General features: G+C 44.8%; 1 protein-coding gene across 3 annotated transcripts; it reads right to left on the reverse strand.

The window, feature by feature from the left end:
- Nucleotides 1-11,830: 11,830 nt before the first annotated feature.
- Nucleotides 11,831-55,125, reverse strand: chaf1b (chromatin assembly factor 1, subunit B). Of its 3 annotated transcripts, none has more exons than XM_078232763.1 (14): nucleotides 55,030-55,125; nucleotides 51,910-52,059; nucleotides 49,804-49,936; nucleotides 49,005-49,125; nucleotides 44,823-44,926; nucleotides 43,488-43,584; nucleotides 39,274-39,352; nucleotides 34,547-34,640; nucleotides 25,304-25,373; nucleotides 25,126-25,217; nucleotides 22,350-22,506; nucleotides 19,666-20,094; nucleotides 15,010-15,095; nucleotides 11,831-12,254 (listed from the first exon to the last, which is right to left on the reverse strand). In XM_078232763.1, the coding sequence occupies exons 2-14, from the start codon at nucleotides 52,033-52,035 to the stop codon at nucleotides 12,157-12,159; spliced, it is 1,686 nt and encodes a 561-aa protein (XP_078088889.1). In that variant the 5' UTR covers nucleotides 52,036-52,059; nucleotides 55,030-55,125; the 3' UTR covers nucleotides 11,831-12,156. The 3 variants fall into 3 exon arrangements, with proteins under 3 accessions (XP_078088889.1, XP_078088891.1, XP_078088892.1); XM_078232765.1 differs by having other exon boundaries at nucleotides 11,833-12,254; nucleotides 54,755-55,111; XM_078232766.1 differs by lacking the exons at nucleotides 25,126-25,217; nucleotides 25,304-25,373 and having other exon boundaries at nucleotides 11,833-12,254; nucleotides 55,030-55,110.
- Between the last annotated feature and the right edge of the window lie 16,964 nt (nucleotides 55,126-72,089).

The raw sequence follows: 72,089 nt of genomic DNA on the forward strand, positions 1-72,089 counted from the left end.
CACTAAAGCAAAGTACTGCAGACATTAGAAATCCCAAAGGGAAACAGAAAATGCTGGAAAATAAATATTAGGTCAGCCAGCATTTTGACAAGGGAAACAGAGTTCACATGAGCCACCCCTGCTGGAAAGGACATGTATGTCACATCAAGCACACATGAAGAATGATCACCTGGATGAGGTATCAGAGGATTTCCTGTGAAACTACCATAGTCTAAGAGTGTCACCACCTATTTGGCCAAAGGAACTTGTAGGATAAATCAATATCTTGGATATTTTTTGTAAAAAAGTGCTTAGCAGATAAAGCAAGAAACTTTCACATTGTTCTTATTTTGATAACACACCTTATTAATTATTGCAACAACCATTTCATTCGTTGTGTTACAGTGCAGGTCAGAAACTCCAAAGTAAAGTCCGCCTGGATCATAAGCTTTGCAATTTGAATTTGGCTGGGGTAAGCATGAGATGTTTCACTTCAGGTATGATTCAACTGACCCACTAGGGAGCTTTTATCAAACAAAGTTTATTGAAGAATACAGTTAATGTAAAGCAATAACTTTTACCAATTACGAACAAGAAAAAAAAACAGCCATGAAATTGTATAACTATATGAAATGTTCCGACCAAACAAACCTCCTTAGAAACATACCATGCCACAGGTTTAGCACAGAAAATACGAATGCTCATGTGATGCTGGAACTTAGTCCTTTGGTTGGATGCTGCAGCTCTCTTGATACACACACAGAGAAAGCTTAAAGTCAGAACTACTTTCCAAAACACCAGGGAGAGAGGGAGACTCGAGTTACTAATGAGCAAACCACCAACAGCAGAATTCTCACTCCAGGAAGGCAAGAAAACCTGCTTCTAGTTAGCCAGCAGAATTTACAATACCAGGGAGAGAGAGAGCAAAACACTGCTATTCAGCCTGATGTCCAAACACCTTCTAAAATAACACAGCAGCCTGCATCCCAAAACTGAAAATGAAACAACCCTTGTCACCTGACCTATCAGTCATTCTTCCCCTAACAATGCAAAAGGTCATAAAATCCTGGACACTGCATGAAGCCCAGGGCAAAACTAAACAAAAACTCATTTAAACCATTGAAGCAGCAATAAAAGGGCTTCTAGCAGGCAGCCTGATAACAATAAAAAAAACAAATCTGCTGATAACTGCAGAGAACATGATTTAAAAAAAACACATTTCTTAAAGGCACACTAGCGGCACAGTTGCCTGCTAAGAATAATCTTTTCAGTTTTGAGTTTTACATTATAATGAAATTAGTTCACAAAATTCTGAAATTAGGAGATAATTTAAAAACAACAGACTGCACATCATCAAAAAACTTCTGATTTAATCAGGAAATTAATTTTGGAAGGAACAAATATAATGCTTTCACACATGACTGAGACATAGTTTCCATGGTAGTCTCAAAATTCTAGTGGGATTGAGGCAGATGTAAACTGCAATTTCTGGAGACAGGCTTTGAAACCGTAATCCATCTTTTAAAAGTATTGATACTATTGTAGCGAGATTCCTCCCAACTGAAATTCCCTATCTCAGTGATAGATTCCACAATGTAATTGAGATAGAGCTCTGAACTTGAGAGGGAAGGAAGCAAGATGGTGTTACTGTCCCACTTGCAGGCTCCTTCTTTTAGAATACATAAAAGGAACTAAGGTGTTGGAATGAAAGAGATTTCAAAATGGTGATTCTGGTTACATGATCTCTCTGCTCATGATTTCAGAAGGCAGTTGATTAGCTCATGCCTGGACAGACTTTGACTATTGTGTTGGACCTGGCTGATGAGTTTCTTTAATGTCTCCGCCCATCACTTCTGAATGGACTATCCTTCCCTGTGTTGATCTAGGAAGAACATTTCAACACCCCCTATATAACTATTGTTCCAGTAGACTAACTGTCTCTGCCTGAAAGGCAGCTGCATAGCAATGTAAATGGTGAGAGTCAGTTCATCTTTGAGAAAATTCTTGATGTCAAACAATGTGAAATTCCACAGGATGTTTTCCCTGGTGTCTCTTAATTGTAATCTAAATTGGAAACTTCCAGAAACTAACCAATCTGTAATAGCAGACCTGTCAGGTGACCTGTGGCAGCCTTCTTAAGTTAGTGTCTTTGCACGTTTTAAAAAGTAATTTCAAGGAGGTTCAATATATGTTTGACCAGCCAATGAAACTAAAGATCACATATGCACGCACAACATCATCATGACAAGACTGAAATTAGGAAATATTTCTACACACAAAAGGTAGTATAAGTTTGAAACTCACTTCCACAAACTGCAATTCATGCTGGGTCAATTGTCAATTTTAAATATGAGATTGATAAATGTTGTTATCTCTTGAATGGCGGAACAGGCTCAAGGGGCTTAATGACCAATTCCTGTTCCTATGTATATTCTAAACAAGACACACTGTGCAAGTAACACAATTCACTGATTGTTAAGCATTTTGTAACATCCAAAGCATGTGATAAAGTGCTATACAAAATATGCTGAGGAGTTATTGATGGGGCTTTGCCTTGGACCACTCGTAATGGTTTCCAAGATCAATTCAGCGAGCAGTTAAAAGTCAACCATATTGGTGTGAGACTGGAGTCGCAAAAAGACTGAAGCGGCAGATTTACAGCGGTTTTCCTTGGGTAACAGGTTGGATTTTGTTGCTCAGATCTGTTGCTATGCTTGGTTTGAGATGAGGGTGGGAGAAGAATCAACATCTGTTACACTCAAAGGATTACTAAGTCTACTGGGATATAGTCTAGTAGAGGGTTCTTCGGGTAGAGTCTCAACTCCTGTAGTTTCCTTGACTCTGAAGTCTTCTTTCGTAGCTATCAAAGTTATCCGGTTCCTGTGTGACGGTTTAGTTGTTGCAGCCGGAGTACTATGCCAGTCTGAGGAATCAATCAATTGCCATGAATCACATCTCTCAGTTAGATTTTCCTTCCCACAAGGAGCTGCATTGGAGATCTATCATGTCCATATAAATGGAAATCAAGTTTCTTGTTACCACTATCACAAATCCCTTAAAAACACCAAACATGGCTACAAGGGGTCCTGGGGGGTGGGAGACCTGCAGCTTCTGGAGAAGGTGGTGGGGGTAGCCACTGGCTGTGGTGTTGACCTGACCTGGGGCTGGTAGACCGATGCAAGGACTTCACACACGGTTTGATCTTCCAGAGCTTGGCATGGGAATATCTTGGGATCATTTCTGACTTTAGGTGACAGAGTGGAGCAGTCAATATCAATTCAACTGACCATTAAAAACTTCTCCTGACTTTCATTCCATTTGGAAATGTGGAGAATGCGTAACAGCCATTCTCAATCACCCAAAGTCAAAATAATCCTGTAAATGTTCACAGGACAGTGAGGGAAAGGAAAGGAAATGAATCAGACACGTCTGTGTGGTAAATGTGAACCATTGTGCACACCTCCCCACATCCTGAAAACAAGGCTTTAAAAAATATTTTGTTTGCAATTTGTGAGGAGTTGCTGCGCTGCCCCTTTAGTAAGCAGTTTTCTCAGCTCCATCTGTCACTGTCTGCCTCTGGAGTCTTTGAAATCAGTAAGATCCATCTTCCTTCAACTATTTTTGTGCAATTTCCTGCAATTCAGGAGTCAATAGCCCTGTCTGATTGTTCTTGCCTCCCATCCCCCCCCCATCATTCTGCACAGTCCAATACATGAGAAGGGGTCATACATCTTTTTGGTGTGGTGAGGTGCTGTGGCCTTCAGAGAAGATTGAAGAGAACAGCAGTAGGACTGACTATCTGTATGTGATCATCATTGCTTGCACGGCCCTATAAGTTCCCAGTCGAATGTAAGATAAACTATGGTTACCTAATAACCTAAATAGCCATGAACAGAAATTTAACTGGACCAATCACATCAACATTCTGGCTACAAGAGCAGATCATAGACTGGGGACTTTGTGGCAATTAGTTCACCTCCTCACTCCCCACCATGTACAGAGCAAGGGTTTGACCGCATATTCTCCATTTGCCTGGATGAGTGCACGTGCAACGACACTCAAGAAGCTCAGAAACATCCGGGATAATGCTGCCTACTTGATCAGCAATCCATTGCCTCAAACATTCCCTCCCTCCACCATTGTCGCACCATGGTTGTGGTGTGGACCAGCATCATAGAAAGCATTATTTCTGGTTGTAGCACAGCTTGGTATGACTCCTGATCCGTCCAAGACAGCAAGAAAAGAACGAAGCCCAGTCCATCGCTCAAACCAGCCTCCCATCCATTGACTCTGTCTACGCTCCCTACTATCTCGGCAAAGCAGCCAGCATAATCAAGTACCCCATGCACCATGAACATACTCTCTTCCGCCTTCTTCCATCGGGAAAAGATAGAAAAGTCTGAGGACAAGTGCCAACCGACTCAAGAACAGCTTCTTCCCTGCTGCCATCAGATTTTTGAATGGATCTATGTCGCATTAAGTTGGTCTTTCTCTACACCCTAGCTATGACTGTAACACTACATTCTGCGCTCTCTCCTTTCCTTCTCTATGTACGGTATGCTTTGTCTGTATAGCGCACAAGAAACAATACTTTTCACTGTATCCCAATATATGTGACAATAATAAATCAAATCAAACTGCAGCTACTTAACCAAAGCTACTTCCACCGTGCCTTCCAAAATACAACAATTTATACTGCCAAGTTCCACTAACATAATGAAACATCCCAAGGAATTTCACGGGAATGTTATAGGATGCTGAGCCACGTACGGCAATATCAAGTCAGATGGCCAAAAGCTTGACCAAAGAGGTAGATTTTGAGCAGTGTCTAAAAGGAGGAAAGCAAGGCAGAGAGACGGAGAGGTTTAGAGAGAATTCTAGAGTTTGGGGCTAAGGCAACTGAAGACGTGACCGTCAACGGTGGAGCTATTAAAATCAGAGAACCAGAAATAGAGCACAGATAGCTCAGGAGATAGACAAAATTACAGAGACAGAGAGGGGCAAGGCCATGGAAGGATTGGAAAGCAATGATGAGAATTTGCATAGCAAGATGTTGCTTGACTGGGAGCCAATGCAGGTCGGCAGGCACAGGGGAACGGGGCTTGGTGCAAATTGAGACACGGGCAGCAGAGTTTTGGATAACCTCAGGTTTACAGGCGGTGGAATGTGGGAGAGCCAGGAGTGCGTTGGAATAATGAAGTCTCGAGGTAATGAAGACATAAATAAGGTTTTCAGCAGCTGCTGAGCTGAGACAGAAAGGCCAGAATTTTCCAGCCGTTCACGCCAGTGGGATTCTCTGGTCCCGCTGCAGTGAATGGGAGTTTGGCTGAGCGTGAAATTCTCCATCCTTGCTCGCAGCGGCGGCAAGACGTGAACGGCTAAAGAATTCCAGCCAAAGAATGCACAATCTCTGCCAACTAGAACGAGAGCAGTAGGCACATGGGCATACCATCAGCTGCAAGTTCCACTTCAAGCCACACGCCATTCTGACTTTGTCATGTAATGGTCATTCCTTCATCATTGTTGGGTCAAAATTCTGGAACTTCTTATGTAATGGCAGTTGTGTGTACCTACATTACACAGTGATTTTAAAAAGCAGATTACCATCGTATGAGAGGGTGATTCTAACTGTGTTTTTCGCTAATCAGATATCCTCTACATCATCACAGGAAGTGATGCAACATCACATGATCTTGCTCTCTCATAGAACCTCGTGGCAATATGTAGCCTGCAGTAAGAAGTATTCCAATAAAGTGTTTACATACTTCAACTGACATAGTATGTATTCTGAATTAGTCTAACAATACCAAGAATATTATATGGTGGCAGTGGATGAATGGACAATTATGAAAAGGTCTCTACCAATGCTGGAAAGCTTTGAGAAGGTTGCAGGCTTCCAGCAAGCAGAGGCCTGTCTGAATTGCCGCTGGAGACTTTGCCAGGTTGTCAGGCCTCACTGTGAAGGCAATGAGCGTGTCAGTACAATACTGCATACAATGGGTGGCTCTGCAGACAATATATTAGTCAGGCAAGGTATCAATGAAAAAAACCCCACCAATGAACAAGTAATCAAAGCAGTTCAGACCTACTTCAACCTGAGAAAGAACACTATTGATGAGCAGGCTAAATTTAACAAAAATACCCAATAACAAGGGGAAAGTATGGATAGATTTATAAACAATCTGTATCGACTTGCAGAGAACTGTAAATATGGCACTCTGAAAGATGAGTTGATCAGAGACAGATTGTCATGGGAGTCTTGGATGATCTGACCACTTGCAGTCGATTCATGATCTTACTTTAGCAAAGGTAATCTCGCTGAGCAGACAAGTTGAGGTCAGGAAGCAGATGTGTGAACTGAGGTGACAGGAAGAACCCGGGGTGGCACGGTGGCACAGTGGTTGGCATTACTGCCTCACAGTGCCAGAGACCCAGGTTCAATTCCGGCTTTGGGTGACTGTCTATGTGGAGTTTGCACGTTCTCCCCTTGTCTGCATGGGTTTCCTCCGGGTGCTCCGGTTTCCTCCCACGCTTCAAAGATGTGCAGATTAGGTGGATGGGTTATGCTAATGCTAAGGGCAGCACAGTGGTTAGCACTGCTGCCTCACAGCGCCAGGGACCTAAGTTCAATTCCGGGCTTGGGTCACTGTCTGTGTGGAGTCTGCACGTTCTCCTGGTGTCTGCATGGGTTTCCTCCGGATGCTCTGGTTTCCTTCCACAGTCCAAAAGACATGCTGGTTAGATGCATTGGCCATGCTAAATTCTCTGTCAGTGTACCTGAACAGGAGCCAGAGTGTGGCGATGAGGGAGTTTTCACTAACTTCATTACAGTAAGCCTACTTGTGACACTAATAAACTTTAAACTTTTAACTGAATGTGTGGGGCTGCGGGGATAGGGCCTGTGATACACTGTCAGTCAGTACAGACTCCAATGGGCCGAATGGCCTGCCTCTACACTGTAGGGAGTCTATGCACCCAATCTCAAAAGCAGCTGGCTCAGTAGTGTATGTCAAATTTAAGAACAGAGAGGCTGTCATAAAAAAGCAGGGGAGACAGGAAGAATGCTAATTGTAATCCGTGCAGCAAGGAAAAACACAGATGGCAAAATCAAAAACTGCCCAGTCAAGGAGGCCAAAAGCTATTCATGCAGAAAGATGGACCACATCCAGGCTGTATAGAAGCCAGGAGCTGGTACAGAATACACACAAAGGAAAACCTTTGAAAGGTGACAATTTCCACAAAGTAGATGATACCTATGATAGTGGGGCAGCTTTCCTCAGCGAAGGAGGCAATAGCTTAGTGGTATTATTGCTAAACTATTAATCCAGAAACTCAGCTAATGTTCTGCAGACTTGGATTTGAATCCTGCTACGGCAAATGGTGGAATTTGAATTCAATTTTTTTTTTAAATCTGGAACTCAGAATCTACTGATGACCATGAAACCATTGTCGATTGTCGGAAAAACCCATCTGGTTCACTAATGTCTCTTAGGGAAGGAAATCTGCCGTCCTTACCTAGTCTGGCCTATATGTAACTCCAGAGCCACAGCCATGTGGTTGACTCTTCACTGTCCTCTCTCTGAACAAGGGCAACGAGGAATGGGCAATAAATGCTGACCAGCCAGCAATGCTCATGTCCCATGAATGAATTAAAAAAATCCAGGAACCAAGCAGAATCTACCGGAATGCTGATATCCTAGTACAGGGAAACGGGACACACTCTAAGTTAGACAGATGCAGCAATTTCAATTCTTTCAGATACTGAACCGTGGTCAGATAAAAGTTCTTTTCAGCCATCGTGCAAAAACCTAGATATTGGCTGGGATGGATCGAACTCAAGATTATAGGGCAACTCAAAATCGAGAGAGAAATCACAGAAAGATATCTGGTTCAGAACCAGAGTTGTTCAATTTGGAGCAGAAAGGCCTACACCAACTTGCACCTAATTCACAGAATAGAGGAACTGGATCTGCCGAGCAGCCTCGGATCCAATTTCCCACAGCTATTCACAGGACCAGGAAAGCTGGAGACAGCGTATCACATAACACTACATCCAAAAACAAAGCCAATGTGCCTATTTACACCCAGAAAAGCTCCTAATCTACTCTTGGCTCAATTAAAAAAGGAAATTGACTATGTTGAAGCCAAGGGGTTATTTCACCTGTGACAAAACCAATATGGTGGTGCTCAGGGAAGGTCCCAATGCCAAACCCCAACAGATCTATCAGAATTTACCTTGATCATCCTGTGTCATCTGTGATCGAAGTGGAGAAGAGTTCAATCTTCAGAAAGCTAGATGTAAATAGTGATTTTTGGCAACTATCCCTCAAATAATCTTAAGTTGCTCACAACTATCATTACATCATTTAGGTGGTTTTGCTTTAAATGATTACCCTTTGGGGTCACATCATAGCATCACTACAGCGCAGAAGGAGGCCATTCGGCCCATCAAGTCTGCACCAACCCTCTGACAGAACATCTTAACAGGCCCCCCTCCCCCCCCCCCCCCCGCCCTATCACGCATTTGCCCCACTAATCCCCTAGTGGGGACTGCGGGAGGAAACCCACACAGACACAGGGAGAACGTGCAAACTCCACACTGTCAGCCAAAATTGAACCCAGGTCCCTGGCACTGAGGCAGCAGTGGCATCCACTGTGCCACCCCATGCCATCAGAGCCAGAAATTCTCCAGAGGACAAATTCAAGCATCCAGAAATGGAATTGTAAGGCACACAGATGTTCTGATCCATGGATCCACTCAGATACAACATGACACTAGACTTTGAGACATGCTGTGATGCCTACAGGAAGCAGGATTTACAATGAACAACAATTGTATATTCTTGCAGCTGTCAAGTTCCATGGGCATAACATGGATGAATCTGGGGTCAGAGTTGATCCACAGAAAACAAGAGCAAGCAGGGAGTTTGCAGCTTCTCAAAACGTGACTGAACTCCAGAGATCCATGGGTGTGGGAAACCAAGTCAGAAAGTTTGTCCAACCAAGCGGTCTTCAAACAACACAGAAGCAGAGATTTTTTCAGAAAATCAGAGTCAGCAGAAAGAAGTTTGGCAGTCCATCATGTCTGCACTGACCATCCAGCACCTTTCTATTCTAATCCCAGTTTCCTGGATTTGGTCCGTACCTCCTGATATTTTAGATTATGACCCAGAGCTACCCACTGTGTACTTTCTACAGCACTGGTATCTGTATTCTTTCAGGATGCAAAGTGCAGACCAGTTTTTTATGCAGACCATTCAGTGACAGAGCCTTAAACGGAGATGTAGTCTAAATTTTATCTTTAGGGTGTGTTTGAAGTTGGCAGCTTCTGACTCCTGCTCTTGTAGCCAAAATAATTTTATGGCTGCTCCTGTTAAGATTTTGGCCAATGAAATTGCCAGAATATCAATGGTAGTGTGTTCAACAATGATCATACCATTGAACATCAAGGAGAGATGGTCGGATTCTCTCTCTTGTTGGAGATGACTGAATCTTGTGTGGCACAAATATTATTTGCCACTTATTAGCCCAGGTCTGAATATCCTGGTCTTGCTGCCTTTAAGAACAGACTGATTCAGTATCCAAGGAGTTGCATTGTAAAATTGTCTGTTGAAAATGGTGGGTTTTTTTGCATTCTTAGAGTTAAAAGAGATGCAGGTGCATGCATTGTATCAAGAGGCCAGGCAGTAGTGTTGCCAAGACAACAGGCTATTTTTGAATTTTAACCAATCAATTTAAAATAGGCATTTAAATAACAGCAGCCTATCAGATTTGAATTTGATGTTTTGGTAACCTGAAAACCAATCCTATTGTGATGTTGGTACGTCATCAGGGGTATAAGAGCCAGCAATTACTCTCTGCCATAGCTCACAGCATTAGAGAGACAGCAACTATCTCTGCCACAGCTAATTGTTTTTAAGCTCAAAGCCTCATCTGAATAGAAAAGGTACCAAAAGAAAGCCTCATCTTGATAGTGAAGACAGAAGATTCCGGAATATAAAACCTGGTTGTGTTTTGAGTGACTAAGAAAAAAACATTTTTTGTTAGTAAGTGGGAATTGTATTAATCTAAACACCATTCCATTAGAATAGTATTTTATTCAGTTAGTTAATAGTTTAGTTCACTGTTGGTTAGATGAATAAAGTATTGTTGATTTTACAGAGTCTCAGGTAGTTATTTTGATTTAACCACTAAAAGTTGAAGAGATCGTACTATTTCTCACACACTTTTAACAGATTAAAAAGCGAGGTACTCCTCTGAGAGTGGTTAGGTGTTAGCTCTTATGAAAGGGAGGTTGATCCCCCAAGTTACAAATGACGCTGAACACTGCAATCAGCAGCAAAGATCCCCACTTCTGACCTTATGGAGGAAAGGGCAAATAAAGAGTACCAGCAGATGGTTGGATTGAGGACACTACTCTGAGGAACTCCTACAGTGATGTCCTGGGGCTGAGATGATTTACCTCAAAAATCTCCGCATTTTCTTTGCAAGGTGTGACTCCAACATTGGAGTTTCATTTCCTTGATTCCCATTGACTCCAGTTTTGCTAGGACTCCTTGATGCCATAATCGGTCAAATGCTGCCTCAATGTCAAGGACAGTCACATTTATCTCACTTCTAGAATTATCCATGTTTGGACTAAGGGTGTAATGTGGTCAGGAGTCAACATCCCTGGAGGAACTGAAATTAAGCAACGAGGTTAGGGCTGAGGAAGTGTCATTCGACAGCAATATCAATGATGTCATCTGGTATTTTGTTGATGATTGAGACTAGGGTGGTAATGGTTTGGGTTGGATTTGTCCAGCTTCTTGTGGACAGGGTATACCTGGGCAATTTTCCACATCACCGGTAGGTGCCGATGTTGTAGCTGTACATGTTCTGGAACAAACTTTTGTAATACTAGTGTTATCAGGCCATTACTTTTACTGTATCCATGCCTCAGCCACTTCTTGCTATCACATGGGGCGAACTGAATTGGCAGGGGACCTCAGGAAGGGGCTGCGAGATGGATTATCCCACTCTGCCCTTCTGGCTGAATACGGTTATTGACAGAGTGTGCAGCAGTGTCATGCCATACTTATAAACTGCTATGCTTAATGTTCTCTTTCATGAGATGTTACTACTGCATGCCTCAAAATGCCCAGCATTACTGTAGTTCACACCTCTTATATGATTTTTTTTGTTCTCTTGTCTGACCCACACCACCAAAAAAAAGGACTCAAGTAATGCAAATCTGCTCCTCCACCCATGTTGCAGCTACTGGCCGAGAACAATTTGCTGGTGAGGGGAAAGGGGACAAAATCACTGCCCTCCTCCCGTGGGCAGCACGGTGGCACAATGGTTAGCACTGTTGCCTCACAGCGCCAGGGACTCGGGTTCAATGCCTGGCTTGGGTCACTGTCTTTGTGGAGTTTACACATTCTCCCTGTGTCTGCGTGGATTTCCTCCGGGTGCTCTGGTTTCCTCCCACAGTCCAACGATGTGCTGGTTAGGGGCATTGACCATGCTAAATTCTCCCTCAGTGTACCCGAACAGGCGCTGGAGTGTGGCGACTCACAGTAACTTCATGTAAGCCTACTTGTGACACTAATAAATAAACTTATACCACTCTCGGCATTGCAGGTATTAATCAGTGGAAACATGGCTCACCTTCCAGTTCACCCATTAACTAGCACTGCCAGGCAAGCTAACTGGCCCTTCATCTTATTGCTTTTTATGATCTTACTGTGCATTTTGTGAAGTAACCACACTTCAAAGTGTAGGTACAACAGGAAAGATATCTCGGAGATGCAATTAAGGCAGAAAACACAAGTTAGATCTTGTATGGAACTGGATCAAAATGCACATTTCTATCAACATAAACAGAAAAATCTTTTAATTTCAATACATAATTGACACTTTGTACAGTGATTAACTAAAACAGGACTATTCACATTTAGAAAGAGCCTATCAAGGGGATGGTATGACGTATTTAAAACCGAAAACAAAAAGAAACAAAGTTAGAGGTCCCTTACATGCCTTGCAACGCAATCTCCAGCTCGCATATATATCCAAGCATTGCAGCAAATCCAACCACATTGCAGAATTTTATACAAAGTACAGGTGTTAAAAAAGTTACGAGCCACGTTCATTTGTTGCCAGTTTCCACACTTCTCGTCCCGCAGTCATCATCCGTCTTCACGTTATCTGTGGGTCTGAGCTCTGGTTATCGTCCATTCTGGAGCGTTTAGCAGCGGGTGACTTGCATGAAGTATCACTGGACGGGGAGGGGCTCCCTAAACCGTTTAAAACATTCCGTTTAATTTATAAAACAGCTCTGGCCAACAAAACACACGCGCGCATGTGAACGTCAAGATAGGGAGACTGAACTGTGTCTGGTTGCAGCGCCTCACCATGTTGAATAGCCTGGCAACACTCACATTCAAGGTCAATATTTGAATAATAGCCATTTTAGCAAACAACTGGAGAGCACCTCGCACCAATGGAACCCTTTCCCAGCAAAGTGACAGGGTGGAGGCCTCAAATGATAAACTTGCCGAAGAATAATATTTATTTACGCGGGAATTCTTGTGTTTCACTTGGAGAGACCTAGTGTTGAAACACCCAGTTCTTTCCAGCAACACTCAAAAAATCTTTTAGCAATGAATTATATATTTACATAGCAACTTTAAACTTGTGAAAAGTCCCAAGGATCTCGCCAAAGAAGGTGTGCGATTAAAGGATGCCTGGATGGATTCAGGTCATGCAAGGCATCCACATCTAATTATTCAAGTTTCACCAATTCTCCTCCCACTACCACAGCTTTTTCCCATCAATTCTTTCTCAGTGGCAGATATCAGCCTGTCTCCATCAACGGTGATGGAGTGGAAATGGTCGAGAGCTTCACCTTTCTAGACGTTCAGATCATTAACAGCCTGTCCTGGCCCTTCCACCTCAACACTATAGTTAAGAAAGCTCATCGATGCCTCTACTTTCTCAGAAGACTAACAAAATTGTGCATCTCAGCTAGGACTCACTAATCTTTACAGATGCACCATAGAAAGCATTCTTTCTGGTTGTATCACAGCTTGGTACGGCTCCTGCTCTGACCAGAACTGCAGAAAACTACAAAGGGTTGTGAACGTAGCCCAGTCCATCACACAAAGCAGCCTCCCATCCATTGACTGCCTCTGCATTTCCTGCTGCCTTGGAAAAGCAGCCAGCATAATCAAGGACCCCACACACCCCAGACATTCTCTCTTCCACCTTCTTCTGTTGGGAAAAAGATACAAAAGACTGAAAACAGGTACCAACCAACTCAAGAACAGCTCCTTCTCTGCTGCCATGAGACTTTTGAATGGACCTACCATATATTAAGCTGATCTTTCTCCTCACCTTATCTGTACCTGTAACTCTACATTCTGCACCCTATCCTTTCCTTCTCTCCTATGTCCTCTATAAACAGTATGTTTTGTCTGTATAGTGCACAAGAAACAATACCTTTCTCAGTATCCCAATACATGTGACAATAATAAAGCAAATCCTGCTGCACTCTAGTATCTCCTCGATGCCAGCAGCTATTTCAACCTGAGGCCTATCCTGTCCTCATCTGAACCACATAGGGGTCTGCTACAGCAATCCTGGTTCATTCATTTTCCCTTTCATGGCTACTGTCCCACCACCAGCTTGGCTGAGAGCAGTTCAACACCACAAACCTGGGACTGAAAATAGCTGATGTGTTTTTTTTTTAAAGTGCAATTTTAACACTGAAAAAAACCTACAGTTTCTACACTTGGACATCACCCTTATTGTCATGAACTCTCTCCTTTTAGTCAGTCTCTCAGGATCGAGGATAATTAACTTCCACTCCGGTGTGATGGCTGATAAGTCAAATGTGTGATCTGAACACTCTGGCTCACACAGAGCAGATGCTACTTGAAGGGTGGAGGCCAATGTGGGCGGCACGGTAGCACAGTGGTCAGCACTGCTGCCTCACAGCGCCAGGGACCCGGGTTTGATTCCCGGCTTGGGTCACTATCTGTGTGGAGTTTGCACATTCTCCCAGTGTCTGTGTGGGTTTCCTCCCGGTGCTCCGGTTTCCTCCCACATTTTGAAAGACGTGCAGGTTAGGTGCATTGACCCGAACAGGTACCGGACTGTGGCGACTAGGGGAATTTCACAGTAACTTCATTGTAGTGTTAATGTAAGACTTACTTGTGACTAATAAATAAATTTTACTTTTAGACGAGGTGTTTAGAGATTTTATCCTCTTTCCAGCACCTTGTGCCCCCGACCAAGTCTCTCACGTGTTTGGCGTCTTCCCAAAAGTACCTTCTCCATTTTGCTTGGTTACAAGGCAGGGTCAGAGGGGAGGTTTCAGCATTTCAGGGATGCTTTGAGAATGTCACTGAAGCATTTCTGTTGTCCAGTCCTTCTGTATTAACTATATACCCCAACGGTCATAGACCAGCAAACCAACCATCATGTCATGAATGACCCCAATCTTCCTGACTCTCAAAGTTAGCATCTGGTGAAACTGGCTATTTTTCAACTGTAAAAATCGCAAGTGAATAAAGAGAAGTCGCATAACTTGGGATGTGAAAGATATCAGAAACTGAACACAATCCACCACCTGCCCTCAGACACCAAGACCAATGAAGTGTAAACTCCATGCTCAGTGACTCTCTGCCTAACAGAAACTTGTGTCTGTTGGGGGCATGGCCCGTTAAGAGAACAGACCTTGTGACCTGGGACACAAGCTCCGCCAAGGGTCTTGTGCTGACTGTGCTAGAGATACAATGTGTTAATAAACAGTTCCAGTTAGTTTATTCCCATTTACCTCATGGTCTCTTATTAATCCATAAGTAGACCTCATACATAAAACTAATCCCATTGCTATTTACAAACACAGCTTTACCTACTGGCCTCTTATCATCACCTCTGCCTTTCTTCATCCGTGCTTCTGCTTTTAACATTGAAATTTAGAGTTTAACCGATGAAGGCCATGCTTCAAGTTCAGTTAGTTGATGGTTAATGGGAATGACTACGTACCGTGCGCTGTTTTTTCTGCTTGGGTTACAGGTGGTGTAGATGCCACTTGAGAGGAACTTGGGTTCACAGGAGTCAGTGAGATTCGCCTAGAAGAGGAGCAGACAGCTCGTTACTGAAAGTAACCGGGAATACAAAAGCATAGGATACCCATCCCAAAATACACACAATAGCTACAGCACCAAAACCACTCCTCTTTGCAGCTTCCACACAAGGATCAGTGGATACAAGCCCGGGAAACATTACTGCTCACAGGCAATTGCTGCTTACAAGCAAATGAGAGGAAATTGATCCCAAGAAAGTCACACAAAACAGGCAAACGCGTATTGAATCTTTTCACAATCTGCCCGATTTTCCTTTCTCACCAACTTCAAGTGAAATGACAGTAGAGTGGACCTGTCCTGGTCCCCCCCATGCCGACACTATAGTTAAGAAAGTCCACCAACACCTCTACTTTCTCAGAAGACTAAGGAAATTTGGCATGTCCACCATGACTCTCACCAACTTTTACAGATGTACCATAGAAAGCATTCTTTCTGGTTGTATCACAGCTTGGTATGGCTCCTGCTCTGCCCAAAACCACAAGAAACTACGAAAGGTCTTGAATGTAGCCCAATCCATCACGCAAACCAGCCTCCCATCCATTGACTCTGTCTACACTTCCCGCTGCCTCGGCAAAGCAGCCCAATTAAGGACCCCACGCACCTCGGACAGACTATCTTCCACCTTCTTCCGTCAGGAAAAAGATACACAAGTCTGAGGTCACGTACCAACCGACTCAAGAACAGCTACTTCCCTGCTGCTGTCAGACTTTTGAATGGACTTACCTTGCATTAAGTTGATCTTTCTCTACACCCTTGCTATGACTGTAACACTACATTCTACACTCTCTCGTTTCCTTCTCTATGAACGGTATGCTCTGTCTGTATAGAGCACAAAAAACAATCCTTTTCACAGTATACCAATACATTTGACAATAATAAATCAAATCAAAGACAGGCTGCCTGTCTGGTGCTATTGCCTGAACTGAATTTCATTCTCTGACTTTAACCTCGTCAGTAGGCTGGCCACTAAATTTTGTCACTTTATCAGCAATGTGAAGCTAACCCTGAATTAATCCCAGTTTGTATCAATCTCAGACACTGATCTCAACTGTAATTTTAAAATTCTGAACGACTGAGCAGCCTTTGAAACCTCTTACTTTATCAATTAATCAATCCTATCTGCTAAATTTTTTTGCATACTTAACGTGTGAATACCACTAACTTTAATTCTGAAGTGGTAAACAATTATTAATTTGTGACTTTGATGTCTGACTTAGTGGCACAGATTGACGCATTCACTCAATAGCCTGTATGGAGCCTGATGGAAATTGGCAGGTTTGTTACTGCGCAGGAGCAGGCCATTCGGCCCATCATGTCTGCACCAGCTCTCCAAATGAGCATTATGACTTAGTGCTATTCTCCTGTATTATCCTCATACCCTTGCATTGTTTAAATTCAAGTAATCATCGAATGCACTCATGAATACCTCGATTGAACCTGCCGCCACCACATTTCCAGGCAGAACATTGCAGACCTGAACCACTCGTGCCAAAAAGGTTTTTTCTCATATCACATTTACTTCTTTTGCAAATCACTTTAAATTTGTGTCCTCCCGCTCTTGATCCTTTTACGAGGAAGAACAGTTTCTCTCTATCTACTCTGTCCAGCCCCCTCATGATTTTGAACATCTCCATCAAATCTCCTCTTAGCCACCTTCTCTCCAAAGAAAACAGTCCCAACCTCTCCAATCTATCCTCTTAACTCAAGTTTCTCATCCTTGGAACCATTCTAGTAAACCTCTTCTGCACTCTCTCCAATGCATTTACATCCTTTCTACAGCGTGGCACCGAGAGCTTTACACAATATTCCAGTTGAGGTCAAATTAGTGTCTGGTACAGATTCATCATAACCTTCTTGCTCTTGTACTCTTTGTCTTTATTAATAAAGCCCAGAATACACTATATGCTTTATTAACTGCTCTCTCCACCTGCACATATACACCCGGATCACTCTGCTCTCATACCTTTTAGGATCTTAACCCTTATTTTTTATTGTCTCTCCATGTTCTTTCTACCAAAATGCATCATCTCACACTTCTCTGCATTGAACTTCATCTGCCACCTAACTGCCCACTCCACCACTTTCCTCTGTTCTTTTCAAGTTCCTCACTGTCCTTTTCACAGATTACAATATGTAATTAAGATCTAGATCATTAATCTATATCGGGAAAAGCAAGGGTCCCAATATCAACCCTTGGGGAACTCCAGTACAAACTTTCTTCCAGCTCAAAAAATATCCATTGACCATTATTCTCTGCTTCCTATTATTCAACCAATTTGTTGCTACTGTCCCTTTTATTCCATGAGCTATCACTTTTCTTAAGTCCATTGTGTGGCACTATATTGAATGCCTTCTGAAAGTCAATATATACATCAACAGCATTACCCTTATCGACCCTTTATGTTATCTCCTCAAAAAACTCTGGTAAGTTATTTAAACTCAATCTCTCCTTTAGAAATTGATGCTGGTTCTTCTGACCAACCCACATTTTTCCATGTGACTACTAAATCTATCCCGAATTGGAGTGTAAATGCTAATATAATCCACTAAAACAGAAGCAAAATACTGCAGCTGGTGGAAATCTGAAACAAAAACAGAAAATGCTGGAAAGGCGCAGCAGGTCTGGCAGCATCGGTGGAGAGGGAAGCAGAGTTAAAGTTCCCAGTCTGTATGACTCTTCTTATTGGAACAATGTGGTTTAAACTTTGACACAGTGACTCCCCTGGGCACAGAAAGGGCAGAAATGGGGTAACAGGAGGCAATTCACAGCACTATTATGCCACATTCATGCTATATACAGCTGACCATGGTCCATTCGCTCACATCCCAGCATCATGTCCTAATCGCAAGGTGCTCCATACACTCTTTCCATTCCACAGTGGTTAGCACTGCTGCTTCACAGCGCCAGGGACCCGGGTTAAATTCCACCTTCAGATGACTGTCTGTGTGGAAGTTTGTACTTTCTCCCCGTGTGTGGGGATTCCTTCCGGGTGCTCGGGTTTCCTCCCACACTGCAAAAGATGTGCAGGTGTGTTGATTGGCCATGGTAAATTGCCCCAAAGCATCAGAGGGACTAGCAGGGTAAATATGTGGCGTTACAGGGATAGGGCCTGGGTGGGATTGTTGTCGGTGCAGGCTCGACAGGTCGAATGGCCTCCTTCTGCACTGTAGAGATTCTATGTCCTGGGACCGAGATGAGTGACCTCAAACAACTACAACCACCTCCCTTATGCTAGGTATGACTCTTAACTGGTGAAGAGTTTCCCCCTGATTTACACTGACTTGAATTTTGCCAGGGGGACTCTTTGATGCCACACTCGGTCTGTCATGAGCAGATACTCTCACCTCTCCACATTGCCAGTGTTGTAGCTATGCTGGAATAGTTTAGCTCGGGGCACAGCTAGTCCTGGAGCACAAGTCTTCAGTACAATAGCCAGAATATTATCAGGGCCCATAGCCTTTGCAGCATCCAGTGCCTTCAGACTTTTTAAAAAATATCAAATGAAATGAATCGAACAGGCTGAAGACTGGTTTGTGATGCTGGGGAACTCAGGAGGAGGCCGAGATGGATCACCCATTCGGCACTTCTGGCTTCAGCTTTATTGTTTGCACTAATGTGCTGGGATGCCCCATCATTGAGGGACCGCCTCCTCCATTAAACAAAAGTTCTTGAAATTGTGTATCACAACAGAATGTGGCAGGACTGCAGAGCTTAGATCTGACCCGTAGGATATTGGATTGCTTAGCTATGTCTGTAGCATGCTACTTACACTGGACTACTCCTCTCTGCTCCCTATCTTCTAAGCCTCCTCCGATTCCGAGCTTGTGACGCTCCCCCCATCCCCAGCCTATCCTTCCCCTTCCTCCAGACCCTGTGACCTTCTTTGCTCCTTTTGCCCAATCCTCCTCCTCTTACCCTCATTGCTTTCCATTGTAAAAGAGCTTTTTTTTTTTAAGTAGTCCTGTGACGCAGCTTCACTAGATTGATACCTTATTGTTAGGCATGCCAGGTGCGGGCTCCTGCATTCTTCACTTAAGCAGGGTGGATACCTTAGCTTGATGATAATGGTAGAGGGGGGGATATGCCAGGCCATGAGGTTACAGGTTGTGGTTGTATACAATTCTGCTGCTGCTGCTGATGGCCCTTGACACAAAATGGTGGAACTAAATTCAAATAGATCTGATCGTACATTTATTCCTGTACGTTTTCAGTAATTTCACCCTCTTGGACTATAGGAAGGAGGATTGAAATCTGGATTCTTCAAATATCATTCTACCAGCACCTCTCATGAAGCATATAGATGAGCAGCACACTGGACTCACACTGAAGTGCCTGGCCTTGCTGCAACACCCCCCTCTGCCCTCTCACTGAGGTCAGGAATGGACTCAAGTGGTCACTCAAGTTTACGTTTTGCCTTTCAAAATATTCAAAATCTCTCAAAGCTCTTTCGAGCAGTTAATACCAACAGGGAGTTAAAAACAATGCCGAGAGAAGTAACCGCAAGGAGAATGCTGCGATTGATGGCTTGTCAATTGATCGGAGCTTCAGCATTACCTGGGCACCGGGGTGTTGCTGGGTTTGCTCCACGCCTCCAAGGTACTCAGCATGATCCTCCGGGGTTGAGAGGCTTTGCGAGCAGCAGAGCGGTGAGACGCCGCGTCCAACAAGGTTGGAGAAGCCTTGGTCGTAAGGGGAGTACCGGGGCTCTCGGTAGCAGAGACTGCTGCTGCATTGGTCGTTTTCAGCTGGGTAGGGGTGACAGAGTCCTGTTGGTCCACGTTCCTGACGTGAGTGCTGCACTCTGTCTGCTTTGGGGTCCGGTTTGCTTGACCCTTCTTCAGTCTTTTCTCCGAGACGCCAGGGACCTGCACCTGGAGCACCGGCTTCTCTTTCAGAGGGATACCCAACTCGTCTTTCTCAAACGTGACAAAGGAGCAGTACCCATCGGTGGACGAGATAGTGAGGAAAGTGCCATCTCTTGACCTATTTAAAAGGATTTGAATGACACACGTCAGCAAATGATTTTCAACAACCATCCTCCAAAACAGTCCAGTTAAGATGTGTACAATTCAACTAAGGGGAGAAAAACAGCAAGCGTCTGAGTTTAAAGCCACCAGAACTGCAGAGGTTCAAACAAAAAATTTCCCAGGAACTCTCTTCTCCCCCTTCCCCACCCCGCCCCCAAAAGATATTCAACTTTCAGTTAAATAAAAAAAATGTTCTCACGAATATCCCTGGACAAATTAACTATTTAAGAGTTAATTTTAAGAACAGTTGATCTAAAAATTAATCTTTAAGCTTCCTGCCAAACTCGCTGAGGACGCAGGGTCCCACGGGTAACTCGGGCTGCGGGTGAGTAAAGCTGGTGTGTTAACCGGGTGGTAACCAGGGTTTGCACTCACCACAGCACAAGGTGGCTCCTTTCTAAACTTGGCTGTACCTTCACAGGCTGACATCCCTTACGGATGGAAGCAAGGTAACTAAAAATCTAAGGATAAAGTCATCCAAGATCAATGATAAATTGGACATTGTGACAGAAGCCCGGAAATGGGCCAAAGGACCTTTTCTGCATCATACGACTCCATTGCCAGGATCTTATCACCGGGGCGGGCGCGACTCGCAGAACAGAATTCTCTGTTGGCCTCGGGCGGGATTTTACAAGCCTCACCCGAGCAAGATCATAAAATACTGGCCTATGACTCTATAGCATCTATAGTGAAGGACGAGCACCCTGCCTGAAGTGGGTTGGAAGATGAAATGCTACTAAATCAAGGGGCGGGTGGGGAAATATTCAAACTTGGATTACTTCCAAGCCAAATATAATTTTAAGCAATGACTCTGAAAAAGATCTTATAAACATTTCTAACAGGTAAAAATTATATTCCAAAATCACAGCATCCCTACAGTGGAGGCCATTCGGCCCATCGAGTCTGCACCAACAACAATCCCACCCAGGTCCTATCCCCATAACCCCATGTATTTACCCTTCTAATCCCTGATACTAAGGGGCAATTAAGCATGGCCAATCAACCTAACCTACATATCTTTGGAGTGTGGGAGGAAACCAGAGCACCCGGAGGAAACCCACACAGACATGGGGAGAATGTGCAAATTCCATACAGTCACCCGAGGCCAGAATTGAACCCGGGTTCCCAGCACTGAGGGGCAGCAGTGCTAACCACTGTGCTACCGTGGCCTTGATTTTGCTAACAATGAATTTTTTAAACAAAGGTTTCCTTTATTATTTCATGTTAAATATCTCCAGGTGGTAAAATAATCAACAAAGGAGTAAAAGAAACAGCAAAAACAGTTCACCTTGATTTCAGGAAATACACAATCAACTCATTCTTTAACCAGTTAACATTATCAGACCAGGTCCTCTCGTCTCTTTTCACAACACCAAGTAATATTTAAGAATAGATCTTGGAGAGAGAGGTGACCGAAGCAATATTTTCAGACACGCCAAGACAGCAGGGCACTGAGCACAGGTTCATGGTTGTGAAAGCCATCAATACATATTTTAGCACTGAGCTACAAAGAGGCAGACACAGGTTTACACCTGGGGTGGCATGGTGGCACAGTGGTTAGCACTGCTGCCTCGCAGCATCAGGGACCCAGGTTCAATTCCTGGCTTGGGTCACAGTCTGTGCAGAGTCTACACGTTCTCCCCGTGTCTGTGTGTGTTTCCTCCGGGTCCTCCAGTTTCCTCCCACGGTCCAGAAGGCATACTGGTTAGGTGTATTGGCCATGCTAAATTCTCGCTCAGTGTACCCGAACAAGTGTCGGAGTGTGGCAACTAGGGGATTTTCACAGCAACTTTATTGCAGTGTTAATGTAAGCCTAATTGTGACACTAATAAAATAAACTAACTTGAAGAACGAGGGACAGGTATTTAAAAGAGATAGTATGTAGAGGTCTTAGAGGTATATGACGCTGCAGTTAAATATTGAGATCTGAGGCTGAGTTGAGAAGTGCAGAGTGAGACAGACACCAGGAAATAGATAAGGAGAATGCTGGACAGCTGGTCGAGAAGCCTAATGAGGCCAGAAACCTATCCAAATTTTAAAATGCGCTAATGGTAAAGTGGAAGGTTTGGAATTAGGAAATAGAAAGGATTAAATGATTTTAAAATCCTTATTAATGCAAATCACATCATGTCATCTCCTGAAGCTTGGATTCAGAAACAATACCAAAAAAATGAATAATTCTGCGCAATTCCATTGTAAACCTTTCCATACCATGTTATATCACTCAGGGTGTGATAATGGATGTTTGAGATATAACCAAATGGGACTGTTTGTTGTGTATCGTACAAGAGTATGGAATCTTCTGAAGCTACTGCAAACACCAGTCGATATGGCAACTTGAACACGTTTGTTTTCTTAGGCGACTCATCTAAACATCAAAAAAAACTGAGGTTATAATTCTGTGGCGGGTGAGATGGAGGGTAGGCAAACAATTATTCCAACAGGCAAAGACTGGGTTCAAAAACTACTTCGCATAAATAGAACAAGTACTCACTACCTCACAGAAAAAGCAGAAAATACTGAAAACGCACACCTAAAGTTTAGCATCAATTTTGATGAAGGGATGAACCAAAAATATTTTTAAAATCTCTTTCTGATACATCATGAAATCTCCAGAAACTATTTTACTTTGGGCGGCACGGTGGCAGAGTGTTTAGCACTGCTGCCTCATAGCGCCAGTGTGACTCGGGTTCAATTCCCGGCTTGGGTCAATGTGTGTGCGGAGTCTGCACATTCTCCCCGTGTCTGCGTAGGTTTCCTCCGGGTGCTCCAGTTTCCTCCCACAGTCCGAAAGACGTGCTGGTTAGGTCCAATGGCCCTGCTAAATTCTCCTACAGTGTACTTGAATAGGGCCGGGATGTGGCGACTAGGGGATTTTCACAGTAACTTCATTACAGAGTTAATGTAAGCCTTACTTGTGACACTAATAAATAAAAAAAACTTCATTCTGTCCAAAAAATATTGCTGGTTAATTAACACTCATCTTCCTGTATACATTATTGTGACAACAATAATTACATGTAATGGGTTCAATGATGTTAAATGAATAATTATATAACAATGTCCTCTTTACCTCCAGTTTTCTCCCACTCCCAAGGCGTTGACAACTTGCTGGGTTGGACAGGCTCAAGGCATTCTCTAGTACATCAGCCAAATGATCATTGCTCACGTGTGAGCTTTGGCAACATCAACAAGCTACTTAACCACAGAGAACACTGATTCGATTGTGTCCTTTCCCAAGAGGTAGACATTAAATAGCCATGGAAACTGTTTTATTCTGCGGTGGCAATTTTTATCAATTTCAGACAATCTCCAACTACACTTTCCGCTGCCTCGGAAAAGCAGGCAGCATAATCAAGGACCCCACGCACCCTGGACATTCTTTCTTCCACCTCCTTCCGTTGGGAAAAAGATACAAACATCTGAGATCACGTACCAACCAACTCAAGAACAGCTTCTTCCCTGCTGCTATCAGACCTCTCTCATATTAAGCTGAAACAAAAACTAAAAACACAGATCAAGTTGATCTTTCTCTGCACCCTAGCTATGACTGTAACACTACATTCTGCACCATCTCCTTTCCTTCTCCCCTATGTACTCCATGAACAGTATATTTTGTTTGTATAGAGCACAAGAAAACAATACTTTTCACTGTATACCAACACGTGACAATAATAAATCTAATCAATGATCTCAGCTAGGTTTCTGAATAACAACAAACTGAAGAGTTATGGGGGTTGTGGATATAAAAGGCATTGAAGTGCCCAATCAGCCATGACCGCAATGAATGATAGAGCAGGCTGGACGGGCTGAATGGCCTATCCTTGTTTCTAGACTGATACAATCTGGATGTAGTTCATGCTGAATTACTGGGGCTTAAATGTTGCAAACTCTTAATTTGTCAATTAACCCCAATCAGCTATTTATATTTTTTGCACCCTCAATACAACAATGATTTGAAAGTTAAATAAACAATTGCTGGTGCGTGATTTTTGTTTTCCGACCTTTTTTTACAATGGCACAGGTTAACACATTCACTCAGCAATCTGTACGGATCCTCATGGGAAAATCAATGTTACGTTGGAATCCTCTTATGGTGAAGTGCACACTTTAGTTTACTGTGGGGGGAGCAGCTGTTATTAACTGGGGAAAGATGGGGGAATTATCCCGTGTAAGAATTATTTCGCGTCGGTGTAGGGGAGAGGAAGAGAGGAGTTTGTGGCTGTGTTCCGTGGTTTTGTGGATAAACCTGTGTTAAGGAATAGACTGGCTCCAGATTCGTCCTTTATTTGATGCATTACCAATCACTTTAAAAACTGAGAGTGCAAATGCTAATATAAACCAAACTGATACCGATCTAACAGTTCAAACTTTGGTACAATTAGCTCCTGGGCACAGACCAGGCAGAAGACCCCAGGTGCCTCTTGGTGAGGAGTTAATGTAAAGGGCTTAACAACTTCCTCAGGGCCTTTGATGATTATGCCCAATTCCAAAGTTTTGATTTGTCACATGCATTAGTATACAGTGAAAAGTATTGTCTCTTGCACACTATACAGACACAGCATTGAGTACAAAAGGGAGAAGGAGAGGAGCGGGTGCAGAATATAGTGTTATGGACATAGCTAGGGTAAAGAAAAAGATCAACTTAATATAAGGTAGGTCAATTCAAAGGTCTGGGTGGCAGCAGGGAAGAAGCTGTTCTTGAGTCAGTTGGTACATGATTGCAGTTCTTATCAATTGAATAGTCTGGCAATGTCCTTTGTCTAGACTTACACAAGAAATGCTGGGACAGCCAATGACAAGTGTTAGAGGGTTCCCGGCACAGATCAGATCACCCCACGGCACAAATTACAGACTTCACAACAGGACAGAGCATTGTTGAGGCAGGGGCAATAGAGAAAAAAAAATTAGGCTCAATTATCCCCAACAATTGTTACACAGAGTCAGATACTGTCAACTGGTGCTTCTGTTGCTTTATCAGACTCACCTTCTACTTTCTGTTGCCTTAGCTCAAAAAACATCGGGCAGCAGCGAACAGCCAGGGTTGCCTTAGCAGGACAAGGCAGATGAGCTATGGGCCTTCGAATAAAAGAGACACGTCAGTGAAGTTACCTCACAATTCTCAAGCAAGCGACCAGCACTGCAATAACAAAGCAAGTTCCTACCTTTTCAGGTTTTTTCTGGAGAATATGAACGTCGTGTTGGTAACATTCTCTCCAGCTTCAACGCAACCAGCTGAAAGAAACAGAAAATTAATGGGAGAATACTGCAGGATAAAACACAAAACACAAAAAGTGAACAGAGAATACTGGAAAGACACGCAGCTCTCCAGTGTCTGGAAGCCAGCGGAGCGAACTTTTCAGACAGGTCAATTCGTCAGAACCAGGTCTCTCCAGAAAACCTAAACCAATTTTTGTATAGAAAACAGGAGCAGGATGAGGCCATTCAGCCCTTTGAGCCTGCTCCCGCTATTCATTGTGATCATGGTTGATCATTCAACTCAATATCCTGATCCTGCCTTCCCCACAAATCTTTTAATCCCCTTCGCCTCAAGTGCTATATCTAACTGTTTCTTGAAAATATTCAACTACCTTCCGTGGTAGCGAATTCCACAGGTTGACCACTCTCTGGGTGAAGAAATTTCTCCTCACCTCAGTCCTAAACAGTCTGTGTATTTCCAGCATTTTCAGTTTCTACTTCAACAGTCAAAACTCAAACAATAACCACAAGTGCCTCCCGAACAGATTTGTTCCCCAATCATTCTCGTCAACTGAAAAACGTGCACAAACTTACCATTGTGCTTTAAAATCCTGGAGAAATACAGGATAGACACTGGTAGACACAACTACAGAAAACAAATTCAACAAAACCGATTTCTCGATAGGTAAACTCATCACAAAAAAGGATCAAACTGCAGCATAGTTTTCACTTTTCATCCTCCTCTCACCTACCCGCTTCTAAACTTCAAAGTAAAAAGTTTAGGCTTACAGTAACAGTGCAATGAAGTTACTGTGAAATTCCCCTAGTCGCCACACTCTGGCGCCTGTTCGGGTCAATGCACCTAACCGGCAGGTCTTTCAGACTGTGGGAGGAAAGCGGAGCACCCGGGAGGAAACCCACGCAGACACGGGGAGAACGTGCAAACTCCACATAGACGGTGACCCAAGCCAGAAGTCGAACCCAGGTCCCTGGCGCTGAGGGGCAACAGTGCTAACCACTGTGCCACCATGACGTCATTGTTATCCTTCCAAAGAGGCGCCAAATTCTTTGTAATTTTAAATACAATGGCATCACTTAATTCAACGGCTGATTAGATTGCTGTTGCTTAAATATTTATTCCATTGCAGAGATTTCACCATTGGGACCATTCTATCCATACATAAATAATATATCCATACATAAATACATACAAAGCACATCATGGAGACATGCTGAGGGAGTTACAGTCCCACGTGAACAGAATATTTTAATGGTCTAAAGTTAAAGCTCCAGGGACACTAGACTTTCGGGACAACAGCAGATACTAACACACTTACATCCTGCCAAACAGAAACAGACCAAATGTGCAGATTGAAAAACATACAGGTCTCAGGCTCTGGGTGGAACAGAAAGTTGGGGCAGAAGATGGTTCTTTCAGCTCAAATCGCTTTCCAGGCATACAGGAAAAATTCAACACTCCGACTCGGGAAATCAGAGGGTTAAGTGGCCCCCTTCTGAACTACAGGCTCAGAGCTACGGCACAATGGACGGACAGAGTAGAAGCAGTTTTAGACTCTGCAGCTAATCCACACTTCACCCGACATTGCTAGAATTTTAGGGCATCTGAAAGATATTTCCGATGCACATCCCTGGTTATTCTAAATATATTTATGTATGTAAGGAAGTGTAAAAACAGTTATTCTTAGATTTAAAAAATCATTTCACTATTAACACAATCAAGCATTAACCATTACTATAATCAAATAATAGTTAGATTAAATTGAATTTACTTCTATTTAAACACTCAGCCACTTAATTTTCAGCTGTTTTTTGTGCTCAGACCAAATGCACATTCTATTCCCACAGGCGGCCATCTATTGGCACTGAAACAAAGGAACACTGACATTCCAGCACTGTCCTTGGAGAGGGTCCTTCTCCTGGATGGCGTGTTTTCTCTGTATGCTGGAGCCAAGCTCTGCATCAGCAGAATTCAAATACTTGGCAGCGCAAACATTTTCAGATCACCTGGCTGACTTCTCAAGAGCAGCGACAAAGTCTGTGATATGCGCGAGGCTTTGGATTTCGATAGTTGGGTTGCGATCCGTACGGAGCATTGGAATTTGTTTTCCCTCCAGTGCTAAGCATTATCGTCTGCACAATAAACCATTCCCGCCTTAGTGTGAAAATGTAATACTTCATTAAAACATGAATAACCAGTTTAAGTGTTGTAAATAACAATCAATAAAAACTCCTTTCCTTGGAGTGATCAACCTACCCACCCGATGCTGTCGAGTTCCGCACAGGTAAGCTGCCTTAGTCAGGCATATTTCACCATCCATTTCTGAAGGCAGGCCTCCATCGTACCTCCTCTTTCCTCTGTCAGTTTATCGATGACTATGTCGGAGGGACAGCACACACTGTTTTTGACATGGGTTTGTAGAAACCCTGCCCCCTCCCCCCCACTGCAGTCTCAACTTTGCTTGTGGAAGAGTTGCCTTCAGCAGCATTTTCACAGAATTTCATAGAATGTTTATCCTCGCCACGTCAGATGTGACGACTGACTGAAGAGGCAGCACCTTCACACGTTTCTCCTGCAGAGCACCAGACTGTGCTTCCCCTGGTGTGTTCGAGCAGGAATAGTCCATGAACGCAATCAAGGTGGATGATGTGCCGCCAAGATTTGGTCTGATGGACAGTCCCATGCAGCCACGTACAGCGAAGTCTTGGAACAATAGCAATCAGAATGCGGTGGGCTTTTAAAACAAGCCTATCCAGCATCTCAAGCCTCAGAAACTAAGCTCTGTTCGTGACATAGAAATTTTGTTTTGCCCGAACGGGTCGAAGAAAGCAGATTCAAAACGGCTGCCAGCTACAAGCATTCTTTATTCACTCATGGGACATGGGTGTCACTGGCTGGTCAGCATTTATTACTCATCCCTAGTTGCCCGAGGGCAGTGGCACGGCGGAATTACACTGGACTAGCAATCCGGAGACCCAGGGTAATGCTCTGGGGGCCCAGGTTCGAATCCCACCACGGCAGATGGTGAAGTTTGAATTCAATAAAAATCTGGAATTAAAAGTCTAACCATGACCATGAAACCATTGTCAATTGTCGTAAAGACCCACCTCGTTCACTAATGTCCTTTAGGGAAGGAAAACTGTCATCCTTACCTGGTCTGGCCTAAATGCGACTCCAGACCCACAACAATGTGGTTGATTCTCAAACACCCTCTGCAATGGAAGGCAGTTAGGGATGGCAATAAAGGTTATCCCAGCCAGCGACACCCACATTCCATAATAATGAATAAAAAAAGTTGAGAGTCAACCACATTGCTGTGGCTCGAGAGTCGCATGCAGGCCAGACCAGGTAAGGGTGGCAGATTCTTTCCCTAAAGCGAACCAGATGGGTTTTTCTAACAAGCAACAATAGTTTCACGGTCATCAGTAGATTCTTAATTCCAGATATCTTTTATCAAATTCAAATGCCACCATCTGCCCTGGCGGGATTCGAACCTGGGTCCCCAGAACATTAGCTGCATTTCTTGATTAATTGTCTCGCGATAATACCACTGGGCCATCGCCTTCCAAATATAATATCCTCAAGTAGCTGAATACTGATGTTAGGTGTCAACCCAGGAAGTCTGAAAAGAAAAAGGGACAAGAATTTGCTGGGGAACCCAACACCTGTGCAAATTAGGCATCCAGTCCACTCCCAAACTGCTTAGAAAGAAGGACTAGGAACAGGAGTGGGCAATCCAGCCCCTCGAGCCTGCTCCGCCATTCAGTAAAGCCATGACTGATCTCATCTCGGCCTCAACTCCAGATTTCTGCACATTTTCCATAATCCTTCAATCCATTGCTCATTAAAAATGTCTGTCCTCAGATCCACTGCACTCTGGGGTAGGAAATTCCATATATTCACCACCCTTTGAGAGAAGTAGTTTCTCCTCATCGGTTTTAAATATCCTAAGTGGCAGATGGACTTCAACCCAGATAAATGCGTGGTTGTCCATTTTGGCAGGTCAAATGGGATGAAGGAGTACAATATAAAGGGAAAGACTCCTAGTACGGTAGAGGATCAGAAGGACCTTGGGGTCCGGGTCCATAGGACTCTAAAATCGGCCCCGCAGATGGAGGTGGTGGTTAAGAAGGCGTATGGTGTGCTGGCCTTTATCAATCGAGGGATTGAGTTTAGGAGTCCGGGGATAATGATGCAGCTATAGAAGACCCTCGTCAGACCCCACTTGGGGTACTGTGCTCAGTTCTGGTCGCCTCATTACAGGAAGGATGTGGAAAAGATTGAAAGGGTGCAGAGGCGATTTACAAGGATGTTGCCTGGATTGAGTGGCATGCCTCATGAGGATAGGCTGAGGGAGCTCGGTCTTTTCTCCTTGGAGAGACGTAGGATGAGAGGAGACCTAATAGAGGTATATAAGATGTTGAGAGGCATAGATCGGGTGGACTCTGAGGCTTTTTCCCAGGGCGGAAATGGCTGCTCCGAGAGGACACAGGTTTAAGGTGCTCGGGGGTAGGTACAGGGGAAATGTTAGGGGGAAGTCTTCCCACACAAAGGGTGGTGGGCGAGTGGAATCGGCTGCCGTCAGTGGTGGTGGAGGCAAACTCAATAGGGTCTTTTAAGAGACTCCTGGATGAGTACATGGAGCTTAATAGGATGGAGGGTTATAGGTAGGCCTAAAAGGTAGGGATATGTTCGGCACAACTTGTGGGGCCGAAGGGCCTGTTTTGTGCTGTATTTTTCGATGTTTCTTATCCTAAAACTATGACCTCTCGTTCTAGAATGTCCAAGGGGAAACATCCGCTCTACATCTACCCTGTCAACCCTCTTCAGCATCTTATAAACCTCAATTAGATCTGCTCTCATCCTTCTAAACTCGAGGGAGTATAGGCCTAAATTGTTCAATCTCTCTTCATTAGACAGACCCTTCATCTCTGGAATCCATCTAGTGAACCTCCACTGAACTGCCTCCAATCTAGTGAACCTCCACTGAACTGCCTCCAATACAACTACAGTTTCGCATCCAAAAGACATCCAAAGCGTAATAACTTCTGCCCCAAAATGTTCTAAACCTCAGCTGAGCCCCAGGTGTTGCTCTCATTACTCCACTCGGATTAGCAAAGTATTCTTGAGCTAATTCCAGTCAACAGCCATAACCCTTTATTCTAATATCCTGACATACCTTAAAGTGTTGCTCTAGACCCAGTTTGTATCTGTATCAGTTAATGAATTCTATAATTCTACAAGGTCTTTCCTCGGCCAAATTCTTCCCAGGCTGAGGAGCCCGTTTCCCCACTCGTATACAAGAAAAGATTAGAGGGAAGACTGGGTGTATTTCATGCTGAATATTATGGAGGGTGTTTAAAGTTTATTTATTAGTGTCACAAGCAAGGCTTACATTAATACTGCAATGAAGTTACTGTGAAAATTCCCGAGTTGCCACACTCTGGCACATGTTCAGCACCTAACCAGACTTGATGTGGAGTTGCCGGCGTTGGACTGGGGTAGGCACAGTAAGTACTCTCACAACACCAGGTTAAAGTCCAACAGGTTTATCTGGTAGCACAAGCTTTCGGAGCGCCGCTCCTTCATCAGGTGAGGGCAGGATTTGTTTCACAAACAGGGCATATATAGACACAAACTCAATTACAAGATAACGGTTGGAATGAGAGTCTTAACAGGTAATCAAGTCTTTACAGGTACAGACAATGTGAGTGGAGAGGGGGTAAGCACAGGTTAAAGACGTGAGAATTGTCTCAAGCCAGGACAGTTAGTGAGGTTTTGCAAGCCCAGGTAAGTCGTGGGGGTTACAGATAGTGAGACATGAACCCAAGATCCTGGTTGAGGCCGTCCTCATGTGTGCAGAACTTGGCTGAATCGCTGAGCAGAAACTGATAGCGACATTTCGTGACTCCATCCTGGTCCTTTAACTGTTCTTAGTTAAAAATTGGGTTTTCCGCTCCCACCCGGTCACTGGCACCAAACTTATTATGATTTGGGCAGCATATTACTAGGGTCAATGGACTTGATAACAAGTCTAACTGACCGGTAACTGATCATTTATATGTGGTGGGTGGGTGGGCTGCTGATTATGATGCCTGCCCACGCCCCCTGCCCCAGTATTAGAGGGATGAGCTCCAAGTGGGATGGTGGTGGGCACTCAGCCCAGTTTACACCCCGCCCCCATTAGAAACCTGCCTTCAGGGGGCATCTAAAATTCAACCCAACGGTTCTAACTTTGATCTGTCACTGTGCTAACATTATCAAATTTCTTTCTAGGTTGCTGGCTGCTTCACCCTCTTAACGCCATCCTTATCACGTGAACTTGACTGGTTTATACTGGGCTCCAAAGTCTAATTCAGTGTTACTGATAAGGAACAGTCGGTGGGGGTGGGGGAAAACTCAGCACTAAGTCTTGAACACTGCATTCGGTATCTCCCCCTTCTGATACCAGCCCCTTAGCAAATCAGCCAATTCCCCACACACACAAAAACAGAAAACGCTGGAAAATCTCAGCAGGTCTGACAGCATCTGTGGAGAGAGAATAGAGCCAACGTTTCGAGTCTGGATGACCCTTCGCCAGAGCTAATTCCACATCCATCGCAGGTATTCCCTTGAATTCTCACTCCCTTCACTTACAGTAATAATTTTAGCAGCAATCAATTTCTAAAATCGGAGTATCCCATGTTCACTTCTAAACAAAAAATAAACTGTGGTCAGTTAAGAAATAGAATAGAATCATAGAATAGAATCCCTACAGTGCAGGAGGCGGCTATTCGGCCCATGAAGTCTGCACTGAATCTCCGACAGAGGATCCTAACCCAGGCAAGTTCCCATAACCCACATTTTTACTGCGTAATCCTCCTAACTGACAAATATTGAGACACTAAGGAGCAATTCAGCACGGCCAATCCACCGAACCTGCACTTCTTTGGACCGTGGGAGGAAACCAGAGCACCCGGAGGAAACCCACGCAGACACGGGGAGAACGTGCAAACTCCAGTCACCCGGGTCCCTGGCGCTGTGGGGCAGCAGTGTTAACCACTGTGCCGCCCCTAAAGCAGGTTGGCTTGTGTTTATCAGATTGTTCCCCTGCTCTACTCCTGTTCTTTGTTCCGCTGATAATCGCTTCTGTCATTTGACCAGACGCTGATCCGAAGCTGCCTATCGAGCTGTCTCACTTTCACCAATCGGAATACTCTGCAGCTGGTTTCTAATCTGCTGGTGCCCTCGCCCGCAGTCACCGACTTTCTCAAAGACGTTTGCTCACACTTCACCCCGGTCCCCCAAGAGGAAATAGAGCCTCATTCACTGAACCATTGAGATTCCACTCCTTGACGGTGCTTGGGCTGTACCTGTTACCTTAGAACCATCAATCACAAATCTTGTTTCGTGGCACTCAGCGTTAACATCAGCCTTCATTGGCCTTGGCAAGTCAAGAGAAGAGTGCTACCACCTGCTGGTGGGTGTAAGTTTTGCAGCATCAGCTGCTGACCTTCCATGAGGGAACAGTGCGTCATGGCTGTCATGTGACCGAGACACCAGGCTGTGGAAATGCTGTGGGGAATTCTGGGTGTGTACGTCGGTACTGGGAGAGACTACAGCTATAGAGGAGATCATATCGTGGCAGCTGACCTTCTGAGGGTTCAATAAGTTACTGAATGTTGCTTGCAGAAAATTGTGTGCGAGACATTTTAAATAAAACAGCGTTATGACTTAAAGTTGTTTTTCTTTAATGTTCTGCTCTGCCATTTGAAGTTATTGGTGATTCAGCTCTCTGCACCATTCAGTTATTGTTTAAAAATAACCCTGTCCTACATTGTCCCCCACAAATGAATGACTGCAGGATGACGTACCAGCAACTTTTGTAGTTCCTATTCTGCAGACAGTTGGAAAATCAGTCAAAGACTGTACAGGGCATCGTAACTCCAACAAGCAGAATCAGTTGTGACACCCACTGCAGATTCCCTTCAACTTAAACTCATTTTTCCCTTCTCCTGTTGCGTCCAAGTTTCTTTCCTTCTCTCCTGAAGGAGGTAAAACCCACAAACAGCTCTTCTGTACTGTGTCCAGATGAGGAACCTTCATAACTTAGTGGTGAAAATGATGTGGAGATGCCGGCGTTGGACTGGGATGAGCACAGTAAAGAAGTCACACACAACACCAGGTTAAAGTCCAACAGGTTCATTTGGAATCACAAGCTTTCGGAGCGCGGCTCCTTCATCAGGTGAGTGATTTGAGTGGTGAAAGCCTCTGGGCTAGTTTTAACTGTCATCACCTAAAATGCACAAACATGCAATCTACAACACCGATCATTAGAGAGCTGTCCTGTCTTGCTTTTCTCTTTCCCTCCCTAAATGTAACCGTACACCCATTATAGCCTAAACTTAAAGTTTATTAATTTGTGTCACAAGTAAGGCTTACATTAACACTGCAATGAAGTTACTGTGAAAATCCCCAAGCCGCCACATTCCGGTGCCTGTTTGGATACACTGTGGGAGAATTTAGCCTGGCCAATGCACCTAACCAGCGCCTCTTTGGGACTGTGGGAGGAAAGTGGAGCACCCGGGGGGGGGGGAAACCTGCAGACACGGGGAGAACGTGCAGACTCTGCACAGACAGTGACCCAAGCTGGGAATCGAACTGGAGTCCCTGGAGCTGTGAGGCAACAGTGCTAACCACCGTTGCCTTGACTGAGATCAGGTACCTCAGCACTGAACAGGGAGGGCCGAAACCAGGATTTTCCAAGTCTCTTGCACCTCATTCCCACACCAACTGGTGCACTTTATTACCTCACCCATCAAGTAAAGTCCTTCAACCCGCTCATCCCACAAAAGAACGCGGAATTAAATCGCATTGGATATGAAGAAAAAAACTATACAAGGTATCGTCAGCAGCTTTAAAACCATTGCTTAGGCATTTCTCATACATCCTAGAAATAACTGCTCTTCCATGTGGCTGAAAAGAGGAGCTGTGTTACCACAGATTTTCACCACACACACATCAGGACAAATGCAAGAATGCCAAATTTCAAACAATCACAACCATTTATAATGCAATTTTTATTGGTTGGCAAGTCTATTCTGTTTGGCCCAAGCGTTGCCATTGGAAAAACAAGGGGGAGCTACTGGCCTCCTGGCAATTCAAAAAAATCACTCTACAAACCATGAACAAGCATTGGAGAACGGCTTACCTGGAGTGAGAAGCAGAGAACCATCTGGCGTGAAGGTGAGTCGGCGGAAGAAGGATTTCATGCCATCGTCGTGAAACATTCGATAGGTCTTGGTCTGCCATTGGTCCAAAATAATAAGTAACACGAGTGAATAAACTCTTAACGCCAGGAACTGAACAACCCTGAGGTAAATTTCTATCCACGTCTTACACTTGCATCGGGCTTCTCACTCACATAAAGCACAGCAGGTAACAAGTGAACGGAAAGCAAGACAGAGAACGGGTTAAGGAGGGGACAAGAGCATGGTCCAAAAGGTTTCTTGGGGTTCTTTTGAAGGCACGTTGAAGGTGTTGTCATTATGAATGTGTACAAAACCCAGTGTGTGGCGAGGAAGGTGAACAACAAGTTGTGAATGGCCACACACACATTGCTGGACAAGCCCAGTCTCTTTCTGCCTTTAGCCAACCTCCAAGTGACTGTCACAAAACTCCTGCATTTGAGCTGCAACTGTGTATGAATCTTGTTGGAGAATTTAGCCCTGTTAATGCGCAAGTTACGCTCCTAGGTTTGCAGTCCCAGAAAGCCAGCAATTGAAACTGTGGAGTCTTTCCTTGCATTTCCATTCTGTCTCCGTTTTCCCTCTCCCGCAATTCAATCTTTCTCTTCCTCTCAATTTCTCTTCTCCATCATTCCCATTTCTATTCCGATCATTAAATTGTGTTTGTTAATGAGATGGACTCTTTGACCCAATGTTCAGGGGTGTCCAATGCATTTCCCGCAATATCTGAGCCGCAAACGCAATACGATGAGAAAGGCGAGATGAAAAGAATTCCAATTCACACCGCATGTCACAAACTGATACGCCACCAGCTATTCCTGGAACATCGAGGGAACATCTTCCAGAGGATGAGGACACACAACTGAAGCAGCAGCAATCGATGCTGGAGTGAAAGCAATAACCAGCACAGGAGGAGAGTACAATGATCGGGAGGGACAAGGTCACAGTCTCAACTTGAAAATGAGAACATGAATCTTGAAGTCAATTCTTTGGGGTACAAGGAGCACACCTCACGCTGCAGCAGCAGGTGTTTTAGTACAGTGATTGCACAAAACCAAAATCTTCAATGCAACCTTCAATCCCCATCATTACCACCTTGATTTCAGAAAATGATAAACATCATTGGGGCGCCACTGTAGCAGAGTGTTTAGCACTGCTGCCTCACAGCGCCAGGGACCCGAGTTCGATTCCCGGCTCGGGCCACTGTCTGGATGGACAAAGAACAAAGAACCAAACAGCACAGGAAACAGGCCCTTTGGCCCTCCAAGCCTGCACCAATCATGTGTTCCTAACTAGACCATCCATTTGAATCCCTCTATTCCCAGTCTGTTCATGTGGCTATCTAGATAATGCTTAAATGATCCTAGCGTGTCTGCCTCAACCACCTTGCCTGGTAGTGCATTCCAGGCCCCCACCACCCTCTGTAAAATACGCCCCCCGCATATCTGTATTGAACCTTATTCCCCTTACCTTGAACTTGTGACCCCTTGTGTTTGTCATTTCTGACCTGGGAAAAAGCTTCCAAGTGTTCACCCTATCTATGCCCCTCATAATTTTATAAACTTCTATTTGGTCGCCCCTCAACCTCCGTCTTTCCGGGGAGAACAACCCTAGTTTTGCTCAATCTCACGTCATAGCTAATACCCTCCTGGTAAACCTTTTCTGCACTCTCTCCAAAGCCTCAATGTCCTTCTGGTAGTGTGGCGACCAGAACTGGACGCAGTATTCCAAACATTGCCGAACCAACGTTCTATCTAACTGCAACATCATATGCCAACTTTTACACTCTATGCCCCGTCCAATAAAGGCAAGCATGCCATATGCCTTCTTCACCACCTTTTCCACCTGTGCTGCCACCTTTAAGGATCTGTGGACTTGCACACCCAGATCCTTCTGTGTGTCTATACTCCTGATGGTTCTGCCATTTATTGTATAGCTCCCCCCCTGCATTAGATCTACCAAAATGCATCACTTCGCATTTATCTGGATTAAATTCCATCTGCCATTTCTCCGCCCAATTTTCCAGCCTATCTATATCCTGCTGTACTCTCTGACAATGTTCATGACTATTCGCAACTCCAGCAATCTTTGTGTCGTCCGCAAACTTACTAATCAGACCAGCTACATCATCTTCCAAATCATTTATATATATCACAAACAGCAGAGGTCCCAGTACAGAGCTCTGCGGAACACCACTAGTCACAGACTTCCAATCAGAAAAAGACCCCTCCACTGCTACCCTCTGTCTTCTATGGCCAAGCCAGTTCTGTACCCATCTAGCTAATTCACCTTTGATCCTGGGAGATTTAACCTTTTGCAGCAGCCTGCCATGAGGGACCTTGTCAAATGGAGTTTGCACATTCTCCCCGTGTCTGTGTTTCCTTTGGGTTTCCTCCCACGCTCCAAAGATGTGCAAGTTAGGTGGATCAGCCATGCTAAATTGCACCTTAGTGTCAGGGGGACTAGCAGGGTAAATACGTGGAGCTACAGGGAGAAGGCCTGGGTGGTATTGTTGTCGGTGCAGGCTCGATGGGCCAAATGGCCTTCTTCTGCACTGTAGGGATTCTATGATTCTATAATCATCAAGGCCCCAATTTTCTAGCTGTGAAGCACCCATGCAACATGCGTATGTTGCTAGTTCAGCAGAGGTGGCCTTCCTGCGGCAGGCTAGAGAGACATCAGACCCAGAGGCTCAACATCACAAAAATTTGACTTATTGTCACATGCATTGGGATTCAGTGAAAAGTGTTGTTTCTTGTGCTCTATACAGATACAGCATACTGTACGTAGAGTGCATAGGGGGAAGGAAAGGAGACAGTGCAGAATATAGCAACACAGTCACAAATAGGGTGGAGAGAAAGATCAGCTTAATAAAAGGCAGGTCCATACAAGTCTGATGGCAGCAGGGAAGAAGCTGTTCTTGAGTCGGTTGGTATATGTTTTCAGACTTTTGTATCCTTTCCCTGACGGGAGAAGGTGACAGAGAGTATGTCTGAGGTGCGTGGGGTCCTTGATTATGCTGGCTGCTTTTCCAAAGCAGCAAGAAGTTTGGACATTGTCAATGGACGGGAGGCTGGTTTGCATGATGTACTGGGCTAAGTTCACAAACCTTTGTAGCTTCTTGTGGTCTTGGCTAGAGCAGGAGCCATACCAAGCTGTGATACATCCAAAAAAGGATGCTTTCTATGGTGCATCTGCAGAAATAGGTGAGTGTCGTAATGGACATGCACAATTTCCATAGCCTTCTGAGAAAGTAAAGGCGTCAGTGGGATTTCATAACTATAGCGTTGGCATGGAGGAACTAGGACAGGTTGTTGGTGATCTGGACACCTAGAAATTTGAAGCTCTATCATTTTCACTTCATCACCATTGGTGTGGATAGGAGCATGTCCTCCACTACACTTCCTGAAGTCAGTGACTATCTCCTTCATTTTACTGACACTGAGGGAGAGATTATTGTAAAGAGGGAGCTGCGTTAAAGCATCGGGACAATTATCTGATGGCCTACACCCTGCGCCATCTCTGGGATAGCCGCAGAGCACACACATTAGAGCTTTACATTTAGAAAGCACCTCAGCATGAAGTAAACCGCTTTCTGGGACTCTCTCCCTAACAGCAGTGTGGGTGCACCTGCAGCAGTTCAAGCAGGCAGCTCAACTCCATATTCTCAAGGGCAGTCAGGAAATGGGCAATAATTGCTGGTCCAGCCAGCAACACCCACCTCCCGTGAATGAATTTAAAAATATACACGGTTGGTGATGGAGAAAATATGTCAGAAGCACAACTCATGGACAAATAGGATGCCAAGAAAAACTCTAAGCAGTGAAGTACTTTCTGATAGGTTGTCGCTGTTGTAACGTGGACAGCCAATTTGTGCACAGCAAGCTCCCACAGACAGCAATGTGACAATAAGCAGATGATCTGTTTTGGTGATGTTAGCTACGGGATAAATATTGGCCAGGATAAAAGAACAACGCCCATACTCTTCTCTGAAATAGTGCCGGGTGATCTTTCTCATCCAGCCAAACAGGCAGATGGGGAATCCGTTTATTGAGTCACATGAAGACAGTTGAAAGTGCCACCTTTTAGATAGGAAGACAGCGCTTCAATACAGCGCAGGAGGGCGGGTTTCAATACTTGTGAGACAATGCACAACCGTTTGATTATGTGGTGAGTGCTACCAACAGAGCCACACCTGTAAATGTTACGGATGGTGTAACTGCAGACTCGCAACTCCCAAATGCCACAGTATTGCAGAAAAACACCGAGGGGGTGGAATTTCCTTTGAGGTTCCCTGGTGCCCTGATAGAACTTTGTCAGAAACCCCAGAGAAATGGCTGTTGGTGCCATATCTTCTGGGACGTCTGCCGAAGTTAGAGTGGGAGATTGGAAAAACACGCACGGGGATTCCAGGCGTTAATGCTTCCAGCATTAAGGACAGAAAGTTTCGTTTGAAATTCTGACCGAATCACATCTTGTTCAAATCCTTGCTGTTGGACTGAGAGGCAAGGAAATATCAGTTGTCCAGACACTGAGTGCCAGCAATCTCCGACAGCCGCACCGAGCGAAACGTGGGAAAGGAAGAATACTGGCCTGCACACCACGCACATTGTAAAAGAATTAGCCAGCATTAGCAGCACGCTATGTGATGAAATTACAGAAGGATAAGCTCTCTTATAGTACAACATACCTCCCCTTCACAAGCAGATGACATCTTGCTGACATTAAAAGCTACCCGCCTGGTCTGTGTGCTGTACACTCGCATAACCCTGTTAAACAAAAGATACCGCATTAAATACCTTGCATTTATTCAGAAATCAATTCGAATTGTAATACATACAAAATCAATGAGAATATAACTGGATGTTCAACCACATACGATTCGATAGGATGTACGGCACAGAAACAGGCCATTCGGCCCAGCCAGCCCATGCTGGTGTTTTTGAACCGCTCGAGCTCCCTCCCATCATTTCTCCTCTAAATCTAGTATTGTCACCCTTCTCCCTCATTATGTTTGTCTGATATCCCCTGAAAAGCATCTGTATTATTCATATAAACCACCCCTTGTGATAATGAGTTCCACATGTTCTGGGGAACTGGGTTCGAATCCCGCCATGGCAGATGGTGGAATTTGAATTCAATAAAAAATATCTGGAATTAAGAATCCACCGATGACTATGAAACCCTTGTCGATAAAACTCATCTGGTTCATAAATGTCCTTTAGGAAAGGAAATTCTCACTGTTCTTTGGGTGAAGAGGTTTTTTATGAACTCACTATTGGTGGCGACACAGTGGCACAGTGGTTAGCACTGCTGCCTCACAGCGCCATAACCCGGGTTCGATTCCCGGCTTGGGTCACTGCCTGTGGAGTCTGTATCTTCTCTCTGTGTCTGCGTGGGTTTCCTCCGGGTGCTCCGGTTTCCTCCCACAGTCCGAAAGGCGTGCTGGTTAGGGGCATTGGCCATGCTAAATTCTCCCTCAGTGTACCCAAACAGGTGCCGGAATGTGGCAACTAGAGGATTTTCACAGTAATTTCATTGCAGTGTTAATGTAAACCTACTTGTGACTAATAAATAAAAATAAAAAAAATACTGGATTTCTTGTTAACTAGCTTGTATTGATGGCTTCTATTTATACTCTTCCCCACAAGAGGAAATATTCTCTGTGTCCACTCAATTAAAGGGCGGCATGGTAGCACAGTGGTTAGCACTGCTGCTTCACAGCTCCAGGGACCCGGGTTCGATTCCCGGCTTGGGTTACTGTGTGTGGAGTTTGCACATTCTCCTCGTGTCTGCGTGGGTTTCCTCCAGGTGCTCCGGTTTCCTCCCACAGTCCAAAGATGTGCGGGTTAGATTGATTGACCATGCTAAAAAAATTGCCCCTTAGTGTTCTGAGATGCGTAGGTTAGAGGGATTAGTGGGTAATATGTAAGGGGGTAGGGCCTGGGTGGGATTGTGGTCGGTGCAGACTTGATGGGCCAAATAGCCTCTTTCTGCACTGTAGGGATTCTATGATTCTATGAAAACCTCTACCAAGTCATCCCTCAACCTTCTTTATTCAGAAGAGACCCAATCATTTCCTAATGTGTACTCACTCATTTCTGGGATCAGGCCACAGGTAAACAATAAAATTAATATACTCAAACTGCTCTGAAAAAGTACGGACATAAAAAAGGTACTCAACATAAACTAGTTTTTAAAAATCCCCCAAATTATTCCAACATTAATTGATGACAAGAAGGATATATATGGCAGGCGAGGCCCTAGAAACTATTATCACGAAAGAGGTAGTGTTGGGCAAGCTAATGGGGCTAAATTCTCCTGGCCCTGATGGAATGAATCCCAGGGTACTAAAAGAGATGGTGGGGGAAATAACAAATGCACTAGCTGTAATTTGCCAAAATTCGCTGGACTCTGGGGTGGTTCCCACAGATTGGAAAACAGCAAATGTGATGCCACTGTTTAAAAAAGGAGGTAGACAAAAGGCGGGTAACTATAGGCCGGTTAGCTTAACTTCTGTAGTAGGGAAAATGCTTGAATCTATCAAGAAAGAAATAGCGACACATCTGGACATAAATTGTGCCATTGGGAAGACGCAGAATGGGTTTAAGGGCAGGTCATGTTTGACTAATTTGGTGGAATTCTTTGAGACTATTACGTGTGCGGTGGACAATGGGGAACCTGTGGATGTGGTGTATCTGGATTTCCAGAAGGCATTTGACAAGATGCCGCACCAAAGGCTGCTGCATAAGATAAAGGTGCTTATGGGTAATGTATTAGCATGGATGGAAGATTGGTTAACTAACAGAAAGCAAAGAGTGGGGGGTAAATGGGTGTTTTTCTGATTGGCCATCAGTGACTAGTGGTGTGCCTCAGGAATTAGTGTTGATCTACTGATGAATTGATCAGTTGATCAAGTGTCTACAATTTACACAGATGATTTGGAGTTGGGGATCAAGTGTAGTGTGTCAAAATTCGCAGATGACATTAAGATGAGTGGCAGAGCAAAGTGTGCAGAGGACGCTGAAAGTCTGCAAAGGGATATAGATAGTCTGAGTGGACATGGGTCTGGCAGATGGAGTACAATGTTGGTAAATGTGAGGTCATCCATTTTGGTAGGAATAATAACAAAATAGACTATTATTTAAATGGTAAAAAATTGCAGCATGCTGCTGTGCAGAGGGACCTGGGTGTCCTTGTGCAGGAATCTCAAGGAGTTGGTTTGCAGGTGCAGCAGGTAATTAAGAAGGCAAATGGAAGTTTATCCTTCATTGCTAGAGGGATGAAGTTTAAAAACAGCGAGGTTATGTTGCAGCTGCACACGGTGCTGGTGAGGCCACACCTGGAGTACGGTGTACAATTTTGATCTGCTTACTTGAGAAAGGATATACTGGCACTGGAACGGGTACAGAGGAGATTCACTAGGTTGATTCTGGAGTTGAGAGGGTTGGCTTATGAGGAGAGACTGAGTAGACTGGAGCTATACTCATTGGAATTCAGAAGAACGAGGGGAGATCGTATAGAAACATATAAGATTATGAATAGATAAGGAATAGATAAGATAGAAGCAGGGAAGTTTCCACTGGCAGGTGAAACTAAAACTAGGGAGCATGGCCTCAAAATAAGGGGGAACAGATTTAGGATTGGGTTGAGGAGGAACTTCTTCACCCAAAGGGTTGTGAATCTGTGGAATTCCCTGCCCAGTGAAGAAGCTGAGACTACCTCATTGAATGTTTTTAAGGCAAGGATAGATACATTTTTGAAAATAAAGGAATTAAGTGTTATGGTGAATGGGTGGGTAAGTGGAGTTGAGTCCACGAAAAGATCAGCCATGATCTTATTGAATGGCAGAATGGGCTCAAGGGCCAGATGACCTACTCCTGCTCCTAGTTCTTTAGTGCTTAAGTTCTTAACTTTGCTCTGAAATTGATCCTGCATTATCGGGAAGTTAATTATGGAAATACTTGGAAACAAATGGAAAGAAAAATTAATTTTAAACATCGTAAACCATAGCTGACCAATGGGAATCGAGGAAACCTGTCTCCTAAATTTGTCATTAAGACACCAGTTGAATATAACTGTCACCGGATTAAAATCCTGGAATACCCTTCCTAACATCACTGCACCAGGTGAACTGCAGCAGTTCAAGGTGGTGGTCTTGAGGTCAACTAATGATTTAGATGAGGGAACTAAATGTAATATCTCCAAATTTCTGATGTCACAAAGCTGGGTGGGAGGGTGAGCTGTGAGGAGGATGCAGAAATGCTCCAGTGTGAACAGTAGGTTGGCCTTCATATTTGCTGGAGTTCAGAAGAATGAGGGGAGGAATCTCAGAAACCTATAAAATTTTAACAGGACTAGACAGGGTAGATGCAGGAAGGATGTTCCCAATGGTAGGGATGTCCAGAACCAGAGGTCACGTAAACCGTTTAGGAGCGAGATGAGGAGAGACTTCTTCACCCAAAGAGTGAAGGCCTGTGGAATTCACTACCACAGAAAGTAGTTGAGGCCAAAAACATTGTACGTTCAAGGAGTTGGATATAGCTCTAGAGGTGAAAGGGATCAAAGGATATGGGGGGTGGGAAAGGTGGGATCAGGCGATGGAGTTGGATGATCAGCCATGATCATACTGAACGTAGCAGACTTGAAGGGCCGAATGGTCTACTCCTGCTCCTATTTTCTATGTTTCCAGGGGCAATAAAATGGTGGCCTTGCCAGCGACTTTCGCATCCCATGAAAGAATGAAAAAAGCTCAGTCGGGCGTCCCGCTCAAGGGAATCGAGGTGGGAAAAGCAGTCTCTGCATTTCATCTTGAAAAAGTGAGCTATACTCCAGAATTTACCATAAGGCCTGTCAGGAATTTGCCTGGAACAGGAACAAAAGGGAAAATTTTAGCCACCTTACCGATCACAACTAAGTGTAGCAATGTATTGCCCCAGAGGATCCCAAGTGACACCTTGAACATAGCTCTTGTGTTCATTGAAGATTGACAGCTTCGCCCCTGAAAAAAAATCAACACAAACCACTTGGAAGACAAAGCAAAAATTCAATGCATGTGTAAAATAATACAGTCCACTAATCTCTGTAACGGTGAGTGGTTCAAATAGTTTTTGAATTAACACACAGTGCGTATGCAATGATTATCACACATTTTCAACCGAGATGTGGTTTTGCGCATGCATGATAGGGAAATGGAGGCAGAGTCCGTCAGACCTTCAACACCCTACATCCCAGATACTCGGTACAATTCTCCACAGCCAGTTCAGTCATTGCCACTCTCTCAGAAAACATGACTGCCACAGAGAGGGGGAGGGTAGGGGTGGAGAATGAACAATAGAATCATAGAAACCCGACAGCACAGAAAGAGGCCATCTGTCCCATCGAGTCTGCACCGACCACAATCCCACCCAGGCCCTACCCCCGTATCCCTACACATTTACCCGCTAATCCCTCTAACCTACGCATCTCAGGATACTAAGGGGCAATTTTTAGCATGGCCAATGAACCTAACCCGCACATCTTTGGACTGTGGGAGGAAACCGGAGCACCTGGAGGAAACCCACACAGACACGGGGAGAATGCGCAAACTCCACACAGACAGTGACCCAAGCCGGGAATCGAACCCAGGTCCCTGGAGCTGTGAAGCAGCAGTGCTAACCATTGTGCTACCGTGCCGCTAAATTGCCCCTTAGCGTCCCGGGATGTATAGGTTAGAAGGATTAGCAGGGTAAATGCTGTTGGTGCAGACTTGATAGGCCAAATGGCCTCCTTCTGTACTGTAGGGTTTATATGATTCTATGATTAAGTGGGGCTCAAATCGTAAAATAAATTGAAGGGAGATGGTGGTACAGTTGTGAAGTCACGGACTGGCAATCCAGAGGCCCAGACTAATGCTCTGTGGGCACGCGTTCAAATCACACCATGGCAGTGGTGGAGTTTAAATTCAATTAATAACAATGGAATATAAAGCTAACCTCAGTAAAGGTGACCACGAAAACCTTTCAATTGTAAAAACCCATCTGGTTCACTAATGTCCTTTAGGGAAGGAAATCTGCCATCCTAACCTGATCTGGCCTACACTTGACTCCAGAGCCACAGCAATGTGGTTAATTCTCAATTGCTCTCTGAAATGGCCCAGCAAGGCACTCAGTTCAGGGGGCAATATATGGGCAACAAATGCTGACATTGCTAGTCATGCCCACAACCCACAAAAATTACGTACATTTCATCAGTATTTACCTTTATTAACATCCCACATAATGGCAGTGTTATCAACTGACCCAGACACCATGTGATTCCCATCAGTAGTCCAGCAGATATCATAAACGTCTTCTATGTGCCCTCTACAAAAAAAACACATACAAAAGTGTATTTATTAAGTTGATTTTTTGTGTCACAAGTAAGGCTTAACACTGCAGTGAAGCTACTGTGAAAATCCCCTAGTCGCCACACTCCGGCTCCTGTTCGGGTACACTGAGGGAGAATTTAGCATGGCCAATGCACCTAACCAGCACATCTTTCAGACTGTGGGAGGAAACTGGAACAACCGGAGGAAACCCACACAGACACGGGGAGAACGTGCAGACTCCACACAGACGGTGACCCAAGCCGGAAATTAAACCCAGGTCTCTAGCGCTGTGAGGCAGCAGTGCTAACCACTGTGCCACCATGCCATCCCAAAACTAAGGATATTTAGGTAAACGACATAAATGAAAACAAAATCCAAGCAATTTTCCTACAATCTTCTTCATCTTGAACGTCAGGTGTAAAAACTCAAAGTGCTTGGTGATCAAATCATGGTGCTGCCCTCTTTTTAGGTCAAACCAAATAAACAAACTCAGATTAAGTCAGGACAAAGTAAAAGGGGCAGCTCCCCAAAAGGAGGGGGAACAGCCCGAACAGAAATCAAAGTACAAAGGAACCTTAAAAACATCCAATTAAAATGTGATTATTAGGGTCAATAACGCACCCCAACCCCTGCGGTGCCCAACGGGCGCGGAAGGCGTCAACCGCGCCCGTGGACACCGCATGCTCCCTCTCCAGGGACACCCGGCCGCGAACGTAGCCACGGTAGAGGGGCAGACAGTCAGGATGGACGGCCCCCTCGATCGCCCGCTGCCTGGACCGGTAAATGGCGCGTTTTGCCAGGTCCAAGAGTAGGTTCACGAGGAGGTCGCCATCCCGACCCTCCCCTCTCCGGGTGTCCGTAGATCAGGAGCGTGGGACTGAAGTGCAAACAAAACATCAATAAAAGGTTCTTTAGGAAAACAAAAAGGGAGTGCAGCCTAAAACATACAACATAGACATGGTCCACGGACTCCACAAGGCCACAGAAAGGGCAGTCTTCGGAGCCCGTGAACCAGTGAATCCTAAGGTTGTGCGGCACTGCTGCATGCATCAAGGAGCAACACAATGATGATGAGTGACGTTGGTTGATTTGATTTATTGTCACATGTCTTGGGATACAGTGAAAAGTATTGTTGCTTGCGAGCTATACAGACAAAGCATACCGTTCAGAGACTACATAGGGGAGAAGGAAAGGAGAGGGTGCAGAATATAGCACTGCAGATACAGAACGATCAAATATTAATATACGAGGGATGACTATCAGCTACAAAGACTCGAGAGCAGTCAGAACCTGGGGAATGCTGTTGGCACCTGCAGAACCGTCACGCAGAGTTAGCACCTTTTCTGCAGGAATTGTTCGGGTGGTGGTGGGGGAGGGGGGGGGGGTGAAAGTGAGGTCGGGAAATAAGAAAGAAGGTGGAGATTTGGTACTAAATGTTAGACCATAAGACCATAAGACATAGGAGCGGAAGTAAGGCCATTCGGCCCATCGAGTCCACTCCACCATTCAATCATGGTTGATTTCAACTCCATTTACCCGCTCTCTCCCCATAGCCCTTAATTCCTCGAGAAATCAAGAATTTATCAATTTCTGTCTTGAAGACGCTCAACGTCTCGGCCTCCACAGCCCTCTGTGGCAATGAATTCCACAGACCCACCACTCTCTGGCTGAAGAAATTTCTCCTCATCTCTGTTCTAAAGTGACTCCCTTTTATTCTAAGGCTGTGCCCCCGCGTCCTAGTCTCCCCTGTTAATGGAAACAACTTCCCTACGTCCATCCTATCTAAGCCGTTCATTATCTTGTAAGTTTCTATCAGATCTCCCCTCAACCTCCTAAACTCCAATGAATATAATCCCACGATCCTCAGACGTTCATCGTATGTCAGGCCTACCATTCCTGGGATCATCCGTGTGAATCTCCGCTGGACCCGCTCCAGTGCCAGTATGTCCTTCCTGAGGTGTGGGGCCCAAAATTGCTCACAGTACTCCAAATGGGGCCTAACCAGTGCTTTATAAAGCCTCAGAAGTACATCCCTGCTTTTGTATTCCAAGCCTCTTGAGATAAATGACAACATTACATTTGCTTTCTTAATTACGGACTCAACCTGCAAGTTTACCTTTAGAGAATCCTGGACTAGGACTCCCAAGTCCCTTTGCACTTTAGCATTATGAATTTTGTCACCGTTTAGAAAATAGTCCATGCCTCTATTCTTTTTTCCAAAGTGTACGACCTCGCACTTGCCCACGTTGAATTTCATCAGCCACTTCTTGGACCACTCTCCTAAACTGTCTAAATCTTTCTGCAGCCTCCCCACCTCCTCAATACTACCTGCCCCTCCACCTATCTTTGTATCATCGGCAAACTTGGCCAGAATGCTCCCAGTCCCGTCATCTAGATCGTTAATATATAAAGAGAACAGCTGTGGCCCCAACACTGAACCCTGCGGGACACCACTTGTCACCGGTTGCCATTCTGAGAAAGAACCTTTTATCCCAACTCTCTGCCTTCTGTCTGACAGCCAATCGTCAATCCATGTTAGTACCTTGCCTCGAATACCATGGGCCCTTATTTTACTCAGCAGTCTCCCGTGAGGCACCTTGTCAAAGGCCTTTTGGAAGTCAAGATAGATAACATCCATTGGCTCTCCTTGGTCTAACCTATTTGTTATCTCTTCAAAGAACTCTAACAGGTTTGTCAGGCACGACCTCCCCTTACTAAATCCATGCTGACTTGTCTTAATCCGACCCTGCACTTCCAAGAATTTAGAAATCTCATCCTTAACGATGGATTCTAGAATTTTGCCAACAACTGAGGTTAGGCTAATTGGCCTATAATTTTCCATCTTTTTTCTTGTTCCCTTCTTGAACAGTGGGGTTACAACAGCGATTTTCCAATCCTCTGGGACTTTCCCTGACTCCAGTGACTTTTGAAAGATCATAACTAACGCCTCCACTATTTCTTCAGCTATCTCCTTTAGAACTCTAGGATGTAGCCCATCTGGGCCCGGAGATTTATCAATTTTCAGACCTTTTAGTTTCTCTAGCACTTTCTCCTTTGTGATGGCAACCATATTCAACTCTGCCCCCTGACTTTCCTGAATTGTTGGGATATTACTCATGTCTTCTACTGTGAAGACTGACGCAAAGTACTTATTAAGTTCCTCAGCTATTTCCTTGTCTCCCATCACTAGATTACCAGCGTCATTTTGGAGCGGCCCAATGTCTACTTTTGCCTCCCGTTTGTTTTTAATGTATTTAAAGAAACTTTTACTATCATTCCTAATGTTACTGGCTAGCCTACCTTCATATTTGATCCTCTCCTTCCTTATTTCTCTCTTTGTTATCCTCTGTTTGTTTTTATAGCCTTCCCAATCTTCTGACTTCCCACTACTCTTTGCCACATTATAGGCTCTCTCTTTTGCCTTGATGCATTCCCTGACTTCCTTGTTGTAGATTAAATGGTAGAGGAAGCTTGAAACAACGGAAGTGCACATTGACAACCCCCCCACTCAAAAGATTGGGATTCCAACAGCACAGAACAGTAATACACAGAGTCACAAGTTAAGAACATAAGAGGATAAGAAATATTAGTAGGCCATTCAGCCCTTCGAGGTCTGCTCCATCATTCGCTAAGATGGTGGATGCTCTTTAATCCCAACCCCACAGCCCTCGATTCCCTCAGTATCCAAAATGCTCAAAATTTCCATCTTGAATATATTCAGTGATTGAACATCCACAACTCTCTGGGGCACAGAACTCCAAACATTCGCAATTCTTTGAGAGAAGGGATTTCTCCTCATCTGATTCCTAAATGGGCAACCCTTTATTCTCAGACCATGACCACACCGCCCACCAAGCCCGGGACTCCCCAGCCAGGGCAAAGAGCCTCCCCCAGCAAGTCCCCCAAAACAACATACCCACAAAAATAAATTCGAATTATTTTTGTGAAGTGTGACAGTAAACTGACGGCTCCCTTTCAGCCCATCCTCATTACACCTTGTTTACCGCTCCTAACCAAGGCAGCTCCTTTCATCAAAGTGCACAGCAGGGCTGTACAATGAGATTCCTCCTTACCGCAATGTTTTGAGTACTGTCCAATTCTCCTTATTTAACTGCGTATCCTCTTCAAAAAGGTTCTGTTCTATTTCTTTGACGTCTTTGTTGTCGTTCAGTTTCCATAGCAATATTAGAGCATCTGCGGTACAAGGATGGATACTTGGGTTGGTCATTTTAATCACCCCTGATCATAATCAGTCAGGACAATCCATTCACAAGAATTAGACACTACTTTTTCCCCCCGTCCTGTGCGCCTACGGACAAACGTGCCATTGCAGCGCAGTGACTAATACAAATCAGGGGTCATCCTTGCTTCAACCGTTGGATCTGCAGTGAGGCGACCAGGGCAATGGTGGGTGCGTACAGATATATGGCCTTGACATTTCCAAATTCTTGCCGACGAGGAATAGAAGTCAGAGTTCCTTTCCAAAATAGCCTGGCTGGATCCCGATTCGGTGTAAAACTGGGCAAACGTCAAGCAAACATTCCAGTTCTCTATCCATAGCCCGAGGCTAATAAGCCTCCTGTAGATGTCGGTCCCGTTATGATCTAGTCAAGACACCAGGACATTTATGATGTTCTACAGGAGGCACTCAGGTTGCACACAGATTCGGCAAACATATAGCGCAGTCCTTCTGCAATCAACAACCACTAAAACTGTGTCGACTGACCAAGACACACTCCACACAAGTGCTACCTTTAACAGTCACACAGCCATGATAAACGGTTTGGGTCACATTATCATTTTAGTCAGGCTTTCCAATTTGATAAGTTCCAAAGGCACAACTTTAACACCTGATCCAAAAGTTTCACTTACCATCTCCTCCTGACGCTAGAATCTCACCATTCGGAGAGAATCGGACAACATTCACTGCCTTTGTGTGACGGATTAAGTTTGATAAAATATCTACAACCGCTTTCCCATCCTGGCCTTTTTCCGCCTTCCATATCTGCAAGAAAATGACAGCGTTAAAGCAGCTGAAGTTCCCTCATTATTCAGAGGGCATTTCTGGAGTACTGCGTACAGTATTGGTCTACTTATTTAAGTAAGGGTGTAAATGCATTGGAAGTAGTTCAGAGAAGGTTTACCAGGCTAATATCTGGAATGGGCTATCTAATGAGGAAAGATTGGACAGACTAAGTCTGAATCCAGTGGAGTTTAGAAGCAGCAACTTGATTGAAACATGCAATATCCTGAGGGGTCGTGACAACGGTAAATGTAGAGGGTGTTCCCTCTTGTGGGAGAATCTAGAACTAGGGGCCACTATTTAAAAATAAGGAGTTGCCCATTTAAGACAGAGATGAGGAGAACTTCTATTTCTCACAGGGTTGAGTGTCCCTGGTCCCTCTCTGCCTCCACCGCCTTTTGAGGAAGAGTCTTTGAATATTTTTAAAGCAAAGGTAGATAAATTCTTGATTAACAAGGAGGTGAAAGGTTATTGAGCGTAGGCAGGAATGTGGAGTTGAGGTTACAATGAGATCAGCCACGATCTTATTGAATGGCGAAGAAGGTTCGAGGGGGATACAGGTTGTCTTTTGCTGACAGAAATGAGGTCGATCATGATCTATCCTTCAACTACCTAGCAAGCTATTCAGTTAAATTAAAACATGACCAAAAGTACAAGCCAGGGGACAACCCAGTTATCAACCAAGGCAAAGGATTTGGACGGAAAAGTGGCCCAGTCAACCCTGCAAAGTATTCGATCTGGGACTTGTGCCAAAATTGAGGGTTAACTAGTCAAGCAATGCCTGACACAGTCATACTCATAAGATTGAACCTTAGTCAATGCCCCAGGCTCCTCTAACATTATTCCAGTAAGATAGACCCAGCAGAGACAGCGGCAGTGTTGTACTGTCTGGGGGAGTGGTCCCAGGATTTCTCAACATTGACTCCAAACCTCAAGGCATCAGGTCAATCACGGGCAAGGATATCTGCTGCTGGTTACAATCTACTACCCTCCCTCAGCTGAGAAATCCGTATTCCTCCATATTGAACCCCACTTGGAGGAAGTACTGAGGGTGGCAAGGGCGCAGAATGTACTGAGTGGGGGGCTTCGATGTCCATCACCAAGCATGGTTCAGTAGCACCACCATTGATTGAGCTGGCTGGGCCCTAAAGGACATGGCTGCTAGACTGGGACTACAGGTCCAAAGCCTGCCCAATATCTACAAGTAACAAGTCAGGAGACAAATGGAATACTCTCTACTTGCCTGGATGAGTGCAGCTCCAACAACACTCAAGAAGCTCATCACCATCCAGGGCAAAGCAGCTTGATTGGCACCCCATCCACCATCTTCAACATTCACTCCCTCCAACACCAATGCACAGTGGCAGCAGTGTGTACCGTCTAAAAGATGCACTGCAGGAACTCACCAAGGTTCCTTTGACAGCACCTCCCAAACCCACAACCTCTACCATCGAGAAGGACAAGGGCAGCAGGCACATGGGAACACCACCACCTTCAAGTTCCCCTCCAAGCCACTCCCCGTTCTGATTTGAAAACATATCGCTGCTCCTTCATTGTCGCTGGATCAAAATCCTGGAACTCCCTTCTTGTGGATGTATCAACATCACATAGACTGCAGTGGTCCAAGAAGGGCAATTAGGAGTGGGCAATGAACGTCTCCAGTGACAGGGAATGAATATAATAAAACTAAATTCCACGGTCAATTTTTAATAAAGGCAAGGACAGAGGGGAAGAGAATTTGTTGACCTTTATCTTTAAATGTGCTGATCTTGTCTTTATTTAAAGGGGATAGGTGGTGGGGTGTAATGACTGTCCAACATACAAGAAAACCGTTCCAACTACAGCCCAAAAGGACACAATCACTACCAAACCGTTTTTCCGCAAACATAGAAGTATTTTTAAAGAACCAATTCCCACCCCGATCTTCACAAAATCCAAACCCTCTCGGTACATACCCGGACAGCGCTGTCTACCCCTGCAGAGGCCAGTCTGTCAATCCTTCCATTCGGTCCATGCTGAAAATCGACACTGTACACCGGTTCCTTGTTGTGCCAGGCTATTTCACAGGTGACAAACTTCATGCTGCTCAAGCTGAGGGAATGTGGCTGGGGCAGGAAGAGGAGGGAGAGGAAAGTTACAATTCAGCAGCGGTCATTGTAACGCGGCAGAAAAAGCAAGCTCCCTTTGGACTCCAAATCAGCCTCCGAGAGGCTTTTGAATCCCTGCAAAGAGATTTCAGAAGCAGGAACACCGGCTGGGAGAACGTAGGGCCTCAGTGCTAAAAAGCATCAGTACCAGGAAAGGGAGAGAATTCCAACCTCAGTGAATCCGTCGTTAGCAGCAGATCTTTCTACTCAGCCCCATATTCTATGCGAGTTTCAATGAGATTCTGTATTAGCAAATGCTTTGAATTTTGGATTTCTGGTGTTTTCTTGAGTGTGAAGTCTCAGTCATGAAGCAAATCGTGACGACTAAAAGAATGGTTATAACCTGAAATTTTTTTTAAAAATCAGAAAATGCCTTGGCTGAAATGTTAAGCAGACCTTGCTCTCTGCACTGATACTGCCTGATGTGCTGAATATTTCCAATATTCCCACTCTGCCTTCCAGATTTGTAGATCTACAGTAACTTTCTTCTGACAGTTACACTCAGACATCTATGCTGTGGGTTTAATCATGGCTGCACGGTGACACAGTGGGTTAGCACTGTTACCTCAGCACCAGGGTTCAACTCCCGGCTTGGGTCACTGTCTGTGTGGAGTCTGCACATTCTCCCCGTGTCTGCGTGGGTTTCCCCCGGTTGCCTCCCATTGTCCGAAAGGTGTGCTAGTTAGGTGCATTGGCCGGTCTCCCTCAGTGCACCTGAACAGGTGCCAGAGTGTAGCGACTAGGGGATTTTCACAGTAACTTCAATGCAGTGTTAACGTAAGCCTACTTGTGACACGAATAAATAAACATTTAAAAACTGCTGAACTGACAAAACCTGCGCTAATTTTTGTGCTTCTTCTGCACTGCTTAAATCATCAACAATTGAGTGTGAAGGTGGGACACAGACCCACTTCTATCACATCCAGAGAGCTGCACATCACCCTTCAGTGGCCTCTCACCAATTTCTCAATGCTGGTGCAACAGGTACACCTGAGAAAATTATTTCTGATGAAACACCCTCCCTCACTGATCTGCAAATCAGTACCTATTAATAATTGTAAGTGAGCATGGAGATTTAGCTGATCATTTTAGTAAGATTGAAACATTTCTCAATTAGTTCTCAATAAGTCAGACTTCTTGAGATTCTTTCAATATACCAGCACCCAAATGACTCCATGGGTAAAAGTAAAACCCAGAGCGGTCCCGAGCTACAAGGACCATAAGCTGCCAGGAGTAAGCTGTGATCTTTGCTGAGTCCATTCGACCCTGACTGTTGCTGCAGCTGAGGTCAAACAGCCTCGAGTGCGAAAGCGCGGTCATTCGGCTTCCTGGGGCTGAACGTTATTCTTTGGGGGCAGCACGGTGGCACAGTGTTTAGCACTGCTGCCTCTCTGCACCATGGACTCAGGGTTCGATTCCCAGCTCGGGTCACAGTCTGTGCGGGGTTTGCACATTCTCCCCATGTCTGCGTGGGTTTCCTCCGAGTGCTCTGGTTTCCTCCCACAGTCTGAAAGACGTGCTGGTTGGGTGCACTGACCCGAACAGGCGCCGGAATGTGGCGATTAGGGGAATTTTACATGTCAGTCTTACTTGTGACTAATAAATAAACTTTTCTTAAAAAGTGTGTTGGGAAGGGTAATGTCAGACGTGGCCATTTGTGATCCTCTCCACAGTCGGTCATTCTCAAGCTTCACACACCAAGAACACATGCCTGGACTAGACACTGGAAGGTTGTCAAAATTGATGGTATCATCCTCACTTGCAGAACAGAAAAATTAACAAAACAAAGCAGGATATGGGAAGAGAATAAATTCTGAAAAATACTAGGCTGCATTATCTAGAGTCTAAATTCACTTATACTTTTCTTGCTTGAAGTCTCACCTGTCAGGGCATTGCGTAAAAATATTAACTATTTATACACTCCAACAAGTGTGCAATTCTTTTTTTTTTAAATAACCTCTATTACAGTTCTATAGAAATCAATAGCACCTTATCTATCATGGCCGACTGCATCCTTAATCTATTCCTATTTACAGCATTTCTAACCATTTAAAGCCTAGCTCTGTATAAATGGTCATTATTTCAAGGTAAAATCAAAGATGCCACAGCCAAATGGTAATCCTGCATATAACATGGGGCTGAGTAGAAAGATCTTCTGTTAATGATAGACTCGCTGAGGTTGGGAATTCTCTCCCTTTCCTGGTACTGATGCTCTTCAGCACTGAGGCCACAAATTCGACCATCGTAATCAATGCTGAGTGTCCTGTTTTGTATTTTAAATACACAATATATTCCTAATTACAATTTGTTCAACCTTCACCAGGCTGATTTTATATATATATATATATATATATATATATATATATATATATATATATATATATATATATATATATAAAAAATATAAAAAGAATCATTGCCTCATTGCTTAACTTTCTAGATTATTGCATTGACTGATGGTGGTCATCAGCTGGGAACCTCTGATACACACTCAACAACTTATTCTGAACAAGGGGGGAGTTAAAGTTTGAGACAAGCAAAACTTTGCAAGAATTTTACCAAACTCATCCACAATTCAAAACTGGGATACAATTACATATCAACCAATAACAGATGTAAACATGGTTTTTTCTAAAAAAAAGTCCTGACCGACCTTAATTACGAACAGTAAATGCTCATGGGGAGGAAAATGTTTGCATTTAATAAAGAAATAAATTAGAAATAAAATATCCAAGCCTGGCTATGTTGCAGCAGCAGCAACCGGGCCAGTCCATTGAATGACAAGAGGCTGGAGCCCTCCCTGGCTGCGAGCCGCTTCCCGCTTTGAGCAAAGGGATGATTTTATAAAGATAATGATATTTAAGGATGATTTTCCTCCTCCCATGCTGGGCCCAGGTTGACTGTGCAGCAAACTTCTTAGAACAATACCTCTGCCCGGGACAAACTTCCAATTGCCGCAACCTCCAACTTTCCCGCGCGCGCTTCCCCCAGGTAACCCTCCCCGCCACTCCTCCAACGCCAACGAAAGCCCGCCACTCCTCAAGCGCCAGGATGGGTCACTCCTCCAGCGCTCGGGGATGTGTCAATTAGTCCTCTAGCGCCAGGGATGGAACAGTCCTCCAGCGCCAGGATGGGCCGACCCCAGCTCGGCCGTCGCCCGACAGCGCCACCCATCAGGCGGGGAGGCCGCCCTCCAAGCCGGGCTGAGTTGGCTGGTGTGTGTCTGGGTTGGCCGCACTCCACGTCTCCAGGGAGACGAACTGTGGTTGGCACTGCTGCCTGACAGCTCAAAGGACGCGGGTTCGATTCCTGGCTCGGGTCACTGTGTGGAGTCTGCACGTTCTCCCCATGTCTGCTTGGGTTTCCTCCTATGATCCAAAAATGTGTGGCTTAGGTTGATTGGTCATGATAAATTGCATGTTAGGTGGTTAGCAGGGTAAATATGTGAATTATGGGGATAGGACCTGGGTGGGATAGTTGTCGATGCAGATTTGATGGGACGAATGACCTCCATCTGCACCGTAGGGATTCTAAGATGAGTTGCAATGCATCAGCTTGGATCTTGTTTGTCTCCCTTGCAGGGACAATGAACTGGATTCAATTTGAATTTGTTAGGATTGGCCGAGAGTTCCCAGGATCGAAGTGACACTGTGCCACCCCGGAGGGGGGAGAAATATCATCCGGACATTTATTTGTAATTTTCTTTGTACATTTCTCTTTAACAAATAGAAAAGCATTGGGGATTGATTGAAACTGTTCTCCTTGGAGAGAAGAGGGCTAAGAGGAGATCTGATAGAGATTATCAAAATCATGAGGGGGCTGGCCAGAGTAGGTAGGGAGAAACTGTTTCCCTCTGTAAAAGGATCGAGAACGAGAGGGCACAGATTTAAAGTGATTGGCAAAAGAAGCAAATGCGATGTGCGGAACTTTATAACACAGCGAGTGGTTCAGGTCTGGACTGCACTGCTTGGAAGTGTGGTGGAGATAGGTTCAATCGAGGCATTCAATAGGGTATTGGATAAATATTTGAAAAGAAACAATGTGCAGGGGTACGGGGGGAAGGCAGGAGAATGGCACTAAGTCATGATGCTGATTTGGAGAGCTGGTGCAGCCACGATGGGCCGAATGGCCTCCTGCACCGTAATGATTCTGTGATTATGAAAATGGGGGGACAAAAGGCTGGCTGACAATGAAGCATCATCCAGTTGGAGAGAGTCCTTTTGCTTTACAATTGACATAGAAAGGTAGTCTGTCACATAAGAACTAGGAGCAGGAGGAGGCCATCTGGCCCCTCGAGCCTGCTCCGCCATTCAATAAGATCATGGCTGATCTTTTCGTGGACTCAGCTCCAATTACCTGCCCGTTCACCATAACCCTTAATTCCTTTACTGTTCAAAAATTTATCTATCCTTGCCTTAAAAACATTCAATGAGGTAGTCTCAACTGCTTCACTGGGCAGGTAATTCCACAGATTCATAACCCTTTGTGTGAAGAAGTTCCTCCTCAACTCAGTCCTAAATCTGCTTCCCCTTATTTTGAGGCTATGCCCCTAGTTCTAGTTTCACCCGCCAGTGGAAACAACTTCTCTGCTTCTATCTTATCTATTCCCTTCATACTCTTATATGTTTCTATAAGATCTCCCCTCATTCTTCTGAATTCCAATGAGTATAGCCCAAGTCTACTCAGTCTCTCCTCATAAGCCAACCCCCTGAACTCCAGAATCAACCTAGTGAATCTCCTCTGCATCCCCTCCAGTGCCAGTGTATCCTTTCTCAAGTAAGGAGACCAAAACTGTACACAGTACTCCAGGTGTAGCCTCACCAGCACCTTATACAGCTGCAACATAACCTCACTGTTTTTAAACTCCATCCCTCCAGCAATGAAAGACAAAATTCAATTTGCCTTCTTGATTACCTGCTGCACCTGCAAACCAACTCCTTGAGATTCCTGCACAAGGACACCCATGTCCCTCTGCACAGCAGCATGCTGCAATTTTTTACCATTTAAATAATAGTCCATTTTGCTGTTATTCCTACCAAAACGACCTCACATTTACCAACATTGTACTCCATCTTCCAGACCTTTGCTCACTCACTTAGACTATCTATATCCCTTTGCAGACTTTCAGCGTCCTCTGCACACTTTGCTCTGCCACCCATCTTAGTGTCATCTGCGAATTTTGACACACTACACTTGGTCCAATCATCTATGTAAATCGTAAACAATTGCGGTCCCAAACTGATCCCTGAGACACACCACTAGCCACTGATCGCCAACCAGAAAAACCCCCTTTGCTTTCTGTTAGTTGACCAATCCTCTATCCATGCTAGTACATTACCCGTAACACCGTGCATCTTTATCTTATGTAGCAGTCTTTGGTGCAGCACCTTGTCAAATGCCTTCTGGAAATCCAGATACACCACATCCACAGGTTCCCCATTGTCCACTGCACATGTAATGTTCTCAAAGAATTCCACCAAATTAGTCAAACTTGACCTGCCCTTCATGAACCCATGCTGCATCTTACCAATGGGACAATTTATATCCAGATGTCTCGCTATTTCTTCCTTGATGATAGATTCAAGCATTTTCCCTACTACAGAAGTTAAGCTAACCGACCCATAGTTACCCAGAGTCACAAGAATGTGTTGGCTGACAAATGGCTGGAGTGTAGGAGCAAGTCATGTGATTAAACCTCCAGGATTAGATTTAATCGCAGTTGGCAACCCTAATTCTGACATTGAATTTTTAAAAAAATATATCTTCCTATTATTTATTTGAACAATTCGGTTTGTGTTTGAGGCTAATGCTCATTTGAAATAAAATAATTATTTAGCTGCTGGAGTGACTTTCATCAGCCAGAAGGTGGAATTGTTGTCTTCATTATGTTAAGAAAATATCAAACCTTTTTTTAACAGGATTTTTCTTCAGGACTCAAAAGTGTTCCACCTCACCACAGGACGAGCGAACCCTGCAATCTTACGCAAACCCAAATCAGGCACAGATAGTATCATAGGAGGAGGCGATAGTCTAGTGGAATTATCACTAGATTATTAATCCAGAAACTCAGCTATCTTGGGGGCTGGGTTCAAATCCCGCCACAGCAGATGGTGGAATTTTAATTCAATAAAATATCTGGAGTTAAGAATCTATTGATGACCATGAAACCATTGTCGGAAAAACCCACCTGGTTCACTAATGTCCTTTAGGGAAGGAAATCTGCCGTCCTTACCTGTTCTGGCCTACATGCGACGCCAGAGTCACAGCAATGTGGTTGACTCTCAACTGCCCTCCAATGGCAACTCGGGATGGGCAATAAATGCTGGCCAACCAGCGACACCCATGTCCCACAAATGAATAAAAAAAATATTGGACTGGGCAGGATTTTAACATGTGGGGAGGTCAAACATCCAACCTACTGGCCTGTCGCAAACCTGACTTGATCCTGCACACTTCCACCTCAACTGTTGCATGTGTTTGGAGGCTGTGGGAACCCCCTTAAGGATAGCAACTCTTACGTTACCTATATTCATTATGGGGAGAAGGAGGGAGCCATGATTGAATGGCAGAGCAGACTCGATGGACCAAATGGCCTAATACTGCTCCTATATCTTATGGGAGAATGGCATAAAGGGAATTGCTCATTCAGAGAGCTGGTGCAGAATGATGGGCTGAATGGTCTCCTGCACTGTAACAGTTCTGTGATTCTGTTAGCTCAGTAAGAAGTTTCACAACACCAGGTTAAAGTCCAACAGGTTTATTTGTTAGCACAAGCCACAAGCTTTCTGAGCACTGCCCCTTCATCAGGTGAGTGGGAGTTGTGTTCACAAACAGGGCATATATGGACACAAACTCAATTTACAAGATCGCGGTTGGAATGCGAGTCTTTACAGGTAATCAAGTCTTAAAGGTACAGACAATGTAAGTGGAGAGAGGGTTAAGCACAGGTTAAAGAGATGTGTATTGTCTCCAGCCAGGACAGTTAGTGAGATTTTGCAAGCCCAGGCAAGTCACGGGGGTTACACATAATGTGACGTGAACCCAAAATCCCGGTTGAGGCCGTCCTCATGTGCGGAACTTGGCTATCAGCTTCTGCTCAGCGATTCTGCGTTGTGTGTCGTGAAGGCTGCCTTGGAGAACGCTTACCCGAAGATCAGAGCCTGAATGCCGCAGAATCGCTGAGCAGAAACTGATAGCCAAGTTCCGCACATGAGGACGGCCTCAACCGGGATCTTGGGTTCATGTCACACTGTCTGTAACCCCCGTGACTTGCCTGGGCTTGCAAAATCTCACTAACTGTCCTGGCTGGAGACAATACACATCTCTAACCTGTGCTTAACCCTCTCTCCACTTACATTGTCTGTACCTTTAAGACTTGATTACCTGTAAAGACTCGCATTCCAACCGCGATCTTGTAAATTGAGTTTGTGTCCATATATGCCCTGTTTGTGAACACAACTCCCACTCACCTGATGAAGGGGCAGTGCTCAGAAAGCTTGTGGCTTGTGCTAACAAATAAACCTGTTGGACTTTAACCTGGTGTTGTGAAACTTCTTACTGAGCTAACAGAATCACAGAACTGTTACAGTGCAGGAGACCATTCAGCCCATCATTCTGCACCAGCTCTCTGAATGAGCAATTCCCTTTATGGGAATTGCTCATTCAGAAGACTGCTGAAGTGTTCCCCAACAGGAAGAGAACACTCCCGCCTGATGATTGTCGAGCGGTGTTCATTCATCCGTTGTCGTAGCGTCTGCATGGTCTCCCCAATGTACCATGCCGCGGGACATCCTTTCCTGCAGCGTATCAGGTAGACAACGTTGGCCGAGTCACAATGGATGTCTCGGCACTCTACACCAGCATCCCCCACGACGATGGCATTGCTGCAACTGCCTCAGTACTCAACACAGACAACTGCCAATCTCCAGATGCAATTTTACAACTCATTCACTTCATCCTGGACCACAACGTCTTCACCTTCAACAACCAATTCTTCATCCAGACACATGGAACAGCCATGGGGACCAAATTCTCACTTCAATATGCCAACATCTTCATGCACAGGTTTGAACAAGACCTCTCCATCGCACAGGACCTTCGACCGATGCTATACATTAGATACATCAATGACATTTTCTTCCTTTGGACTCATGGTGAACAATCACTGAAACAACTATATGATGACATCAACAAGTTCCATCCCACCATCAGACTCACCATGGACTACTCTCCGGAATCAGTTGCATTCTTGGACACACGCATCGCCATCAAGGATGGTCACCTCAGCACTTCACTGTACCGCAAGCCCACGGATAACCTCACGATGCTCCACTTCTCCAGCTTCCACCCTAAACACGTTAAAGAAGCCATCCCCTACATACACTGAGGAGGATTGCAACAGACACCTCCAGACGCTGAAAGATGCCCTCATAAGAACAGGATATGGCGCTCGACTCATCGATCGACAGTTCTGACGTGCCACAGCGAAAAACCGCACCGACCTCCTCAGAAGACCAACACAGGATACGGCGGACAGAGTACCCTTTGTCGTCCAGTACTTCCCCAGAGCGGAGAAGCTACGACACCTTCTCCGGAACCTTCAACATGTCATCGATGAAGACGAACATCTCGCCAAGGCCATCCCCACATCTTGCCTTCAAACAGCCGCACAACAACGGCACAACGGCACGGTAGCACAGTGGTTAGCACTGCTGCTTCACAGCTCCAGGGACCTGGGTTCAATTCCCGGCTTGGGTCACTGTCTGTGTGGAGTTTGCACATTCTCCTCGTGTCTGCGTGGGTTTCTTCCGGGTGCTCCGGTTTCCTCCCACAGTCCAAAGATGTGCGAGTTAGGTTGATTGGCCATGCTAAAATTGCCCCTTAGTGTCCTGAGATGCATAGGTTAGAGGGATTAGCGGGTAAATATATATATATGGGGTAGGGCCTGGGTGGGATTGTGGTCGGTGCAGACCCGATGGGCCAAATGGCCTCTTTCTGCACTGTAGGGTTCCTATGATTTCTATGATTAACCTCAAACAGACCATTGCCCGCAGCAAACTACCCAGCCTTCAGGAGAACAGTGACCACGACACCACACAACCCTGCCACAGCAACCTCTGCAAGATGTGCCGGATCATCGACATGGATGCCATCATCTCACGTGAGAACACCATCCACCAGGTACATGGTACATACTCTTGCATTGAACATGGAACACCACTTTCCAATGCATTGGATGAAAATCCTGGAACTCCCTTCCTAACAGTAGGGTCTAGTTGGGCCAAGGAGCGGCACAGGCTTGGAGGGCCGAAGGGCCTGTTTCCTGTGCTGTTCTGTTCTTTGTTTAGTACTGTGGGCCTTTACACACCACATCGACTGCAGCAGATCAAGAAAGCACCAACTTCTCAAAGGTATTTAATATTGAGCAAGAAATGCTGGCCTAATGTGAAAGAATTAAAAACACGACACTCTGTTCCCTGTTTTGTCGTCAGATTGCCATTCATCCTGCTTCCTGTCCCAACTCCACTGATTCTGACCTTAGCCATGTGGAACCATATCGAAGGATTTTTGAAAATCTAAATATATTGTATCTATTACAGGGGAGGCAATGGCCTAGAGATATTATCACTAGACTATTAATCCAGAAACTCAGCTAATGTTCTGGGGACCTGGGTTCGAATCCCGCCATGGCAGATGTGGAATTTGAATTCAATAAAATATATCTGGAATTAAGAATCTACTGGTGACCGTGAAACCATTGTTGATTGTTGGAAAAACCCATCTGGTTCACTAATGTCCTTTAGGGAAGAAACTCTGCCGTCCATTCCTGGTCTGGCCTACATGTGACTTCAGAGCCACAGCAATGTGGTTGACTCTCAACTGCCCTCGGGCAACTAGGGATGGGCAATAAATGCTGGCCAGCCAGCAACACCCATGTCCCACAAATGAATTTAAAAACACATGGCCAAAACTGACTATTCTGTGATTACAATCTTTTGGTAAATGTATACATTTAACATCACATTAATTGTCCAAGTTATCTGATGCTCCAAATACAGAGTCTGTGCATTTCAACATATGGTTGACATATGAATCATTTTTTTGGGAGGGCGAACTTTAAATTTTCCTGGGAATAGGGCACACAGTGGTTAGCACTGCTCCCTCACAGCGCCAGGAACCCGGGTTTGATTCCCGGCTTGGGTCACTGTCTGTGTGGAGTCTGCACGTTCTCCCCGTGTCTGCGTGGGTTTCCTCCGGGTGCTCCAGGTTCCTCCTACAGTCCAAAGGATGTGCAGGTTAGGTGAATTGGTTATGCTAAAATTCTCCCTCAGTGTCACCCGAACAGGCTCCGGATTGTTGCGACTAGGGGATTTTCACAGTAACTTCATTGCAGTGTTAATGTAAGCCTACTTGTGACTAATGAATAAACGTTTTACTTTAACTTTGAATTGAGGATGGATTTCAAGAGATGTGCTGAAGCTTTCTCCTAATCCAGCCCCCACTTCACCACTGGGCCAGGTTTTCATTTCTCATTTCAAGAAAATGCAAAAATACAAGGTCTAGAGGTTCCCAATGTACCAAGAGGAAAAATATAGTGTGCCTTCTAGTGCAGTTTCCAGCCACAGAGCAAAAACTGGCAGATGCAGTATGCTGCCTATGCTAAATTAGCTGGTCCAAGCCAGGGCAGTCTTTTGGGTGGTCTCAGTTGTAGCTGAATTAGCCAGAATTCCTGCTCCTAATCACTTTCCAATGATCCCTGCTGGAAAGCATGTGTTTGGTCATCGAATGAGGAAAAGCTGTGAAACCTCACCCTGGTTAACTAACCACCAACAGGTTCCATCCATCCAGGTACATTATGAGGAATGGTCATTGGGGCAATGTTTCAGAGAATGACTGCTGTCCATGGAACCACATTCCAGCCAGACACCTATTGCCAGCATGGAGAATAACTGCAACAACAGTTTTTTGCAATCTTTTTGATTTGATTTGATTTGATTTATTGTTGTCACATGTATTAGTTTACAGTGAAAAGTATTGTTTCTTGCGCGCTACGCAGACGAAGCATACGTTCATAGAGAAGGAAAGGAGAGAGTGCAGAATGTAGTGTTACAGTCATAGCTAGGGTGTAGAGAAAGATCAACTTAGTGTGAGGTAGTTCCATTCAAAAGTCTGATGGCAGCAGAGAGCAGTCTGAGAGTACAATATGAGTGCAATCTACCCTGTGTACAAATTCCCTGAGCTTAAATCAAACCAATGTAGTATTAAAAAGGTCCAAATGCAGGAATCCAATTGTCCCATTGCAAGATATTAGTAAGTGGTTAGTACTGCTGCCTCACAGCGCCAGGGACTCGGCTTGGGTCACTGTCTGTGTGGAGTCTGCACATGCTTCCCGTGTCTGCGTGGGTTTCCTCCAGGTGCTCCAGTTTCCTCCCACAGTCCAAAAGACGTGCTGGTTAGATGCACTGGCTATGCTATATTCTCCCTCAGTGTACCCGAACAGGTGCGGGAGAGTGGCGACTAGGGGACTTTCACAGTAACTTCATTGCAGTGTTTATGCGAGCCTACTTGTGACACTAATAAATAAACTTAAAAACTTAATAAAACATAAAAGATATTGCAAAAGAAAGATCCTTTTTGGAATTGAAAATGTCACATTGTAAAATAAAACAGCATGAACTTGTGCAATCAACTTATTGTGCTTATTTTCTTCAAAATTACTGCATGAAATCTAATCTACTGATTTATTCCTCAAAATCTTTTAAGACCCATTCTCGACTTTTGCATTAATAAGGTGGAAACAATCGAATGTCTTTTTTTAAAATATTGCTCATCCACAAATACCTTTTGGAATAATCTTAACAATTTGATTGCTTTGAAATTAAACAGTCTGAGGAACATCTCCCCTGAGGCTACAATCTGCTGCTTCCAGTAAGTTCACTGCTGCATGAAGGATTTCATAATTAACCTAATTATTTTTCTTGCAACGTTTAATTTGCATTCAGGTGAAAACATTTGTAACTTTTAAAGTCAGCCAAGTAGAGCACACGTTTTTAATAACATTCTAGCTGAAAGTATTTATTTAAAGAAAGAAGAATCACTCAAACATTCGAGTCAATATTATTTGTTTAACTCTTTGCGCCATTTCACACTGATGTGTGTAATTGGTGTCACAACATGTTCCAATTAATTTGGGCGTGGCAATGGCCTAGTGGTATTATCACTTGACTATTAATCTAGAAATTTAGCTAATGTTCTGGGGACCCTGGTTCGAACCCCACCATGGTAAATGGTGGAATTTGAATTCCACAAAAAATATCTGGAATTAAGAATCTACTGATGACCATGAAACCATTATCGATTGTCGGAAAAACCCATCTGGTTCACTAATGTCCTTTAGGGAAGGTAATCTGTCGTCCTTACCTGGCCTACATGTGACTCCAGAGCCACAGCAACGTGGTTAACTCTCAACTGCCCTCTGAAATGGCCTAGTAAGCCACTCAGTTCAAGAGCAACAAGGGATGTGCAATAAATGCTGCCCAGCCAGCGATGCCCATGTCCCATGAATGAATAAGACAAAAAATTGCAGTATCAGTGTGTGATCAGTCAGATTTTCACTGGTAACAGAATCCTATACCCCCACACCTGTCCATTAACACCTGAAACAAAGATCGAATGAAACATCCTTATTTTCCTCAAAAAGAATTATTTTTGTGCATTTTGGAAGGTTTAAGTTAAACCTGTGAAAAGTCAACTATCAAATTTGTTCAATGAACCTTTGGAATGTTTATTCACCCAAGCATAAAAATATATTCTTCTAAGTAATGGCAGTGATCTAGGCTTGCTGGTGCCTTCGTAAATTCTCCCAACCCCACAGTGTTGCACATTTCTACTGGGGTCTTCAGGACCCAAAGTTCGATATGCACAACATGGGGTCCATCTTGGAGCTCTATCAGAGTGACGTAGAGGCAGGGAAGGTCAGGACACGCCTCCCTTATACGGAACTAGTTGCCATATAAGATCCAGTTTGAATGTTGGCAAGGTGGGCAAATGGGACAAGGTGGGTGAGTGAGCAGCAGTAGCAGGTAAGGTGGATAGTCGGTTAGGGGAGCGGGGGTCAGCTGTGTGGTTTTGATTTGATTTATTGTCACGTGTATTGGGATACAGTCAAAACATACCGTTCATAGAGTACATCGGGGAGAAGGAAAGGAGAGAGTACAGAATACATCTGATTTAGAACATAGAAAAAATACAGCACAAACAGGCCCTTCGGCCCACAAGTTGCGCCGGTCATGTCCCTACCTAACTAGGTTTATATATCGGCTTACCTATAGCCCTCAATCCTATTAAGTCCCATGTACTCATCCAGAAGTCTCTTAAAAGACCCTATTGAGTTTGCCTCCACCACCACTGATGGCAGCCAATTCCACTCACCCACCACCCGCTGAGTGAAAAACTTACCCCTGACATCTCCTCTGTACCTACCCCCCAGCACCTTAAACCTGTGTCCTCTCGTAGCAGCCATTTCAGCCCTGGGAAAAAGCCTCCGAGAATCCACCCGATCTATACCTCTCAACATCTTGTACACCTCTATCAGGTCACCTCTCATCCTTCGTCTCTCCAAGGAGAAAAGACCAAGCTCCCTCAGCCTATCCTCATAAGGCATGCCAACCAATCCAGGCAACATCCTTGTAAATCTTCTCTGCACCCTTTCAATCATTTCCACATCCCTCCTGTAATGAGGAGACCAGAACCGAGCACAGTACTCCAAGTGGGGTCTGACGAGGGTCTTATAAAGTTGCATCATTATCTCCCGACTCCTACTCAATCCCTCGATTGATGAAGGCCAGCACACCATATGCCTTCTTAACCACCTCCTCTACCTGCGAGGCCGATTTAAGAGTCCTATGGACCCGGACCTCAAGGTCCTTCTGATCCTCTACAGTACTAAGAGTCTTACCCTTGATATTATACTCCTTCATCCCATTTGACCTGCCAAAATGGACCACTACATATTTATCTGTGTTGAAGTCCATCTGCCACTTTTCCGCCCAGTCAGCAAGTTTGCGGATGACACAAAGATGGCTGGAATTGCGGATAGCGAAGAGCATTGTCGGGCAATACAGCAGGATATAGATAGGCTGGAAAATTGGGCGGAGAGGTGGCAGATGGAATTTAATCCGGATAAATGCGAAGTGATGCATTTTGGAAGAAATAATGTAGGGAGGAGTTATGCAATAAATGGCAGAGTCATCAGGAGTATAGAAACACAGAGGGACCTAGGTGTGCAAGTCCACAAATCCTTGAAGGTGGCAACACAGGTGGAGAAGGTGGTGAAGAAGGCATATGGTATGCTTGCCTTTATAGGACGGGGTATAGAGTATAAAAGCTGGAGTCTGATGATGCAGCTGTATAGAACGCTGGTTAGGCCGCATTTGGAGTACTGCGTCCAGTTCTGGTCGCCGCACTACCAGAAGGACGTGGAGGAGTTAGAGAGAGTGCAGAGAAGGTTTACCAGGATGTTGCCTGGTATGGAGGGTCTTAGCTATGAGGAGAGATTGGGTAGACTGGGGTTGTTCTCCTTGGAAAGACGGAGAATGAGGGGAGATCTGATAGAGGTGTATAAGATTATGAAGGGGATAGATAGGGTGAACAGTGGGAAGCTTTTTCCCAGGTCGGAGGTGACGATCACGAGGGGTCACGGGCTCAAGCTGAGAGGGGCGAAGTATAACTCAGACATCAAAGAACAAAGAACAAAGAACAGTACAGCACAGGAAACAGGCCCTTCAGCCCTCCAAGCCTGTGCCGCTCCTTGGTCCAACTAGACCAATCGTTTGTATCCCTCCATTCCCAGGCTGCTCATGTGACTATCCAGGTAAGTCTTAAACGATGTCAGCGTGCCTGCCTCCACCACCCTACTTGGCAGCGCATTCCAGGCCCCCACCACCCTCTGTGTAAAAAACGTCCCTCTGATGTCTGAGTTATACTTCGCCCCTCTCAGCTTGAGCCCGTGACCCCTCGTGATCGTCACCTCCGACCTGGGAAAAAGCTTCCCACTGTTCACCCTATCTATACCCTTCATAATCTTGTATACCTCTATTAGATCTCCCCTCATTCTCCGTCTTTCCAAGGAGAACAACCCCAGTCTACCCAATCTCTCCTCATAGCTAAGACCCTCCATACCAGGCAACATCCTGGTAAACCTTCTCTGCACTCTCTCCAATGCCTCCACGTCCTTCTGGTAGTGCGGCGACCAGAACTGGACGCAGTACTCCAAATGCGGCCTAACCAGCGTTCTATACAGCTGCATCATCAGACTCCAGCTTTTATACTCTATACCTCGTCCTATAAAGGCAAGCATACCATATGCCTTCTTCACCACCTTCTCCACCTGTGTTGCCACCTTCAAGGATTTGTGGACTTGCACACCTAGGTCCCTCTGTGTTTCTATACTCCTGATGACTCTGCCATTTATTGCATAACTCCTCCCTACATTATTTCTTCCAAAATGCATCACTTCGCATTTATCCGGATTAAATTCCATCTGCCACCTCTCCGCCCAATTTTCCAGCCTATCTATATCCTGCTGTATTGCCCGACAATGCTCTTCGCTATCCGCAATTCCAGCCATCTTCGTGTCATCCGCAAACTTGCTGATTACACCAGTTACACCTTCTTCCAAATCATTTATATATATCACAAATAGCAGAGGTCCCAGTACAGAGCCCTGCGGAACACCACTGGTCACAGACCTCCAGCCGGAAAAAGACCCTTCGACCACTACCCTCTGTCTCCTATGGCCAAGCCAGTTCTCCACCCATCGAGCCACTTCTCCTTGTATCCCATGAGCCTTAACCTTCTTAACCAACCTGCCATGTGGGACTTTGTCAAATGCCTTACTGAAATCCATATAGACGACATCCACGGCCCTTCCTTCATCAACCGTTTTTGTCACTTCCTCAAAAAACTCCACCAAATTTGTAAGGCACGACCTCCCTCTTACAAAACCATGCTGTCTGTCACGAATGAGATTGTTCCGTTCTAAATGCACATACATCCTGTCTCTAAGAATCCTCTCCAACAACTTCCCTACCACGGACGTCAAGCTCACCGGCCTATAATTTCCTGGGTTATCCCTGCTACCCTTCTTAAACAACGGGACCACATTCGCTATCCTCCAATCCTCAGGGACCTCACCCGTGTCCAAAGAAGCGACAAAGATTTCCGTCAGAGGCCCAGCAATTTCCTCTCTCGTCTCCCTGAGCAGTCGAGGATAGATGCCATCAGGCCCTGGGGCTTTGTCAGTTTTAATGTTCCCTAAAAAACCTAACACTTCCTCTCTCGTAATGGAGATTTTCTCTAACGGGTCAACACCTCCCTCCGAGACACTCCCGGTTAACACGCCCCTCTCCTTCGTGAATACCGATGCAAAGTATTCATTTAGGATCTCCCCTATTCCCTTGGGTTCTAAGCATAATTCCCCTCCTTTGTCCCTGAGAGGTCCGATTTTCTCCCTGACAACTCTTTTGTTCCTAACGTATGAATAGAATGCCTTAGGATTCTCCTTAATCCTGCCTGCCAAGAACATCTCGTGCCCTCTTTTTGCCCTTCTAACTCCCCGTTTCAGAGGGACGTTTTTTACACAGAGGGTGGTGGGGGCCTGGAATGCGCTGCCAAGTAGGGTGGTGGAGGCAGGCACGCTGACATCGTTTAAGACTTACCTGGATAGTCACATGAGCAGCCTGGGAATGGAGGGATACAAACGATTGGTCTAGTTGGACCAAGGAGCGGCACAGGCTTGGAGGGCCGAAGGGCCTGTTTCCTGTGCTGTACTGTTCTTTGTTCTTTGTTCTATCTATGTCACGTTGCAGCTTCTGACATCCCTCCAACCTATCCACAACACCACCAACCTTCATGTCGTCGGCAAACTTACCAACCCATCCCTCCACTTCCTCATCCAGGTCATTTATGAAAATGACAAACAGCAAGGGTCCCAGAACAGATCCCTGGGGCACTCCACTGGTGACCGACCTCCATTCAGAAAAAGACCCGTCTACAACCACTCTCTGCCTTCTGCAAACCAGTTCTGAATCCACAAGGCATTCTCACTTGCCCTCTCACTTTCTCAAGAAGTCTTGCATGGGGGACCTTATCGAACGCCTTGCTGAAGTCCATGTAAACCACATCTACCGCTTTTCCTTCGTCAATGTGTTTAGTCACATTTTCAAAGAACTCCACCAGGCTCGTAAGGCACAATTTGCCTTTGACAAAGCCGTGCTGACTACGTTTGAGCATACTAAACTTCTCTAAATGTTCATAAATCCTGTCCCTCAGGGTCTTCTCCATCAACTTACCAACCACTGAGGTTAGGCTCACCGGTCGGTAATTTCCTGGGCTATCCCTATTCCCTTTCTTGAATATAGGAACCACATCTGCAATCCTCCAATCCTCCGGAACCTCTCCCGTCTCCATCGACAATGCAAAGATCATCGCCAGAGGCTCTGCAATCTCTTCCCTCGCCTCCCACAGTAACCTGGCGTACATCCCAGCCGGTCCTGGCGACTTATCTATCTTGATGCTATTCAAAATTTCCAACACATCCTCTTTCTTAATGTCCACATACTCAATCTTTTCAGTCCGCCTCAATCCTGTAGTAGAACCACCCAGGTCTTTTTCCACCGTGAATACCGAGGTAAAATATTCATTAAGCACCTCTGCTATTTCTTCCGGTTCTGTACAGACTTTCTCACCTTCACCTTTTATAGGTCCTATTCCTTCACATCTCATCCTTTTACTCTTCACATATTTATAGAACGCCTTAGGGTTCTCCTTAATCTTACCTGCCAAGGCCTTCTCGTGACCCCTTCTGGCTCTCCTAATTTCTTTCTTAAGTCCCTTTCTACAAGCCGTATACTCATCTAGATCCCTATCATTGCCAAGCTCTCTGAACCTTTTGTACGCTTTCCTTTTCTTTCTCATTAGGTTCAGCGCAGCTTTCGTGCACCACGGTTCCCGTAACCTACCAACACCTCCCTGTCTCATCGGAACGTTGTCATGCAGAACTCCAGACAAACATTCCTTGAAAATCTGCCACCTTACTTCAGTACTTTTCCTCGAGAATGCCTCCTTCCAATTTACGCCTCCAATCTCCTGCCTGATGGCTTCATATTTCCCCTTACTCCAGATAAACACTTTCCTAGCTTGCCTGATCCTATCTCTTTCCAATGCTAGCGTAAAGGAGATAGAATTATGATCACTATCCCCAAGATGCTCCCCCACTGAGAGATCCGACACCTGTCCAGGCTCATTAGCCAGTACCAGATCGAGTACAGCCTCTCCTCTTGTAGGCTTATCCACATGCTGTGTCAGGAAACCCTCCTGAACACACCTAACAAACTCCTCCCCATCCAAACCCCTTACCCTAGGAATATTCCAATCGATGTTTGGGAAATTAAAGTCTCCCATCATGACAACCCTGTTATTCCTACATCTCTCCAGGATCTGTTTCCCGATCTGCTCCTCAACATCCCTGTTACTATTGGGTGGCCTGTAGAAAACACCCAGCAAAGTTATCGACCCCTTCCCGCTCCGAACTTCCACCCACAGAGACTCCGTAGACAATCCCTCCACGGCTTCCACCTTCTCTACAGTTATGACACTATCCCTGATCAGCAGTGCCACTCCCCCCCCCCCCCCCCTCTTTTGCCTCCCTCTCTGTCCTTTCTGAAACATCTGAAACCCGGCACCTGAAGTATCCAGTCCTGTCCCTGTCCCCAAGTCTCCGTAATGGCCACCACATCACACTTCCAAGCATCGATCCACACTCTAAGCTCATCCACTTTATTCACTACACTCCTGGCGTTAAAATAGACACATCTCAAACCTTTGATCTGAGCTCTCCCCTTCTCCATCACCCGTCTATTCTCCCTCTTACACTATCTACAATCCTTCTCTATTTGCGGACTAACCTCCTCGCTCTCAGTCACCTCATCACGATTCCCTCCCCCCAACCTGTCTATCAAAATTTGATTTTGGATTTGATGTATTTGTGGTGAACCATAGATGGTTACCACTATGGGTACTGAACCATAGATGGTCAGCACTATGGGTACTTGTACATATGTTACTGTTGTCACTGTTGGGGTTAGGGTTGGGGTGTTCTACCTGTTGGTATTGTTCTGTGGTACACTCCAGTTGGCTCCGCCTACCTGTAGGAGTATAAAGGTCATTGCACTGCCTGGTGACCCTTTAGTCTGGGATTGTATTGTTATATAGTATGCTCCATTCTTGTTACTAATAAAAGCCTTTATTTCCCGGGTACGATCCAGCCTCCCAAGTGATTTAATCGCGCATCAGTATTATTGTCACATGTATTAGTATACAGTGAAAAGTATTGTTTCTAGCGCACTATACAGACAAAGCATACCGTACAAATATTAAACTCAGTTTTAATCTGTTTAATATTTCCCGATTAACTATCCAGGTAAGTTCCTCGGAAATGTTCAAAGTCTCCAAGTATCAGAGAGGTAAGGTAGCACAATCCTGCCCTGTATTTGTATTTTGGGCACAGTAGGAAGTCTCACAACACCAGGTTAAAGTCCAACAGGTTTATTTGGAATCACGAACTTTCAGAGTGCTGCTCCTTCATCAGGTGACTTTGGATGATGCTTTTATTAATATTTTTGATATCAAAACCTAAATACATTGCTTCATTTTAAACAAAAAAATGTCACCCAATTTTGTCCTTCATTTTCAGAAGTCTGAGAAGGAAGTTCCTTTTAGCAGGACAGCTCTGATGAAAAGTCAACCAGAAACATGAACTGTTTCATTCTAGATGGTTAGCACTGCTGCCTCACAGCGCCAGGGACCCAGGTTTGATTCTCAGCGAAGTCTGCGTGGGTTTCCACCGGACGCTCTGGTTTCCTCCCACAGTCCAAAGATGTGCGGGTTAGGTGAATTGGCCATGCTAAATTCTCCCTCAGTGTACCCGA

This window comes from Mustelus asterias, chromosome 17 (genome assembly GCF_964213995.1).
Source record: "Mustelus asterias chromosome 17, sMusAst1.hap1.1, whole genome shotgun sequence".
Lineage (NCBI taxonomy): Eukaryota > Metazoa > Chordata > Chondrichthyes > Carcharhiniformes > Triakidae > Mustelus > Mustelus asterias.

What these genes read in the sequence shown, in the direction of transcription:
- chaf1b (XM_078232763.1), bottom strand. Translation starts at nt 52,035, where the DNA reads ATGAAGTTTGTCACCTGTGAAATAGCCTGGCACAACAAGGAACCGGTG. An exon ending in TATGTGGGATGTTAATAAAG is followed by an intron (nt 43,585 to 44,822) that starts GTAAATACTGAT and finishes ATTTTTTTTCAG; the next exon opens with GGGCGAAGCTGTCAATCTTC. An exon ending in CATCTGCTTGTGAAGGGGAG is followed by an intron (nt 34,641 to 39,273) that starts GTATGTTGTACT and finishes GACCAATGGCAG; the next exon opens with ACCAAGACCTATCGAATGTT.